General features: G+C 39.3%; 1 protein-coding gene and 1 long non-coding RNA gene across 9 annotated transcripts in view; both read right to left on the reverse strand.

The window, feature by feature from the left end:
- The window catches only part of LOC138884281 (uncharacterized), a 9457-nt gene extending 4845 nt beyond the window's left edge, over positions 1 to 4612 (reverse strand). Inside the window, exons 1-3 of the long non-coding RNA XR_011404448.1 lie at positions 4509 to 4612; positions 3519 to 3577; positions 2751 to 2841 (exon numbers count right to left, since the gene is read on the reverse strand). This is a non-coding gene — a long non-coding RNA (uncharacterized lncRNA). The remainder of the gene's footprint in view (positions 1 to 2750; positions 2842 to 3518; positions 3578 to 4508) is intronic.
- Positions 4613 to 16009: 11397 nt separating this feature from the next.
- On the reverse strand, positions 16010 to 42633 carry LOC104242844 (chlorophyll(ide) b reductase NOL, chloroplastic). 8 transcript variants are annotated; one of them, XM_009797952.2, is made up of 13 exons: positions 42272 to 42633; positions 36836 to 36904; positions 27881 to 27942; positions 22497 to 22583; positions 21821 to 21888; positions 21698 to 21746; positions 21539 to 21624; positions 19985 to 20042; positions 18865 to 18915; positions 16890 to 16940; positions 16748 to 16789; positions 16519 to 16629; positions 16010 to 16372 (listed from the first exon to the last, which is right to left on the reverse strand). In XM_009797952.2, exons 1-13 carry the CDS (start codon positions 42534 to 42536, stop codon positions 16325 to 16327), a joined length of 1047 nt encoding a protein of 348 aa, XP_009796254.1. In that variant the 5' UTR covers positions 42537 to 42633; the 3' UTR covers positions 16010 to 16324. The 8 variants fall into 8 exon arrangements, 3 of the variants coding, with proteins under 3 accessions (XP_009796254.1, XP_070019306.1, XP_070019307.1); XR_011404157.1 differs by lacking the exons at positions 16010 to 16372; positions 16519 to 16629 and adding an exon at positions 30193 to 31417 and having other exon boundaries at positions 16755 to 16789; positions 18865 to 18911; positions 19981 to 20042; positions 42272 to 42405; XR_011404158.1 differs by lacking the exons at positions 16010 to 16372; positions 16519 to 16629; positions 16748 to 16789; positions 16890 to 16940; positions 18865 to 18915 and adding exons at positions 20757 to 20923; positions 30193 to 31417 and having other exon boundaries at positions 19982 to 20042; positions 42272 to 42405.
- Positions 42634 to 72089: the final 29456 nt, after the last annotated feature.

The raw sequence follows: 72089 nt of genomic DNA on the forward strand, positions 1-72089 counted from the left end.
ATCTCAAATATCACTTTTGACTTCCCGTTCATTAGTCACGATAGGTGCCACTTTCGTATTGAGTGCATACAATGTTGTAGTGGAACTGTTGTTACCCAACCATATCTTCTTTATGTCATTATGCTAAAGTTGAAGCCTTCTTCCTTATTTCCTCAGCTAGTATTTCTTTGTAGTACTTAAGGAGACCTTCTGGATCTTGTAAAGTTACGATCTTTTTATACTATATACCTGAAGGAATTTTCGATATTCTTACTCGCCTACAAACATCCTTAGTTACATACCTTCGTGCCCTTGTACTCGTTGTGTTAATTCTAAACTCAGATTTTGATTATCTCCTTAGTGGCGCTCTCCATTATTTCCGTAACACTTATACAATACCTTTAAATACTCCAACTCCTATCTGAACATTTCTCAAGGTTACGACATCATATCTGCAAGACTGAATTTGCTAGATTAGGATTCACTACGTTTATCTTGCATGATCTGCTGATTTGCTTATAACCTCTTGTATAGCCATAACTTGGCTCTTCCTAAATCAACTACAAACTACTCGTTGGTCCATTCTCATAGCTATATTCTGTGTAATCTCTCTTTAGTTAATTACTTTGTCTTAAGTTACCTCTCACACTGACTCCTTATGTATCAAGAGTTCATTTGTACTTTTTTATCAACCATCGGGTGTGCAACCCTTACTGCTTCTCTCCGGTATCATGCTTGCATAATGTTCTGGAGTCATATCATATCTATAGGATCTGAATAGATGCAATCTCATTCCTTTCACCCTTTTTTCCGCATTCCTCATTTACTATTCCATAGTTACCTCTTCATTTTATCATTTTTTTCACATCTTCACTAACATCTTACTCGCCTTGCGGTAACCTCTCTATACCGGGGATAATTGAATTTATTACGCATAAGGGTGATACTTAGTGTAACTGACACACTTACTCCCTTAGGCTTAACTCTGCTCCACGTGCTTGCTTTGGGAAGCATCTTCCTGAATGAACCTTAAAGGTTATTATTTTGTTGTCCATTCTATTATTGTCGGAATGCTATCTCTGAAATTCTCATGATATCAACTATTATAAAATCCTTCAGTCCCTAATTCATGTTCAGTTTATCTTGTTCACCAGCCCATACTGATTTTTATTACTCTGGGGTCTAACCTTTCCTCCTTGTAATCACGCTGAAGTCACCAACTCACTTCTCGAAATAAGGATATGACTTTATGGTTTATACTCTTTTATTGCCTCAAGGACTATCACCTCTTGTATTTTCCTTCACTTGACTATAGACTCTATCATCGTGTCATATTTTGATTTACTGTTATCACCCATATATCACATCTTACTCATAATGCTTCATTTACTCTCTTCTTATTCTCCGGATAATACTTTTTGTCTATCACTTTATTCTGAAAATTCTAACAAAAAGTTCTTTCCCTTTTTGCTCCCCTAGCTTCATCTTACTGGCTCTTTGGGATGCCTAACATTCTCCTATTTTGTTTTTACTTAGGGCTAGAGTCATACTAAGGTAAATATTTGTCCCTTTTAGGATCTCACTGCCTATCTTCTGAAATTTCTGAATATTCCAGTATTTATATTTGATTGTACTACTCTAGAGTTCACCATTTGGGTATCTCATAAGGATATCTATTACCACATTTGCACCATCTTTCAGAAACATTAGTTAATGATAACAATCCATCCATAATTTTTGGGTTACTCAAACCCGAACTGAATCTTGATATCACATTCTTCTCTTAAACTATATTTGTTAGCTCCCATATGGCATAACTCAGATGGGTGTGGTCAATTGTATATATCTCCATAATATTGAAGGTAACACCAATACTTACATTTCTCTGCCTGAATTGTAAATACTGATAATCTTCATTAACTAGGTACCTCGTACCCTTCAGCATCTTGCTTGTTTTACTTGGTGAAACTTGTGTCTACTTTTCGATTTTCTTATTCCTTTTTACCATACAAGTGGATAGATATTCTTGTCTTAGGGATCCTTATCAAGAGTTTTACACATCTAAATACACATATGATCTGCTGAAGACCTCATATTTAGTCATCATAAGCATGATGCAAAATCGGGTTCCTCTGACTCAACTCTTTCGCATCAAAATTCAACCTCTTACCAACTATCTTTCTGGATGTAAGTATCACTGTATTATGAATAAAACAAAATTTAGGAGTTTGAATTCTTATAACAGAGATCTAGCACACGATCTAGAACAAGAAGAAAGAGTGACAATCCTAAATGCCCTGTAGCCTCATGCTTATAAGTGTGGTGCACAACACACCTATAAACAAGACTCTACTAGACACGGCTTGTAGACTTCCTAGGACAGAACTGCTCTGATACCACTTTTGTCACGACCCAAACCAATGGGCCGTGACGGGCACCCGATACCTTACTTAACCGAGTACCAACATAACGTATCTGTCATATCGTAATATCATGGGCAAATAGCCTAGAAAGGTCGTCATGAGATAACAAAAATAAAATATAAGGGAATACTAAATATTGGACGACCTGACATGACATGAAAACTTATACATGTGACATACGTGCCTATAAAACCAAAGTGATAACTCATACACTGAACATAGGCCGATAAGGCCATATGATTTTCATATACATAACATATGTCTACAAGCCTCTAAGATTACATAAAATCATAAAGGTCGAGATAGGGCCCTACCATGTCAATCAATATATATCTAAAGCATACTGACCAAATAGGCAACTCCGGAGCAAGTGGAGTGCACCAACACCTCCGCTGAGCTGATAGCCTACTAGGAGGAATGTCAACCTATCAATTGGGACCTGCAGGCATGAAACGCAGGTCCCCAGGCAAAAGGGACGTCAGTACCAATAAAGTACCGAGTATGTAAAGCAGGAAAGCATAAACAAGAATAGTAATATAAAGAGAGATAGAGGAGATACAACCTGTAACATCTGCGTGCCTCTGTGGGCTACTGACATGAAATGCGTAATACATATATATATACATAAACTTTTAAAAATATATGCGTCTGTAGGCATCATCATCATCATCATCATATCGTACCCGACCTCAAAGAGGACTAAGTAAAAACGTACCCGGCCATCATAAGGCTCGGTAGAATCGTACTCGGCCATGTGAAGCTCGGTAAATCCAACTGATCAGTGGTTACACAATATATATCGTACCCGGCCTACTATAGTGCGGCTCGGTAGAGTAAAATAGATATTATATATAATGCATGTTAAACTCATGGAATCACGTTCTAAACCTTTTGGAGTGACTTAAGGTCGTTGCACCTTCAATTAACATTGTGGAAATCATACCATCAATATGAGTTTCTATAGGATTCAAGGATCATACATACTTGCTTAGAATAACTTTATAAGGAAAGAACAACATGGGCAACCTTAGTTTCTAGGAGTAGATCTGTTACGAAATAGTGTATTCATTTCACTTTAGATCATGCCAAAAGAAAGAGGGAAGTGCCTTAACATACCTTAACCATGGTGAGTCCTTAATACATCTTAAGCAACTCTTCAAACAACTCAACTCAATCTACCATTGCATAAGGAGATTCAAAATTAGTGTTGAATAAAGGCTAAGTTTGCAACTTAAACTTGTAGCTCATTTATATAAATCCGGGAAGCATCTCCCCAGTAACAAGAGCCTCCTCCAATACCATATACCAACAAGAATTACCAGAGAAATCCATCAATACAGATTATTAATAACAAGACACCATAAAACTACAACAAGTCATAACTATTTTACGACGAGCGACAAGCTCCAATTGGAATTCGTATATCCCTTATCATCCCTTATAGACTTTTTACTTTAAATTAATAGTATCATTAACATGATAATGAAGTCATTCATCAATAATTCCAACCTTATACCATATATCCATAACAAAGAAAATGATCCACAACTCCAATTATTCTTAATTAGCAACTTTATTCACTAGTTCATGTCTAGTTCATCCATTTAACTCAACCGATGTCAATATAACCTTAAGCACTTGTTGGAAAACAATATAATTACCTCCTACAGTAGATGCAAGTCGAAATCTATATTATATTTAGCTTACAACAGCCCAACACACCCCAATCAATTCATACCAAAAACAACGACTATAGTAGTGTCCAACACCCCGAAAATATTACAAAGAATGACTAATCCATTATTTCACAAATATGTGGTGTTTCTTCAAAACATTCATCCTCCAAAAACTCCATTAAATATCAGCAAAAGATACAGCCCAAAAGCTACACGAAATAGCCCACAAAACAGTCCATTACAAATCAAATAACTCGAACTCACGGCTTCCGATCACCTTCCCGTGAGTTCTAAATATTATGAAATGAATTAATCAACCTTACTTGATCTATAAGAGCTTAAAACCAGAAATTAAGAATTTTCTTAACTATTAAATACCTTCCAACACTCAAACTATAAAGAAAAAGAAAGGTTATATAGCAATACTTACGTCGTGGGGATCGTTCTTGTGTTATTGCTTCGTGATTTCGTGCCCGGGATGATGGTATTATTTGAAACCCTTGTAGAGAGCTTAAGGGTGATGTTAGGGGTATTATTTGGCCGTTCTCTCTGGAAATATACAGAAAGAGACGAGATAAAGGAGATAATCTCCATTTTGTTGAAAAGTCAAAAGGTGCTACTTGGCACCCTATAATTGGCTCGTCTTCCAATGCCTATAACTTTTTATCCGGGTGTCGTATGAGCAAAAGGTTAAGAGCGTTGGAAACTACATTCCAAGACCTTCAATTTGATATATAAATGTCCCAAAAAGACCTCATATAGCACACGAAATGTATTACTCAAAAAGCTTCATTACAAGACAAATCCTTAGTCGGTTTTTTCGCAACTTAAATCCGATTTTTCTCAAACTTTATACTTCATATACAAACATCATATATAGTCATATTATGGATTTAAATTCATTTAAATCATGATTAACAAGTCTCATATTTATCTTAACTTGCGTAACACTTCGGCAAACCTTTCTTGTCCTTGTAGAAGGATTTCATCCTTTTTGAGTTTACATTAGATAATCCTATAATGATAGTAACATCTGAAGTACGGGGCGTAACAACATGTACCCTTGTAAACATTTATCCTTGAATATTAACTCTCAAAGGCTTGCAAAAAAAATGGGATGTAACACCATTAAATCACTTTATATACTTTCCAAGAGGATCTCATTTCTGAGCTTACATCAACGGACTTACGACGTACTTTCCCGTACAAAAATATGGGTTGTAACAGACCTTGACCAGGGCAATTGAATGAAAGAAGAAATGAGTTTCTTAGGTCATTCAATGGTCGATTATATTTGACATGAACACATAGTTGGTCGCCTATTAGGATTTGACAGTTGAACCATATCCTAGGGTGATCCAGAGCTATAAGGACAGAAGGAATTACTACATATTTCTTCTACTGGTTCTTGAGAGTAAATTGTATACTTCATACTATCCGGTCGTTAAGGAGTGTTGCTAGACGCCACCCTTGATTAGTATATTGATGTGATCAATTTACTACCGGTTTAGTATTGAACCTATGGGGTCGCATACTTACGAGTGTTCTGATCTTTGCTAAAAGATTAATTAACTTATTATTTGATAATTAAATTAAGGAATTTAATTAGTCAAATAGATTTAGTTATTATCCAAATGAAATATTATTATATTATTTGCTAGCACAGAGGATATAATTAATATTGTGAACAAATTGAAGTTTCTATTTGGAATAAAAATTAAATTATATCTCTTGGTTGAAGTATATATGTGATATATATAACAAATATTTATTTATATAAAATATTAATGGAAGTCTTTGATTGAATCCAATTTCGAATTGGATTAGCAAAGTAAACGTCCATAAAAGGACTCGCCGGCAACGTGATATCCTTTTAAGAATGAGATGTCATTTTCTATAGTAAAATACCAACAAGGATTTTAGAATCCAAATTGGAATTGAATATGCAAAGTCTAATTTTTCGGCAGCCACAATCCCATTTGAATGGGATTCGGTTTTTTTTTTTGGAAAGAAAAGTCCAATTTAGAATTGGACAACATCTTCGTGTTGGCTATCAAATTCAAAGAATGAGATTAGTAGTTTATGTATAAGGTCAAAAGGATTTGTTGGTTACTTTGTCCTATTATGAATAGGATTTGTATTTTACAATATAATATTATAAGAATCCAATTTTGATTTTTGATCCTCAACGGTCTTCACGTGTTACTTAACATAAATTAATAATTTGGTGCTTGAGTATATATATATATATATATATATATATATATATATATATATATATATATATATATCGTACTTCACCCAAAAGAAAAAGGTGAACAAGTGATATAATTTTTAAGAAGCCACAAAAAAATCAAGAAATATTCTTGACAAGAAAACTTAGTTTCTTGTTCTTTCTATTTTAGTTGAAGTTTTTGAGAAAAATTTCAACAAAATATTTCGTTTAATTTGTTCGTGGATTTCATTGATCAAAGAATTGATAGCAAGGATCGGTCTCGGTGTGGATACGCATAGAGTCTTTGCACTATCGAAGAACTTTTGAAACGAGACATTCTTTACTAGGTACGTCTTAGATCCGATCTTTGGTATGTAAATAAATTTTAAACACGAAAAGATCTTCTTAGGATTGTTATTGTCTTCCGCTGCGTGTTACAAACACATATACACAATCCTACAAAAAGCTCGATTTTGTTCAATAATTCAGTGTTCACACGCATGTACATATCAATGGCCAATTACATAAGCAGCCCCTTTAAATTGGCACGAAATTTTAGTTTGGCACTTCAACTATTTTCTGTACCCATTAGACAAATTTACATGCTTTTCACAATGTATCTATTAGCACCTCATGCTAATGTGGCACAATAAATGTATCTATTAAATACCTCATGAATAAGAAATGTAATTTTTTTTTCCAAATAAATTTTTCTTTCTTCTTCATCTTCTCTATCACCAGCCACCACCATTTACCACAAAATCTCTCTATAGATTCATCTCACTCCCAACATTGACTAATTCATCATTCCTTTAAATTTAAGTTGCAGAGGAAACCACAAGAATCAACAATTTCAATCATCAACCAAGAGAGTAAAGTTTGAACCGAAGTATCCATAGTTTCAAGAGTCTGGACTCTTCTTCACCGAAGGTGACCCATATCGTGTAATGCCATACGATACCAACTTTATAACGGGTAGAAAAGTGACCTCAATTCTTGATATCTACTGCAACATAAAAAGGTATAATGACTCAGAAAGTTGAAAGGTTCCAAAAAGTTTTGAACTTAGTAATGAGGTTGATGTGCTGGAGAAATGGTATAAAGTGCCTGAACATAGTGTTTCAGTAGATCTCGATGAAATTAAAGAGAATCGAAACAAACGTTATAAAAAGGGGGAAAGACAAGTGGAAAAGGTGTTTGTTGGGATTGGGGTGGGGTGGGGGGTGTTGTGGGGGAGAGATAAAAGGAGTGCGGAACCATACTATTGTTAATTTTTACTAAAAATACTAAAATAAGTGTAAAAAAAAAGTTACCAAAGTATATATAACGTCACTAATAGTGGCGCTATACAGTAACGTTAACTGTACCGTTACTATAGCGCCATTAATAGTGGCGCTATATGTCTTATACCTGAAGACATAGCGCCATTAATAGTGGTGCTATACCCCTTAATACAAATCCCCCATCTTCTTCTTCTTCGTTCCATCTCCGTTTTCCATCTCCCTCTTTTCACTTCTGGTCCCCCCACACACACACACACACCACCGATCTGCCCCAATTTTTTAAAAAAAAAAAAAATTGGGTCCCCCGTCACATAAAAGTTTAATATTTGAGGTCCCACTGTCGAGTAGAGCTTCGTGTTTTAGTGGATTCATTCTTCCGGAGTCAAAATTTCGATCTATCTACATTTCAAAAATTCTAAATCGGGGTATTTCGATTTATTTTAAGTTGAAACTTTTATAACAATGCATATTACTTGATTTGTATGTGTTCTATTTCGGTTTGTGTTTATTTTTTCCGAAACTAGCATGTTAAATTTTATCCGGATTTAATTTTAGTGTTGTATAAAAATATGTAAATTAGTCTAAAAATGTGTTTGTTAATATCCTCATGTATATTTATGTGTTTTTATGCCGTTTAGTTTAGATTATTTTTTAGCGTAGTAAAATGTATACTTTATTAGCGTAGTAAAACGTAGACCTTTTTAGCGTAGTAAAACGTAGACCCCTTTAGCGTAGTAAAATGTAGAGTCTTGTAGCGTAGTATTGTGTAGTAATTGTTTAATTATATTATATTCTAGCACGAAACCCATATATATCTAATTATGGTGCCACTGGGCCACAGAAAATCTAGCACGAAACCCATAATTATAAATATATATATATATATATATATATATATATATATATATATATATTTTACAATTTAGTTATTAAATAAATATGAATAAAAATTATTAAAAAAACATAAAATTATTAATGATAGTTGGTACCACTGAGTTTTAGAAAATCTAGCACGAAACCCATAATTATAAAAATTATATATATATAATTGTCACAATTAAGTTATTAAAAAATATAATTTAAATTATTAAAAAAACATAAGATTATTAATGATAGTTTTGTACCACTGGGCACGAAACCCATAAGTTTATATATAATTTTATACAATTAAGTTGTTAAAAAATATGAATTTAAATTATAAAAAACACACATAAATTTTAATGATAGTTATTAAAAATTATGAATTTTCAGTTGACGACATGGATGCACCTATACATCCCGGCCCTCGGACGTCGGAGCTACTACCCCTACAGCCCCAGCATAGATCCGAGCATATATGGGGGAGAGTTGCTTACGCAGACTTTTCGGGGGAGGAGAGTGGATTTATTGTGGGAGTTTTTGACTCCTCCCCGCGTTCTACATCCCCGTGTGGTCCATCACCTGGAGGAAATGGGATTATATAGGATCATTAGCATTGGCCGGATACAGCTCGACTATGATTTGATCACGGCGTAGATTGAGCGGTGGCGACCGGAGACGCACACTTTCCATCTGCCCATCGGCGAAGCCACCATCACACTCCAGGACGTCGAAATTTTATATGGCCTGTCCACCGATGGCTTGCCAGTTTTACTGCCTGGGAACATGAGATTTTTTAACCAGGCTGCATATATAGATATGCTGCACAGGCTCACGGGCTTCAGGTCCGAGGACCCAGATGTAGCAATTGGGAGTAGTCGTATGCAGTTGGTTCCCATTAGAGACCACTTGGTGCAGATCCACGATACTATCACCGACGACTCAGCGGAGGTGGATGTGGAGCAATATACGAGGCTGTTGTTGCTCCTTCTATCTGGGGGGGTCTTGTTCCCGAACACTTCGGGGAACCTAGTGAGCCTTTGTTTTCTGCATCATATTGCGGACTTTGATGATACAGTCAGCTACAGCTGGGGTGGTGTTGTCCTATCTTTTTTGTACAGCCAGATGTGCCGGGCATCCATGGGCATACAAAGAGACGTTTGTGGCTTTCTGCCACTTCTACAGGTGACAACTTATTCAAATAATTTGTCGTTTAGTTCCAATTCTACCTAGTTAGAGTTAATCTTTACGTCAACTTTCTGTTTTAGGTTTGGGTGTGGGAGCGATTTCTGCAACTTCGGCCACCTCTACCACAGCTACCGGATAATGTACATATTCCTGATCTCCCTCTAGCTTGTAGGTGGGTATTGCGTCGTAGACTTGCACGAGAGTATCATGGCCATCATAATCTCCCGTTCTGTAGGGATGTGTTGGATTTTCTGGAGGATGCACAGGTGAATATCTAACTAAACTTACCAATTTATTTTTAACTAGGTGTTGCGCAAACTAACGGTTTGTGTTATTATTTGATAGTTCATCTGGACGTCGTACAGCGAAGAGCTGATAGGTACCCTGCCAGCGTATTGCACGCACGGTCGCCATATTTGGAGGGCTTCCGTCCCTCTCACGTGCCTCGATATTGTTGATCATCATGCCTCAGAGCGAGTATTTCGTCAGTTTGGATTTCCGCAGTCTATACCGACTCAGCCTGCATGGGACCCTTTACATTATGAGAGGGATGATAGGATGAGAGTGGACGACACATTTATTGAGTGGCTGACAGCGCAGTTGGGTATTTGGGACAGACGAGGGGACTTGACCCCAGCTCCGCAACACTTTCCTATCGACGTTTATATGGCATGATACCGCACTGTTTCCCGACTTTTTATCGGGAACCCAGTTCATCAGGTAGATGGTCGATACGTCTCATACGCCGGGAGACATGAGGCTCTGGTATGTTTTCTGTTATTATCAATTACTTTAATAGTAATTTCTAGTCAAATACGTAGTTTATATTAAAAACTTTTGTGCAGGCGATTGGATTGCATACCGTATATCGTATGGGGCAGCAGATGCAGAGTTATGTCCACGACCCTGTGATCATGCAGGACTATAGTCGTCGCATAATGGATGTGGCTGCCCAGACACTGCAGCGAGGCCGATCGGATCAGCGTTTGGCACACCAGCGAAGACAAGACACACATAGCGCCATATATATAATTTGTGTATTAAATATCGTGATAGCGACAAGACAACACACATAATAAATATACCGATAATTAAGTATAAATTATTATTTAAATAGGTAAAAAGGGAAAGTACAAATCATAATTAACAAACAAAAAAATATTATTTCATAAATACTTAAATCGTATACATAACAACTAATTATTACAACATGAACTCATGGGTAGTTAGGTACAATAGAAGAACACCCGCCCTGAGCTTGATTATTGTTGCCACCCAAAGGACATTTTCTACGGTCGTGGCCTGTTTGCGAGCATATACCACATTTGCGTGCATATACGATATCACTAACATCCATTTGGTTCCGTATACGCGTTCTCTTCTGCACCTGTCTTTTACGCAAATAGGACTTGTTACACACCATTTTAAATGGTTCTGGGGGCAGTAATGCTCAGAACCCACTGGTTGCAGCTGACCGCTATATGTGTTTACGTATTTGGAAACACTATATTGTTGATCAATATAGTTGGTCTCCGCATAACCAACACGTTGAAAACACTTGATGGCATGTGAACAAGGCATGTGGTATATTGACCATTTCCCACATGAGCATAACCTTGTGGATTCATTTACAGTATGTACATTATTACCCCGATTATTATGGATAGCGGTGCGAACTTCAAAAATACCTCGTTCGTTATCATATTGCAAAAAGGAATGCCAATGTGCTCGCCGTCTGTATTTCTCTAATCTCTTCATAGGCACTGGCATAAATTCAACACCCCTTTCCATCAATTCCGTTGCAGCTGCAGACCGTTGTACAAACCTCTCCGCCATCTGCTTGAACGACATACGCACCATGGCTGTGACGGGCAATCCTCTTGCCGACTTTAATAACCCGTTGAAGGATTCTGACACGTTTGTAGTAAGAATTCCCCAGCGTCTGCCACCATCTGCATGCAACGTCCACTTTTCAGGATCATGTCGCATTAACCAACGATATGCTGCATCGTCTTCTTGCCTGATAGAATCCATATGCCTCCGGAATTTATGTTGTTGGTGGTCTGTTGCTGCCATCCACATCAAATCATGTAGATCTTTTTTGGGATGTGCCTTCTTGAAATTGGCCTTAAAGTGCCTCACACAGTAACGGTGGTATGCATAAGGTTCTTGCCAGGCAGGAAGGTTCTCCACAGAACTTAATATACCCCCGTGCCGATCAGATATTAGACAAATACCTGAACGATGTTTGACAACGTGCTCTTTCAAGTGGTTCAAAAACATTGTCCACGTCTCTGTGCTTTCATTTGCACAAATAGCAAAGGCTAGAGGAAATATCTGTCCATTTGCATCCACAGCCACGGCTATCAATAGCTTGATATCGTACTTTCCATAGACATGAGTTCCGTCTATGGATATTACGGGCCGGCAATACGGAAAACCATCAATTGCTGGCTTAAACGCCCAAAACACGTAATTGAATATATATTCTGGTTTACCCGGACTCCGCTCAAGCTTCCATTCAATAACTGTTCCGGGATTAAAGTGTTGCAGTGCAGCCATGTAGCTAGGCAGATCTGCAAATGACTTATCCCAGTTACCATAGACTATTTCAAACGCTCTTTTGCGCCCAAGATATGCCTTTCTTTTAGTAATTGTGTGGCCATATTCCTGGTAGACTGCTGTAATGCACTCTTTGATTTTATACCTGATGGACGCTTCGATGTGCGGAATAAGTACAAAGAGATATCAAGTCAATATCCAAGTTGAAGTGATTCCCGTTGAAAGTGTCCATTTCGCATGTGTGGGTGGGAATGTATTTACCCACTTTCCACATACCTGTTTTCTTCTTCGACGCACGCAACATCCAATTACATGGCCAAAACCACCTGCGGCAAATAGCCTTGTATACCGTCGGACTTGACTCCGATACTTGCATTTCACGACACTGTTTAACATTGTGCATTTTACAAGCCCTGCGCGTGCTTTATCAGGAAAAAGCATCCCCTTTGCAAGCACCGTTGGTCTAGACTCATCCCACATTGCTGTCCGGATTTCATCAAAATCCCGTGTGAGAGCTTCCACATCCGGCACGGCTGGCAAGTTATCAATATAAGGAATCTCCCTTGAATGAAACGGCACTTCAGACTCGTTCACTTTTCGTCTATGAGGGGCTCTCTTCAAATCTGGTTCTTCCTCCTCGTCCTCTTCATCACCATCCTCACAAGCAAATGGTGTCTCATCTCCCGATTCATCGGCATTGTTATCGTAATCGCTGTTCTCTTCCTCACTCTGTTCATCTGCCAGATCCTGATGTAATACGTCGTTTTCGGGCAATTGAGTGAGTACGGGTAGTTCAACTTGCTCGTTTTCACTGCACATTTCAACAAAAATATAAGCTGCTAAATTAATAAATGTTTTATATATGGTTGTAGTTTTTCACTTACAAGTTGTAATGTGATGACATTCCATGATGGACGTTTTCAGTTAGGTGATGACTACCGGATGGGTCACTTGTAAAATTCATATCTGGCCGGTACCCCCTATTAAATAAATGAGCGTTAAAATTTATTCAATACGCAAAAATATACATATTAACACAAATGAAAATTGTAGTTTACCTCTCTTCTTGTGAATTATGGAAAGCAGGGTATAAATTATTTTCTCGCTGCTCATTCGCCGATGGTGATAAATTTAAATCAAGAAAAATTCTTTCATATGGAACATGTCCAGCAAAAACTGATCCAGAATAACCACCCGATGACTGGGGGTTATCTCTACTACGCACAACCTCATTTTTTAGAACGTCTTCGACCTTCACGTACATCTCCAACATTGTGATTACAAGAAATTCCCGGCATTCGTCGGGAGTCCTCAAGAAATCACTCAAAGTGTCATCATCGTCGATGTTAAACTCTGAGTAAAAATCAACCCCTTGCGGCGTAACGGAATACGGATATCTTCCTGTTACTTTGAGTATCACTGAACGTTTTCTCACACTCATTTTTTTGCATAACAACGATATCAATGTTTCGTACTCAATTGAAAGTGGCAATTTAACATTACACTTAGCAGGTAAACTGTAGCCCACAGAGTTATTCTCCATCACAACCTCACCCCCCAATATAATGATACTCTTATTCTACGTTCTTCAGACATAATGAAAAAATGCTGGAGAATTTAACAACAATAGAAAGCAAGAAGAGTTAAAAAAAATTTGAATGAAGTTGGAGCGATTATAAGATGTTTATATAGAAAATGGCTAGCCGGGTTGTTTGTTTTTTTTTGTATATAGCGCCACAAAAAGTGGCTTTATACACATTTAAATTATTGAACCCAGACATTATTGGTGGGGTCAGGGTATAAGACATATAGCGCCACTATTAATGGCGCTATGTAAGTTTGTCAGTATAACGCCACTATTAGTGGTGTTATATATACTTTGGTAACTTTTTTTTTTTACACTTATTTTAGTAATTTTAGTAAAAATTAACAATAGTATGGTTCCGCAGTCATAGAATTTTTTTTCCTCTAGTTCCATTTTTTTTTTGGTGTGTGAGCTATTTGACCTTTAAAAAAAAGGATAGCCACATGTCACTATTTTATTCAATGTTGTGCCACATCATTTGAATATGAACTATAGAGCGCTTAAATTTTCAGACCAGGTGAACATGAGGTGTTCAATACGCATACAATAAATCATGTCGGAGTATCTAATAGGTACAAGTCATAGTTAGAGTGTCCAAATTAAAGTTGGTACAAACTTTAAGGGGCCGCTTATGTATTTGGCCTAACTAAATTATCTTTTAAGTCAAATATATCATAATCAGATGTCGTGTTCTGAACATGTCAAGTGTGAAAATCATATTACATATTTGGTTCAACCATCATAATTTCGCATTATCTAAGTCATCATATCAAATCACACGTCTGTCTACTAAGTCCGATTCCGATTCTCTCTTCTAGTACGGCTAACACTCCTGCGTGGAGCTCATCAATCTGAGATTCGAGACCCTATCTTTATTAAAGCAAGGTACCTAATCCTGATCAAACGTAATGTCTATCACCAGGGATTCACTATAATACTACCCTGTCAACTATGTTCGTTTGTAAGGATATAATCCTTCTTGGCCGAGCCCTAGTCTGAGAAGTATGGAAAATGTGAAAAATTTCCCAAGGGGGTCTTAATTGTAGATGGGGCAAATGGACAGCTCAGTCGGATATGAGCGGGTTAAAAACGAGTAATGCAAAAACATATAAGAAATTGGTTAACCGGTGAATAATATAGATATTTATATTATCTATGGCTTCTTAAATATGATGACTTTTGGAAGAATTCCTAATCTCCCAAACTTTAGGAACCCCAATTTGAGTCTTTGCAAACATAAAAATTAAAACCCATTGGTTATCTATTGTTTATCCATTTAATAAGCGGATAATATGAATCTTATCCATATTTGGCCGATTTTTAAAAAGTTCAATATTCAGCCCATTTTTTAGTGGATAATGTGGATGGATAATTATTATTTTTTAAATCCATTTTGCCACCACTAATTGTAGCTGTTTGGGCCTGGCATGTATAAATGTGATTGCCACTATTAGGATCATATGATCGCATTTGCTGACAATTTGGGGGATGTTTGCCCAGGGTGGGAGAAGACTTAGGACAGGTATGTTGCAGTCGCAGCATCACGGGCTGTGATTGCAGTCATATTCAAGTAGCTGTTGCCTGGATGAACACAAATTGCAATCTTAGCTCCTCTTACATTAGGGAGGGTCCTCGACACCACGTTTGGCTACAGTTGCAGCAAGTATGCTGCGACTGTAGCACTACTAGTCTACTATGTATACTTCTTGGTTGTGATCACACAACCCTTTATCCACAGCTGGGGCTGCCTCCCGGTGTTGTGTTGCAACCATGTTTCGATTACAGTACAACAGTGGATTTTGAAAATGATGCCATTTTCCAGCCTAAGTCCAATCCAAACTCTTCCGTATCATCCAAAATACGGATTGCTATCCCCATATCAAACACACACACATTCAGTCTGCCAATAACTTAAAAACAAGATGTGGCATTCCATTCTCCCCCGCTTAAAAAGTTTCATCCTAGAATATTGAAATAAGTCATACCTTTGGTGTGGAGGAGACGTGGATACGTCGCATGTAACTCTCGGCTTCCAAAGTAACTTCTTCAGCGGAATGATTCCTCAAAAGAACTTTGATTGAAGCGACTTCTTTAGACCTCAACTTGCAAATTTGCTGGTCCACAATGGTTATGAAACTTCTTTGTCGGATTGCTTATTATCCGAGTTGGAATGGGATAACAAGTACCAGGTTAAGCAAGTACTTCCGTAACATAGAGATATGAGAGAGTGGATGTACAGATTTTGACTCCAACGGCAAAGCACGACTATACTAAACTTACATAATAAAGAAACTACTAATATATTAAAATTAATTTAGAACATATAAAAAGAATTTGTGGTGAAAAGAAAATTTCCTTTTGATTGTTTATCTAAATAGGTCAATAAGAAGTAAGATACAGACACTCTTTTAAGCATAAGCTCATTCTATCCCAACCTCTTACATGGCTTTGTCCTCGTCAAAAATGGTAAGGCTTCCAATGATATACACAAGTTGTGAGCAACAAGATGGGAGATAAATTTGGACCCCAATCATCCATTTGGACCCGTCGATTCATCAATCTTCAAGAACATATCGATTCCTTCTAGCACCAAATGCAATCCTCTGCATGGCAATACACAATCATGATATCATTAGAAAGAAATCGGGTGCCAGGGAGGCAGATACCTGGGTGTTGAGCTGTGTAGGAGAAGGTGTTTTCAGGCGGAAAGAGGTGAAGGATATTATAGTAGCAAACTGTTCCACTTAACTGAAAATATTTGGGAATATGCTTTCAATCCTGTGAGGAAACGTATGTAAGTAGGCTTTGTTGATCCATTGGTCGGTATTGATCTAATGTTTGGGACTAAATACTCTGCAACCTGTAAAAATAGACATGTACGCAAAACCTAAGAGGAAGCAGGTGAGGGCGCGACAAATTTCATATTCATTTTCTAACAACAAATAGAAAATCGTCTACTTAAGATATTAAAATCTCACCACATCTGCTGGCTCTGCCAAAACGTTAATGAAGAACTTGGCCTGCATTAAACATAAAACTGTTGTAACTTTTTATTTTCAAAAAGAGTGCAAGACAGACCCTAAATGCAAGAACATAAGTAAGTTTTAATCAGCATGTTACCTGCTTCGTGTTGGCACCAGACATTAAAAGATCAGTTGTGACCATCCCAGGCTGCAATGTGAGTTGAATGTGGGTTCAGATATAACAGGATTGAATGGAGACAAATGATAGAGAAGTAAGAGCAATCACACGTTGAGAGTCCAAATATAAAGAGCCAATTCTAGGATACATAGCAGAATGTAATCTCATAACCAGGAAAAAGGGTCCCAAAACAAAACAAACAAAGTATTTGAGGTAAACATTTATGGATCTCAACTAAAGTTACATAGGTCCTCAATCCAACTACGCCATATAGGAAATATACGTTTTTGCAATGAAACTGTTATCTGCCACAAATATGCTATATAAAAAATTAGATCAGTAGGTCTGGTGTGACAAGAAAGTGCCACCGAAACTTAAAGGTATATCTATAGAGCAGTGGTTAGACCGGCCATGTTGTATGGACTGAGTGTTGGGCAGCCAAGAATTCTCATATCCAGAAGATGAAAGTGGCAGAAATGAGGATATTGAGATGCATGTGCGGGCACACTAGACTGGATAAGATTAGGAATGAAGATATTCGGGAGAAGGTGGGCGTGGCTCCCATGGACCACAAAATGTGGGAAGCGAATCTTAGATAGTTCGGGCACGTGCGGAAGAAAAACCTAGATGCCCCGGTTAGGAGGTGAGTGGTTGGCATCGACAGGTATGAGGAGAGGTAGAGGGCGGCCTAAGAAGTATTTGGGTGAGGCGATCAGGCAGGACATGGCGCGACTTCAAATTTCCGAGGACATGGCTCTTGATAGGAAGGTGTGGAGGTCGACCATTAGGATTGTAGGTTAGGAGGGAGTCGAGCGTCTTTCTACTTTGTACCGGGGGCAGGGCTAGGCTGATAGTGTTTCGCCTTGGGGTGTTAGTGGTTATGTAGTTTCCACACTATTATTTTTCTTTTTCATAGTTCTATGGCATTATTACTGGTTATTGTTATTGTTTTTTCATCTAATTTCTGGCTCTTACGATGATGATATTACTTTTCTGGCTTTTGTTGTTGTCATTGATCTATTGTGTATTTTCGTCTTCTTGAGCCGATGATCTTTCGGAAACAACCTCTCTAGCCCACCGGGGTAGAGGTATGGTCAGCGTACACTCTATCCTCCCCAGACCCCACTTGTGAATTTTTACTGGGTTGTTGTTGTTGTTGTTGTTGTTGGGTCTGGCACTTCATCCAATATGCAAAATCAGCAGCTAACAGCTTATATTCTTATATATCTGGAATCTATCATGTTGTCAGCACAAAAGCTTTGATTTGCAGCACCATTGGGCAGACTATCAAGTATCTACAATTTATCATCTGCATGTAAAATGCAAACTTTGCAAGCAAATCATCAAGGTGGCAAGAATTATGGTGGAATTATAAGTGTAATTGCCATGTTCTCAGAATTGTCCCAGGAAAACAAGATTCAGGGTTCTGTACTATCACAAGATCAATTTCACATAAATTAGGAAGGGGAGCCTTGGCGTAACTGGTAAAGTTGCTGCCATGTGACCATGAGGTCACGGGTTCGAGCCGTGGAAATAGCCCCTTGCAGAAATGCAGGGTAAAGCTGTGTACGATAGGCCCTTATGGTCCGGCCCTTCCTCGGACCCCGTGCATAGCGGGAGTTTAGTGCACTGGGCTGCCCTTTTTTTATTATTTGTTTGTCATAATTAGTATGTTTTAAAAATGATGAGTTACATGTAGGATGGAATATTTGTTAGGATTTTCTATCTCAAACTTGACAACATAAGAGATGCTTTATACTCATCATTTTTAGGAACTTAACATGCTTATCAGAATCACATCAGACAAAAAAACGTGGAATATTCAATATACAGCAAAAGAAATGAAAATAACACCCACAAAATAATCATAATAATTCAAATAAAAAAGACAAGCAATCTTCTCAATAATCCATGACACACTATAAGATCACAAGATAAATGAAGCAGGGCATACCGATAGATTATGCACTATAACATTTTTAACATCTTGCATTTCCAATTCTGCCTGCAGCGAAATCAAAAAAATCTATGCTGTGATAATTCATCACGAAATATATCAGAGAGAACAAAGGTGACACCAGATTGCACAATGACATAACTTTTGCAGCTATCCTACTTTTGCTACATAGAGACGCATCTAAGAAGAATGAAGGCCAGCCAGCATTCAAGTCTTCCAACTGCAGGTTTAACGTTTTGTGAAATGTTGATTTAATACTTCATCTATCAAAGTTGTATTTTATGATTTCAAGAATTATGTAATTCCAGTTTTCTGTGGCAGCTGTATGGGAAAATAATACAGGAAAATAGAAGTATAATCCGTGATTTTTCATGTCTTTAACTAGTCTTGACCTTTATCCTCTCAGCCATTCATTATTTAGGGTGCCAAGCACGTGATGAAAACTTTCAGATTGCATGGATAACTGATCCTGGAACTCAAAATTAGCAAAATTAATGTGTCTTAATATCAAACCCAACATTCAATGATCCTGCATAGAATTGAACAACCAACAAGGGGAGGGGGGAGTACGCTGAAGGTGTGCCTCATCTAAATGATCTTGCATAGAGTTTGACAACAACCCGCGGAGAAGGGTGAGGGAGTATGTTAAAATTGTTAGACAGGACAAATTTCTTTATTTTAGTATGTTAAAATTGTTAGACAGGACAAATTTCTTTATTTTAGTTCTGTAACACATCCCCTTATGTACGCGCCTAATTCTTTTTCTTTCCCAAGCACATGGATATATTTGTTGATTGGTAGTGAGGGAGTATGTTAAAATTGTAAGACAGGACAAATTTCTTTATTTTAGTATGTTAAAATTGTTAGACAGGATAAATTTCTTTATTTTAGTTCTGTAACACATCCCCTTATGCACGCGCCTAATTCTTTTTCCTTCCCAAGCACATGGATATATTTGTTGATAGGTAGCGGTGAGACTCGAATCGTCTGCCTATTCTAATACAAAATTTAATAGTGTAAGCTGCCTCATAAAAGCATAAACAATTAGAGAGGGAACGTTTTCATATACATTATATACATATATAAATATATTTTAGGTTGCAAACTGAGTACATGCCTGCAATGATTTGGTTAAGTGCACAACACTGCGCTTTGTCGCTCCATATGCAGCAAATCTGAAGAAGGAAAAGGAAACAAGACCCATCACTGAGAAGAACTGCGAAAAGGGACGCAAGTGAGAAACTAGTTGCATTATTCTCACTAGAGTCCTCCTATATGAAGTTGATAGCAATGCACTTCCAAGATATTAAAAATCTACAAGGGATTTCATAAAGAAAGATTAAATCTGAAACAAACAGAAGGGGCACATTCGAAAAACAAAAATGGAGATGGGAGAAGACAACCTAAAGAGAAAACTTGAAGAGAGAATCAGGGACATATTGATAATTGTTTAATATCCAAGCATGACACGTTACCAATTTTGTTCCAAAGTATGTTACTTGATCTATTAATGACGCAACATCATGTATTGAAGTCATAACGCTAATAGCCACCAGTAATTATTTGAAGTCATAACGCTTTTACAATTGGTCAGAGGATGTATCATGTAGCAGTACAACGATTATCATGGAATAGGATCAGCTATGATATTTTGAGCTTCAGGACACAGAAAGTTAAGTTTACTCTAGCAACAACCAAATGCGTCTAACTAAAGAAAATTTATTACGCTGTTTAGATGATTATTGTTTTATCCTTCTTGTCTGAAACAAACTTGAAGTTTGCCTCCCATGAACTTTTTATTAAAATTTAACTTTTGAGCACTACGGTGAGGTTTCAGAAAACTTGAATCAAAAGCTTTGATTTTTTCCCAATTCCCTTTGCACTCTTACCCATTTTCTGCTACCAAAGAAAAAAGATGAGGGTGCTGAAAATTGGAACTGAAAAACAAATCATAATCCAATTTCTTCTTCAGTCCCTTTCTAGAAAATCCTTTTATAGCCTCCCTCCCTCCCTCAGATCATGAAGATAAACGGACAAGCAAAAATCTGCAAAGAAACTGCAACAGATGTGCAGAAGCAGGTCAAATTCCAATTAAATCATCGCATAACACATGCATGTACTGAAGCCTATGTTGCTCGGACTCTCCGAAAATGTAGATGGGTGCGTGTCGGATCCTCCAAAAGTAATGCAGTTTTGGAGGATCTGACACGGGTGTGACAGCTGTTTTGAAGAGTCTGCGCAACAGACTGAAGCAACACCTTTAATGGTTCTTAGAAATACTATTCTCGCACGAAAATTTTCCATAACTTTCTTACCAACTGACTTTTAACTTGCATAATGGTTGTACTTAATGAGTTTAAGGTCCAGTTATTAAAGGACCAACTTGATGTTTCCACCAAGAGGTTCGTAAAGTTAAGAAAGAACTCTTGTGTTTCCAATTTCAAAAGTAGGGCAAATTCTCGGTTGATGAACCAATGTCAATGGGAAGCAATTTGTGCACCATGTGAGACATCCAGGTGACATTCCGGGGATATGGAGCACAATGAGATACTTTTCTTGATAAGTTATTCACTTCTCAAATCTCCCTTATGAAATTGTTCTAGCACACGGCCCCATCTCTTCTGATACATTATGCATAAGTTGAGTGCCACTAGGAAAGGAATAAAGATACCTGGGGGTTGGTCTTCCATCTGAACCAGCCCCATCAATATTAAAAATATGACCTCCTCGAGGCTGATTCTGCATCAAGTTTATAGCCTAAAATAACAAGTGTTAGCAAACAGAGGCTAATCAACAAAGAGGAATTCAACAACCGAGCAACACAATTTACCTCACGACAACATATCATCAAACCAAGAGTATTTGTAGTGACAACTTGACTGCATGCAAATCGAGTTCATGAACACCTTCAATAAACAAAGATAGGACACAAGTGAAGTGTAAAAGAGCTCACATTAGATCTTCATCAGAAGCTTCTGCCAGGGGTTTGAAGCTATATGCATTTGATCCTGCATTATTGATCTGCATCATGCTCGAGAATTTGTAAGCAACCAACAAAAATTAGAATATCAACATTTCAACATATAAGTTTCTCAATGACTAAAATCTTAACTTTTCTTCTCAAAGACTAAAACTAAAATACAAAATTACCACCTTGGGGTGGATTGACAAAAAAATACTTATATAAATTACTTCCTTTGTCCCAATTTATGTGATGCACTTTCCGTTTTAGTCTGTCCCAAAAACAAAGATACCTTTTTATATTTAGAAATAATTTTACTTCAAACTTCTATTTTGCCCTTAATGGATGATTTATAGTCACACAAATATTTATGACTTGTTTTAAACCACAAGTTTAAAAAATCTTTCTTTCACTCTTAAACTCCGTACTCAGTCAAACTACATCACGTAAAATGAGGCAACGGGAGTACAACTTTAAAATACTCATTGCAAAGTTTTCGTCTTTCCTTTTACCAACTCATTTTTACCAGATATTTGCTGTGCTAGATTATCCTGATGAAATCACATTGACTGTGAACATGCGAATATTTGGAGTCCAAAACCAAAATGACTAGAAGTGCTTTTGTAGTCATATCAACTCAAGCAAATTGAGGATCCAGATAAAATACCCATATGTCGATGTATTTAAGCTTTTGCTTCGCAAAGGCAGCTAAGTTCTTCACGTCTTCTCCCTCTTTAACATCACACCTGGTGCCCTGCATATGGATCTGAATTATTAACTAGCATGTGAAGACGAAATAATACTTAAGGTAAGCATGTAAAGAAAGCCTAAAACACCTGAAAGGATAAGTAAATATACTTTGGGACCTTTTGTTTACTTTACAATTTTACTTCCAACAGAACTTTCAGGACATCAAAGTTAATGAAAATGTTGGTTTATGTTTAGTCAACAATGACATGCTGAAAATGTTGGTTTATGTTTAGTCAACAATGGCATGCCAATTGGAAGAGTTGGTGGAAAGTGTTGGTGTGGATGCTAGGAGGAAGCTTCCTCCTTTGATGTCACCCATGACATCAAGAGGAGGTAGTTTGATGTCACCAATGACATCAAGAGGAGGTCTTTACCTCTATAAATAGATGCACTCTTTCACTTGTAGAAATCATCCCAAAATAATACAATACATTGTAGTGAATAGAGAGTTAAGAGAGAAATTCTCTTAAGTGTAATTGGGAAATCTCCCCTTCCTTTGTTAATATTAAAAGGGCAATTGTTCTCTGGTGGACGTAGGATTATTTTGATCCGAACCACGTTAAATCTTGTGTTCTTTCTTTTACGTTTCCGCTAACAATTGGTATCAGAGCAACAGGATTCTTTAACGATCCAAGGAGGAAGAACAAGCAAATATGAGTTCCATGAAGTTTGAAATTGATAGATTCAATGGACGCAACAACTTCAATATCTGGAAGATCCAGATGATGGCGTTACTGCGGAGGGAAGGTTCAATCCATGCTATTGACGGAAAGTATCCTACGGATATATCAGCTCCCGACAAGGAGAAGATTGAAGGGGATGCATTGAGTGCAATCCAACTATCCCTTGCACCTAACGTGCTTTGTGAAGTGAGTACGGGTACCGAAGAGACGGCCAAACAGTTGTGGGAAAAGCTAGAAGGGCTATACCAAGACCGATCAGTGACAACAAGAATGTTGTTACAACGGCGTCTTCACACATTTAAGATGGGGTCAGGTACTTCGTTACAAGATCATTTAGATGCGTTTAATAAACTTGTCATGGACTTACAGATTGCAGGAATTAAAAGGGAGGAGGAGACGCTTGCATGTGCTTTGCTATTTTCATTGACTTCAGGATATCGTGATATTGAGAATTCAATGATGTATAGCAAGGAGCCTATCAAGCTTGAGCAAGTGCGGCAGGCACTTAACTCTAGTGATGTGCGGAGGCACATTGAAGGAGATAGAGATGACCAGGCAAGTGGCCTCTTTGTAAGAGGCCGGACTAGCCAACAGGGAAAGACCAAATCAAAGCACAGATCAAAGTCTCGTGTGAACAAGAAGAATACAGAGTGTTGGGGTTGTGGCAAGAAGGGGCACTTTGAACGAGATTGCCCAATGTCAAAGTCCAAGGAAAAGGCGAGTGCATCTACAGTTGAACAGGTACATAATTTTGATAATGATTATGTACTAACAACATCGTGTAATAATAATAGTAGTTATGAAAACAAATGGGTGTTAGACTCTGCTTGTACTCTGCATATGACGTTCCGAAAAGACTGGTTTAGCAGCTACGAGAAAAGTGGAGGAACCGTAGTAATGGGCAATAATGCAACTTGTGCAATAGTTGGCATTGGCTCAGTTCGGGTTCGCTGCCATGATGGAATCGTGAGGACTATTACACAAGTCCGTCATGTTCCTGATCTGAAGAAGAATTTGATCTCCTTGGGTACTCTGGATGAACAAGGCTACAGGTACATGAGCGAAGCAGGAACTATGAAGGTGACTAAAGGTTCTTTAGTCATGCTGAAAGGCAAGCTGGAGAACGGCCTTTACACATTGGCCGGAAGCACCATTGTTGGCTCTGCAAATGCATCTACAGTGCAGTTATCTAATGATGACAAGGCAAGACTATGGCACATGAGACTGGGTCATATGAGCGCACGTGGACTGGAGATGTTGAGCAATCGTAAACTTTTGGAAGGTGAGAAGATCAGCACGCTTGACTTCTGTGAGCACTGCGTTCTAGGGAAGCAGAAGAAGGTCAGCTTCAGCACTGGCAAACACAAGACAAGAGGAGTGCTAGACTACATCCATTCAGATTTATGGGGTCCTTCTAAACTTCCATCGAAGGGCGGAAAGAGGTATCTTCTCATTTTTATTGATGATTTCTCACGAAAGGTTTGGGTGTATTTTTTGAAGGCAAAAAGTGATGCTTTTGAAGCATTTAAAGAGTGGAAGATTTTGGTTGAAAATCAAATGGAGCGGAAAATCAAGTATCTTCGCACAGACAATGGCTTGGAGTTTTGCAATGAAGAGTTTAATGAATTCTGCAAGGTTCATGGGATCTCAAGACATAGGACTGTCAGGCATACCCCACAGCAGAATGGAGTTGCCGAGAGAATGAACAGAACTCTTCTTGAAAAGGCTCGTTGTATGCTCCTACAAGCCAAAATGTCCAAAGTATTTTGGGCTGAAGCAGTTCACACTGCTGCTCATATTGTCAATCGATCTCCAGCATCGGCAATTGACTTTAAGACTCCGAATGAGGTATGGTCAGGTGAACCCTCTAACTATTCATACTTACGAGTATTTGGGTGTCCAGCTTATTATCACGTTAATGAAGGAAAGCTTGAACCAAGGGCTAAGAAGGCCATATTCGTAGGGTATGTGGATGGAGTAAAAGGGTACAAACTTTGGTGTTTGTCTTTACTCAAATTTATAGTTAGTAGAGATGTCACCTTCGATGAATCCTCTATACTTGATCCCCGTAAAGTTTCCGTGGAGTTTTCAGGAAACAAGAACAACGAGCAGGTGGAGCTTCCGGTGGAGCTTGCCAAGGAAAAGGATCAAGAGACTCAGGTTAAAGATGAGTCAGAAGATGTAGGCCTTGAAGAACTTGCTGTCAATGAACCATACACAATTGCGAAGGGGAGGGAGAAGAGGCAGACACGAGAACCGGAACGCCTTATAAATCAAGCAAACTTGATTGCATATGCGTTCGTAGCTGCACAAGAAGAGATTAAAGATCTGGAGCCCTCCTCGTATATTGAAGCAACTTCTTGCAAGGATGCCGCACAATGGCGGTTAGCCATGACTGAAGAGATGGAGTCTCTTCACAAGAATCAGACATGGGTCTTAGTGAAAAGACAAAAGGGGAAGAGGACAGTTGGATGCAAGTGGGTCTACCGAAAGAAAGAGGGAATTCCTGAAGTGGAAGATGCTAGGTTCAAGGCGAGATTGGTTGCAAAAGGTTTCAGCCAAAAGGAGGGAATTGACTACAATGAGATTTTCTCTCCGGTCGTGAAGCATAGCTCAATTCGCGTGCTACTAGCATTGGTTGCACAATTTGACTTGGAGCTTCAACAGCTTGATGTCAAAACTGCTTTCTTACACGGTGATCTAGAAGAGACAATCTATATGGATCAACCTGAAGGTTTCCTAGCTGAGGGAAAAGAAGATCACGTATGCCAACTAAAGAAGTCTTTGTATGGTTTGAAGCAATCCCCTAGACAGTGGTACAAGAGGTTTGATGCATTCATGACTACACATGAATTCTCAAGGAGTGCATTTGATAGTTGTGTGTATCACAAGAAGATGTCTGGTAACTCAATGATTTATTTACTGTTGTATGTTGATGATATGCTTATTGCTGCTAACAACATTACAGAGATAAATGCTTTGAAGAAACTGTTGAGTAAGGAATTTGACATGAAGGATTTAGGAGCTGCAAAGAAAATCCTTGGTATGGAGATTTCAAGAGAAGACGATGTTGTACATCTTTCTCAGAAGAGGTATATTGAAAGGGTTCTCGAGAGATTCAATATGCAAACGTGCAAGCCTGTAAGTACACCATTAGCTCCTCATTTTAAACTTTCAGAGTCACAAATGCCTCAGTCCGAGGATGAGGTGGAGCATATGTCAAAGATTCCTTATGCCAGTGCAGTTGGTAGTATTATGTATGCTATGGTATGCACACGTCCAGATATTGCTCAATCTGTAAGTGTGGTAAGTAGATACATGTCCAACCCAGGAAAGAGGCATTGGGAAGCTGTCAAGTGGATATTGAGATATCTCAAAGGAGCTTCTGGTGTTGGTCTTACCTTTCGAAAAAGTGGTACAGGTATTTCAATTCTCGGTTATGTGGATTCTGACTATGCAGGAGATCTTGACAGAAGAAGGTCCACAACTGGATACATCTTTACCCTCGTTGGCAGTGCCGTCAGTTGGAAGTCGACTTTGCAGTCGATTGTCGCTTTGTCTACGACAGAAGCAGAATACATGGCAGCAGCGGAGGCGGTAAAGGAAGCTATCTGGTTGAAAAGTTTAGTAGCGGAATTGAGTTTGGTTCAGCTGGAATCAACTCTTAGATGTGATAGTCAGAGTGCTATTCATCTAATGAAAAATCAGAGATTTCATGAGCGCACTAAACACATTGATGTCAGATTTCATTTTATTCGAGATGTTATTGATGAGGGAACTATCAAGGTCGTGAAGGTTATCACAGACGATAATGCTGCAGACATGTTGACCAAGATAGTCCCGCTCGCTAAGTTTGCACACTGCAAGGACTTGGCGGGGGTGTGCATCAACTGATGCAACTCCGAAGAGAACAGTTGCTAGGTGGAGGTGGTATGTTCAACAATGGTTTGATTCTTCTTGTTTCTTACAACGGGGTTGCCCAGTAAGCTTAGAAGTTTTGGCCAGAGTTGTTCACACGCTCGAAACGCAAACCAAGGTGGAGATTGAAAATGTTGGTTTATGTTTAGTCAACAATGGCATGCCAATTGGAAGAGTTGGTGGAAAGAGTTGGTGTGGATGCTAGGAGGAAGCTTCCTCCTTTGATGTCACCCATGACATCAAGAGGAGGTAGTTTGATGTCACCAATGACATCAAGAGGAGGTCTTTACCTCTATAAATAGATGCACTCCTTCACTTGTAGAAATCATCCCAAAATAATACAATACATTGTAGTGAGTAGAGAGTTAAGAGAGAAATTCTCTTAAGTGTAATTGGGAAATCTCCCCTTCCTTTGTTAATATTAAAAGGGCAATTGTTCTCTGGTGGACGTAGGATTATTTTGATCCGAACCACGTTAAATCTTGTGTTCTTTCTTTTACGTTTCCACTAACAGTTAAAGTCAATTGATAGACATGAAGCACAAAAAATATTATTCCCACAATGGTATCTTAGTCATTAGACATATAAAACATTCATCATACAACCAGCAGATTGAAGTCCATAAACTATGGATGAGCAATTAGAAAGTATCAAAGAACAAATAAAAATGTATCAAGAAATGAAGTTAGAATGGAGATACCCACACATGCTGCTTCCCCGTTTCAACTCTTAATTTGTCAAGAGCAGATACAACTCTTTCATCTGTCAAAGAAACGAACTAGTCAACTCTGAAGACATAATTACATTTAGTTTTGAACTACATCTCTCAAAGAACTTTTGTTCTCGTAGTCATTCAGGAGTAGGGGGATCTGAAGAGCTAACATAAAAATAGTATGAGCTTTAAAGCAGTAAAAAGAGAATAAGAACACTTCCTCACGAGTTACAAGATTACGAATTGAGGAGAAAAAAACTCATGTATCCAGGTTACGCGCCAGATCATCAGTCTTATGCTTGTCCAATTATGGTGAGCTCAGGATTTGGACAAGATTCAGCAAGGTAGGATAGCAGCAATTATTGGTATAGGACTTCAAAAGAGATCAAACTAGATCATGAATATGCCATCCCTCCACATCTTTAATTCAAACTACATCAGCAAATTCTCTTCCTTGCTTTGTTATGTTAAGTTCAATAAGCTCTATTCCGTTCAACCCATACTATCTGTGAGAAGGCACGGGAGAAAATATGATATATTGATATTGTGTGTCTAATGCAATACAAGATGTGCTAATTTATAGCTACTCTATACAAAGGGCATACTACACCTATTCCAATGTGGGACAACTACATATCTATATCTAACACTCCCCCTCAAGCCGGAGCATACAAATCATATGTACCGAGCTTGTTACATATATAACCAATGCGAGGACCGGTGAGGGACTTGGTGAAAATATCTGCAAGTTGATCATTCGACCTCACAAACTTAGTAGTAATATCTCCTGAAAGAATCTTCTCTCTTACGAAGTGACAATCAATCTCAATGTGTTTAGTTCTCTCATGAAACACCGGATTTGATGCAATACGAAGGGTAGCTTGATTATCGCACACAAGTTCCATCTGATTGATTTCACCAAATTTCAACTCCTTGAGCAATTGTTTGGTCCAGACTAGTTCACATGTTGCCATAGCCATTGCTCGATATTCTGCTTCTGCACTAGACCGAGCAACTACATTCTGTTTCTTGCTTTTCCAGGACACCAAATTTCCTCCTACTAAAACACAATATCCAGACGTAGAACGTCTATCAGAAGGTGATCCTACCCAATCAGGAGTACCCAACGATCTGCTCATGACCTCGATCCTCAAACAGTAATCCTTTGCCTGGAGTCGATTTTATATACCGGATAATGCGGATGATTGCATCCCAATGACTATCACAAGGAGAATTCATAAACTGACTTACAACACTCACAGGATAAGAAATGTCGGGTCTAGTCACTGTGAGATAATTTAATTTACCAACCAGCCACCTATAGCTTGCAGGATCGCTAAGCGGCTACCCCTGTCCTGGCAGAAGGTTAGAATTCGGATCCATCGGAGTGTCAACAGGTCTGCAACCTATCATCCATGTCTCCTCAAGAATGTCTAAAGCATATTTCCTTTGAGAAATAACAATACCTGAGCTAGATTGAGCAACCTCAATACCTAGAAAGTACTTCAATCTGCCTAGATCCTTAGTTTGAAAATGCTGGAAGAGATGCTTCTTCAGATTAGTAATACCATCCTGATCATTGCCAGTAATAACAATATCATCAACATAGACTACCAGATAAATACATAGACTTGAAGCAGAGTGCCGATAAAACACAGAGTGATCAGCTTCACTACGAGTCATGCCAAACTCCTGGATAACCGTGTTGAACTTACCAAACCAGGCTCGAGGAGACTGCTTAAGACCATAAAGTGACCGATGCAAGCGACATACAAAACCATGAGACTCCCCCTGAGCAACAAAACCAGGTGGTTGCTCCATATAAACCTCATCCTCAAGATCACCGTGAAGAAAGGCATTCTTAATGTCCAGCTGATAGAGGGGTCAATGACGAACTGCAGCCATGGATAGAAAAAGGCGGACTGATGCCACTTTAGCCACAGGAGAGAAGGTATCACTGTAATCGAGCCCAAATATCTGAGTATATCCTTTGGCAACAACACGGGCCTTAAGTCGATCAATCTGGTCATCGGGACCAACTTTGACTGCATAAACCCAACGACAACCAACAGTAGATTTACCTGAAGGAAGAGGAACAAGCTCCCAAGTACCACTTGTATGTAAAGCAGACATCTCGTCACTCATAGCCTGTTGCCATCCTAGATGAGACAACGCTTCACCTGTAGACTTAAGGATGGAAACCGAGGACAAAGAAGATATAAAAGCATAATAGGGAGATGATAGATGATGATAACTCAAACCAACATAATGAGGATTAGGGTTAAGTGTGGTCCGTATACCTTTTCGAAGTGCAATCGGTGTACTAGGAGCAGGGTCAGGTGCAGGACGAGAACCAGTTGGGCCTGATGTAGGGCGTAGACGACGATGATAAGTCAAGAGTGGTGTTCCTGTGAGTGGGGAACTAAGAGGAACAACACTAGACTCCTCAATGGTTAGTATGGGTGAAACCTCTGTGTTCGAAGGTGGAGGGGGAGCTATAGGAAACTCCTCAAAGGTCGGTATAGGCAAGACCTCAGATATATCATGGTGGTCAGCAGAAGCAAAGAATGGTTTAGACTCAAAAAATGTGACGTCAACTGACATAAGGTACCTACGAAGATCAGGTGAATAACAACGATATCCCTTCTGAACATGAGAATAGCCAAAGAAGACACACTTGAGAGCACGAGGAGCTAACTTATCTTTCCCAGGGGCTAAGTTATGAACAAAACATATGCTCCCAAAAACACGAGGTGGAAGAGGGTATAAGGCTGACTGGGGAAACAATACTGAATGCGGAATCTGATCCTTGATGGGAGATGAAGGCATCCTATTAATCAAATAACAAGCTGTGAGAACTGTATCGCCCCAAAAACGTAACGGAACACGAGATTCAATTAGAAGTGTGCGAGCAGTCTCAATAAGGTGCCTATTCTTTCTCTTTGCAACCCCATTTTGCTGAGGGGTATAAGGACAAGATGTCTGATTTATAATTCCATGAAAAGTCATAAACTGCTGAAACTGAGAAGATACATATTCTAAGGCATTATCACTGCGAAAAATGCGAATAGAGACACCAAATTGATTTTTTATTTCAGCACAAAAACTCTGGAATATAGAGAATAACTCAGAACGATCTTTCATTAAGAAAAGCCAAGTACATCTTGAGTAATCATCAATGAAACTAACAAAATAACGAAATCTCAAGGTTGAACTAACTCTATTAGGACCCCATATATCAGAATGAACCAAGGAGAAAACAGACTCTGCATGACTCTCAACTCTACGCGAAAAGGAAGCTCGGGTATGTTTCCCAAGCTGACACGACTCACAATCTAATGTAGACAAACTGGATAAACTAGGCACCATCTTCTGAAGTTTGGATAAACTTGGATGTCCTAAACGACAGTGGATTAGGTCCAGAGGATCGGTAACTAGACATGTTGTGGAAGGACTGAGTGAATTAAGGTAGTAAAGGCCTTCTGATTCACGTCCTGTACCAATTGTCTGTTCCGCACTGCAGTCCTGCATAATAAAAGAATCATCAGTAAAATATATACCACAATGGAGGGCAAGAGTCAAACGACTAACAGATGCAAGACTAAAAGGACAACCAGGGACGTAAAGAACGGAATCTAGGGTGATAGAAGACAATGGGTTAGCTTGTCCAACTCCTTGTGCCTTAGTTTGACATCCATTGGCTAAAGTAATAGTGGGAAGAGACTGTGAATATACAATATTCGACAAAAGTGATTTATTACCAGAGATGTGATCAGAAGCGCCCGAGTCCATGACCCATGGTCCAAGAGTACTAGACTGGGAAACACAAGCAAAAGAATTACCAGCAACAGGAGTATCAGGTTGGGCAACTGAGGCTACTTGTGGAGATGTCTGCTTACTTGCTCGATACTGAAGGAGCTCATTATATTCTTCTTTAGATACAGAAAAACCTTGGCTACCTGTAGTCTTGGTCTGAGCAACGTAAGCATTTTTGGGTGCACGACCATGTAAGGAATAGCACATTTCACGAGTGTGTCCAAGTTTGTGACAATAAGAACACTTGGGTCTAGATCTCCCAAAACGACCCCATCCTCCTCTGTTCTCCATAGTTTGAGACGCCCGAACATCCACTGTCTGCGATGCGAGAACAGAGGAATCAAGTATTTGTGATGAGATCACTGGGTGACTTGGTGCTGCAGCAAGGCAGAGTAATCGAGAGAATAATTCATCAACTATGGGAACAGTCGGACTAGCCAAAATCTGGTCTCGCACTGAATCAAGATCATTAGGAAGTCCAGCGAGTGTAAGAACTAGAAACATCTTTTGTCGCTGCTCTTGTTGTTTTGCCACACTAGCAGAAACTGGCATTAATGTCTCAAATTCATCCATGAATGCTTGTACGTGACCTAAGTAAGTAGACATATCTAATTCTTACTTCTTTAAGTTTGTCATCCGTGATATCACATCATAGAAGCAAGATATGTCATTAGTGTATAAGGAACGAGCCTTTGCCCAAACCAAATAACATGTCTGGAATGGACAAAACAAAGGCATCAACTTGGAATCATAGAACGCCACAAGATGCTACATAATTGAGCATCAATCTTTGCCCAAAGCGTTATCGCCTTTTCATCTCCTTCGCTAGACTATTTAATGAGATGATCTTGAACGCCTTGACCTTTACACCACAACTCGACAGATGAAGCCCAAGCTAAGTAGTTTGAACCTCCCATTAAAGGTTCCGAAGTAATCATAACACTAGAGCTCCCAGAACTCATGTTTTTAGACCCAAAAGCATCAATTCCCAAAGGCATCGTTGCAAATTATTACCAAATTAGAGAAATAATCAAATGTAATCCACTGAAACAGAGTAAGGAACAGTGAAACAGAATAAGGAAATACTGTAGCTGCCGGAATATTACTGTAGCAGTCGAAATAGTACTGTAGCTGCCGGAAAAATTCAAAGTGGTCGGAATGAAATAAAAACAGTAGAGGTAGGATCGGAATTACCAGACGACCCAACTGTCCTGAAGAAACGTTTTCAAAAAATGGCCGAAAGTCCACTTTTGAAATCACTATTCACACCGAAAAAATATAAAAGTTGTCGGAATTTGGTGTAACCTGGATGGGTAGGCTCGGAATTGCAAGGGGAACAATTTTTCCTGAAGAGTCGTCGCCAAAAAATGGTCGGAAGGTGGTCCACGCGACGTCGGAACTTCGCCGGAAAATTTTCCTCCGGTGGCGAGTGGCGGCGCGTGGAGGATATTCTGACGGAGATTTTTTATGGGTTGGTCGCCGGAGCCCGATCTACTTCGTGGTGGTGTTGGTTTTTGCATAACACTGACGAAAAGTGATTTTTTTTACTTGCGGCAGACCTACCGGAAAAAGGATTCCGGTCAACTGATTTTCCTTCCCGGAGTCGCTGGAATTTATGCACAGCGATAAATCTCTCACGATTGCTCTGATACCATGTGAGAAGGCACGGGAGAAAATATGATATATTGATATTGTGTGTCTAATGCAATACAAGATGTGCTAATTTATAGCTACTCTATACAAAGGGCATACTACACCTATTCCAATGAGGGACAACTACATATCTATATCTAACACTATCACCTATTTATAGCCTGTTTGGCCAAGCTTCTAAAATCAGCTTATTTTGAAAAGTATTTTTCAAAAAGGTACTTTTGGTGAGAAGTAGCTTGTATTTGGCTAATTAATTTGAAAGCACTTTTGAGCAGGGTTGTGAAAAGCGGTCGCTTCCTCGCTTAAAGCGAGAAGCGAAGCGAGGCGACCATCTGACCGCTTCTGCTATATGAAGCGTAGCAGGTAGGCAAAAGCGTATGCTTCCCACTAAAAAGTGAGAAGCGACGATGCGAAGCAAGGCGACTAAAGCGAGCGCTTCTCTGTTTTAAACACCTACCAACTATTTAATTAAAAAGGATGGTCTTTTATTAAAACATACGAGTACCAGCAGCAACAGAGAGAAAGAGGCGACTAGGGTTCCAAGTTTTCTACACTTTTCATCTTCAATTCATCAAGTTTGGTCCAGGTGTGTGATTTCTTCCTCCTCCTCCTCCTCCTCCTTTTTCTTTTTCTTTTTCTTTCACTGTTTCAGCGTCCAAATAGCAGCGAAATGCTGGCAAATTTTTTTTTCCCTTCAGTTCTTCTTTCTCAGTGTTCTCCTCTTCGTTGAAATGCTTCCCAGTTCTTCTTTCACAATTTTTTCACTTGAAATGCTGCCCAGTTTTTAAAAGAATGGTATACTGCCCTTCGTTGAAAAGAAGCAGCTACTTTGTCCCTAGTTGATGAAGAATTTGACAATCTTGTAGAAGAATATGATGCTCATTTTGTGCTTTAATTGATGCTACTCTTTAGTTTTTACATTCAAGTATTGAACATTTGCTTACAGTTACATGTGTTGTCTATGCAGTATTTATTTTAATATTTTTTTTTAAATTCCGCTTCACTCCAAAAAAGCGCGCTCTTCGCTTCTCGCTTTAAATGAAAAGGGGATTGTCGCTTTTCCTCGCTTCACTCTCTTCACAACACTGCTATGAGCAGCAATTAGTATTTAGCCAAACTTTTAAAAAGTGCTTCTAAGTATATTTTTCTCAAAAGTATTTTTCAAAAAGTGCTTTTCAGAAGAAACTACTTTTTTCCGCTTCTCAAAAATTATTTCTACTTCTACTCAAAAGCACTTTTGTCCTTCTAAAAGCTTGGTCAAACACCTTAACTTTGAAAAGAAAAAAAAGCGTATGATATGCTTTTTCTGTTTTTTTTTTCTCATTTTTAATCACCACATTCTTCTTCCTTACTTTTCTTGGAAGAAATCGATGGAAACAATGAAAAAGAAGCTGGCAGCGGGGCTGGGGCTTCTCAATCACCTCATCTCCTTCACCTAGAAACGTAAAATCTACTATCATAATGTCCTGTCAAGAAGAGGAATAGGTTGAGGCAACCTGAAAGCCATAAATTTATAGGCTGCTATAGTATTGAGTTCAGACAATATACAAAAGATTTGGGCTGTTATAAGGCTCTAGTGGGTCATCGAGAGTACAGATTTGTCTTCCTTGAGAGGAATCTGACCATAATCAGAAAGAAAGAACCAAAAATGGGACAAAGAACCCACCAGCTTCTACCACAACCAAAGCTCCTAAATTCCTTACAAAATCAATCACATTGCCTTTGTATTTTAACACCATCTCCAAGAACGGATAAATGCAATATTCGAGCAATCAAATTTCTAGTACCTGAAGAGAGCACTAAGAAATAAAAAGAGAGAAGTTCCCACCACCACTGGACAACTCATCACTTGCACATAGAGATTGAGGTCACCAACGATAGGTCTAGTCATGGCCGGGCAGAAAACTGATAGCCACCCATCGATCTTTTCAACCAGTATATTTGACTGCCCTTCCCATTAGCCCTTTGTTTCAAACTATTGGGAGATGAGGAATTTTTGTGGAGAAGGGGTTGTTAAACAAAGAAGCAGGGGAAAGGGTTCTGAAACGGGGAAGATGGAACCTTTTAAATACTATATTTCTTTTTTTTCCTTATAAATTACACGTGTCATTGTTTGTTCATTCATTTGACAAATCACCGCCGATTGTTAGTCAGACACATGGTCAGTTGGACTTGGTGTTTAGGAAGCACATTTATGCCAAGAAGAGGTAACTAAATAGTCACTAGCAAAGTTAAGATGTCTACATGATAAATCGTGTCAAGTTTAAGGAGCTAACTACATAATTAGCTTTTTTTACAACGGTGATGTACAGCTCAACTTAAGTGCACCTCGACTATTCCACAGGATACCTGCTACCTCCATCAACACAAATACTGTGCAAATCTGTCTACCAAGACTTAAGCAGATGGAAAGAAACCACCCATTTTTTTTGTCCCTGTGAATCTGAACACTAGTCCCCAAGGTTTGTATCTACTTCACTAGGCCACATCCTTGAGTGCAATATAATTTCCTTGATTATGTGGCCCATGAAAGGCCGTTATATGTGTAAGCAAAGATCTACCAAACTATGAAGATTATGGAGTAAATGACTTGATCAATGAGTATTTAATTGAGTAACACATTGACAAGGAACATAAAAAACTGCACTTACACCAGTCTCATCACTTCTTACTTAATTGTAATGTCCAAATTCTAACATGGAGCTAGGAATGATATTGGCTATAAAATTTTCTAGGTCTTCAATCTTCATTGGCTCAAAGGTCTGGATTTCTTTTCTATTCAATAAGAAGAATCAATATTGGTCATCAGACCTTCTCAGACCCTAGTTGCTCTAACTTTGGAAAGTGAAGTTGCATTAACAGATTTGTACTCCTTTCATTTTTATTTTTTGACTTTTGATAGGTAAACAGAAGTTCATTCATTATTCATACTTAATCCTCCACAACTTGCTAAAGAATAACATTTATATTCAGTTTCAAGATTCAGAGATGGCTTTTAGTTTTTTGAGAAATATCAAATATTTCTGGGGTCTAAGTTAAGATAGGGTCTGACATCTTTTTAAAGGAGAACTTGGCAAAGACTATACTTTAGTTTGGTTTAACACGCGAAAGATCCCCAGACATCTAAGACAATGTTCAGTGGACAGTTGGCCAAATCTCAGGCCCCCAGTTGCAGAGTTGGCTGAATCTTAGCCTTGCATTTGGCGACAAGTCTCCACCTTAGATCTATCCCAAACTCCTATATCGTCATGATTCTCGAACTAAGGTACACCACTAATGGCACATCTATTACCATGATCCCACTATATATTCTGCATATATCATTATTACACAATTGACTGCCTTTTTCACAACCAATAAGAAAAAGAAAAAAAAGAAAGAGGAAATGAACAATGAGAAACCCAATAATCTATTGGTTAATGACATCATTAACGTACATGGTCTCAAAAGATTGTTGCTATGATATGAAATCACCTGATCTGGAGCAAATGATGACATTATCACCCGCCTTGAGAAATTCTTTAGCTAATGCATAACCTATTCCTGAAATAATAAAATAATGTTGATTCTAGACATCTACAATGAAGTGAAATCACAAAGAGAAACTGCTGCATATTTCAGTGTGACTTATTCCGTATCCATGTAACAACTCTGAGAACAAAGTGGGCAGATTGAAAGATAATCCACGAACACATGGCATTAGCTACAAATTTTATGGCTCTCTTTGCTAGAACGTAAAAAATTCCATTGAACTTGTCAAGCAGCAGGAAATTGAACATATTACATCCCTATCTAATTCAAATTCATGTATTCGGTGATTATGCAAAAACATGGGTGAAGCTTCAGCATACAAACTTCTAGTTACTACACAATTGATAAAAAATAAGGATCAAAATGGAGAAAAGATGTGAAGAGTTCTAAGGCATCTAAAGAAAAATAAAAAACCATCTACAAAGAGGTTCAAGTGACCACCTACAAGTAGGCGTCGGCAGCTTTTTCAACCATGAAAAAAGAAATTATACATTTTAATAACCAAAGCTGCATTTTAGGAATTGTCGGGGAAAGGTGGACACTAAAGCACCCAAAGGAGCTACAAATCCAGAATCACATAATTTAGCTGAAGAAATAGGGCTGTAAAGTTTACTTAATTCATACCATCAGCAGTTATGCTTTGCTGTTCGACCATGATAAATAAGGTCTGTGCTACAATGCAAACTATCTTTCCCCTGCCATCTAGGTGGATGCCCCATATTCATTTTGTTTCACTCAGAGCAATTTCATGATTCTCAGGTCTATCTTCAAAAACCCAGGTGGTCATGAATCAATAGGAAGGTGCAAAAGGGAGACAGGTATATCTAAAAGTTTTGTGCTGAGTGCTAAATACTTTCTTCAGAAGCTGTTTCCTCTGAAATATGGATCCAGGAAGTCCTGTCATTTGCTCCAAGAATTTCACACCAGGTCAGGCTACTAGTTACGGATCAGATCTGGATTACACATGGGACCAATTTCAGACTCAGTGAATCTGGATCTTATACTAGCCTTCACGTGAATGAGTGAAACTTTTTAATAGGATATGATTATCAACTTTCTCAAGGCACGTGAATCTAAATTATTGAATTTGAGATTGTGAACCTACCTCATTATTTATAAATCAATAATCATTCCACTAAATCCCCCAATGTGGAAAAAATAGATAGAAAGTAACTTGGTAGGATGCTTCCAAAATTAGATAATGCAGAATATCTTAGTTTAGACAAAACCTGATTACTGAAATACTGCATCGCAGAAAGAAAACAACTTGAAAAGCATTTATTAAGCAGGCGTTTGAAAAATATTTCATTGAAGTTGAGAAAAAGAATATTTGAAGTTGAAGTTAAAAAGGAATATTTGAATAAATATCTTTACCAAAAAAGAAATTGTAAAAGATAGAGAAAAGATTCGACACATACTTGACTAATCCCATAACTGTCAATCATGGCATTAATTGATCTCAATGTATTCAAGAAAAGATGTTGATCCTTTCTTCCTCCTCCGACTGATCTCCTTTTCTAATTTGGCTTTCTTTATAAGTTCAATTTTGTCATTTGCATATATTACAAGTGTTCTCCAGTATGTGTCTCCATTCAATTCAAGAGAGGGACATTTTAGAAATTTCAAAATCTCACTATTTTGCATTACTAGGAACTTTCGTAGTCAAGCAACAGGAAAGATGAAATCACATTCCATTTCACTACTTTCTCTAAGTGCCAAGATCTTCCTTATACCTGTGGTACTACGGAGTTCACAATCTAAAGTAAACCAAAAATAATTGAGACGACTTTAAGGACGCGTCATATGAGTCAGAGGATGAGGGTTATTCAGCTTAAACCTCATAAGTTTGGGAGATTGAAAGCACATTTAACTTAACACATGCATTTCTTTCCTAAGGAGTTACTGCAAGGTTTCTACTAAAAAGGGAGATATTCTCTTGGTTGTATATTTGAAAGGAACATATTCTCCTGGTTGTATGTTTAGTATTGGATGTATATTTGGCTGGAATAACTCTCTTGGTTGTATATTTGATACATGAGAATCTTGTACACCAATGTTGCTTGTAATGTTGCTTCCTAGTTCAGCTATACATCTTCGTATAAATATATCTTTTTAGTCAAAAAAGATACAGATGATTGCAACTTTTATATGGTATCAGAGCCTAAGCCGTCTTCTTATCTTTTCTTTGGTTGTTGTCGTCATCATGACTGAAATGAACACTTTGTGACTTCTGCTTCAGAGTCAGCACCATTGTTCTCCCATGCGCCTAGTATCACACATCAAATATACAACCAAGAGCAACCAAGAGAAAATATTCCTACCAAATATACAACAAAAAGAATATATTCCTCGTTAAGGACCTTCTATATTAGTCCTTAAGGCTACATGGCAAAAACATTGGACTCATGCTTCATTAGTCCAAGTATATTAATGACCTCCTCTTACAAATGGGTATGGCTACCTGTAGTGATATTTCTACTCCATCTACTCCTACTGACAAGTTTACATTGGGTGATAGTGAGACCTTTTATGATGAAACTCTGTTTCATTGTATTATTTGTAAGTTGCAGTATCTCACTTTCACCTAACACGATATTACTTACTCTGTCAATAAAGTAAGCCACTTTATGCATGCTCCCACCATTCATCATTAGGCTGTTGTGACACATATTTTTCGATATTTGAAGACGTGACCACACATGGTTTGTGAATTCCAATTCATGGTATACACGTGCTTTATGGTTCTGTAACGCTGATTGGGCAAGAGATGTCGACAATAGGACTTCCACAATAAGTTTTGCAACTCTTTTAGGGTCTATTGCCTTTTGGTCAGCCAAAAAGCAACTTTCAGAGTCTCGGTCCACTGAAGCCGGGTATCGTGCCTTGGTTGCTGCAAGTTCTGTCATAATGTTGATTCACAACCTGCTTTCTAAGATTGGCTTAGATGTCCTAGGTGTGACAATCTTAGTGCAATGTATGTAACTGCTAATCTAGTGCTTCATACCCGAACATAACACATGGAAATAAACTTCCATTTTGGTTGGTGATTTAGTTTGCCAAAAAAACTTTCAAGTTCGGTATATCTACTCCTTCATTGATCAAGTTGTAGATGTACTGACTATGCCTTTGCTTGAGGATTACTTTCGTCCTTACGAGACAAGTTGATCATTTTTTCTACAATGGTTCAACTTGAGGGAGGATAACGAGGAATATATTATCTTGGTTGCATATTGGTAGCAATATGTTCTCTTGGTTGTATATTTGGTAAGAAATATTCTCTTAGTTGTACATTTGGTGTAAAAGAATTTGGTAGATATCTACCTTATTTATAATTGTGTTTCTTGGTTTAGCTATACATCCTTGTTATACATATATCTTTGATCAATAAAAGATAAGTTGCAATGTATACACCTACCAGTCAACCAGCATAGAGTTCATGCAGGCTGATATCTATTAACGTCTTCCAACATTAAAACAACAACAACAACAACGACCCAGTATAATCCCGCTAGTGGGGTCTAGGGAGGGTAATATGTACGCAGACCTTACCCCTATCCCGAAGGGTAGAGAGGCTGTTTCCAGGAGACCCTCGGCTCAAAAAAGCAATAGGAGATGATATATTAGTACCATAAAAATGCATAATAAAAATAACAACAATATATAAGAGATATGAAATACAGAAATACGAAATACGAAAATACGAAATAGATGGCTGGTATAGTACAACTAGAAGGTAAAGCCCTGCATCAATAGACGACCAATGACATTCCTAGTCTAACTCCTAACTGGATAGTCTCACTCTATTGTGCTGTAGAAATATTCACACTCTCCCCTAACCTACAACCTTAATGCTCGACCTCCATAATTCCCTATCAAGGGCCATGTCCTCAGTAATCCTAAGTCGCGCCATGTCCTGTCTGATCACCTCTCCCCAATACTTCTTAGGTCTTCCTCTACCTCTCCGCGTGCCCACTACAGCCAGTCGCTCACACCTCCTCACCGGTGCATCAGTGCTCCTCCTCTGAATGTGCCCGAACCATCTGAGTCTTACTTCCCGCATCTTGTCCTCCATGGGGGCCACACCCACCTTCTCTCGAATATCTTCATTCCTAATCTTATCCATCCTTGTATGCCCGCACATCCACCTCAACATCCTCATCTCTGCTACTTTCATCTTCTGGATGTGTGAGTTCTTTACCGGCCAACATTCAGTTCCATATAACATGGCAGGCCTAACCACTGCTCTATAAAACTTACCTTTTAGTAACGGTGGCACTTTCTTGTCACACAAGACTCCCGACGCTAACCTCCACTTCATCCACCCCACCCCTATACGGTGTGTGACATCCTCGTCAATCTCCCCGATCCCCTGAATAACCGATCCAAGGCACTTGAAACTACCTCTCTTGGGAATGACTTGAGAGTCAAGCCTCACTTCAACTCCCGCTTCCGTCGGCTCAACTCCAAATTTGCACTCGAGGTATTCCGTCTTCGTCCTACTCAACTTGAAACCTTTAGACTCAAGAGCATGTCTCCAAATCTCTAGCCTCTCGTTGACGCCGCCTCTTGTCTCGTCAATTAGAATAATGTCATCAGCAAATAGCATGCACCATGGAACCTCCCCTTGAATATGATGAGTCAGTGCATCCATCACCAGGGCAAATAGGAATGGGCTGAGCGCAGACCCTTGGTGCAACCCCGTAATAACTGGAAAGTGTTCAGAGTCGCCTCCTACTGTCCTAACCCGAGTCTTAGCTCCATCATACATGTCTTTAATCACCCTAATATAGTTACTCGGGACCCCTTTATCCTCTAAGCAGCTCCATAAGACCTTCCTAGGACATATGACTAGTCAGAACATATACCACTTCACCATTGTCCCTTTGGATGTAGTTCAAGCCCTGCCTTCAATAATCAATTTCCAACTCCATAACTCAAAACATAAAATATGTCCAATGAGTTCATTATTTCTCAGTGTACACCAAATCTAATCTTCTTTAACTTTTGAGGATGGCATTGATCCTCTGGCCATACGGTTATAAGTTTCTCAGTGGCTTCTTACAAAGATTAAAAGTTACAGATAAAATGACCAAGTTTAACATCAAATTGTTCCAGATAAAAGTTACAGATTACTTCTTCTATATGATCTTTGAAAGCTCAACTGAATCCTAAGCAGAAATAAGCAAGCTCAACACAGAACCCTAAACAGAGAGTAGCAAAACACCTAAGTTCACGAGAATCAACAATCCGCAAATTTCAGAACAATCGTTTGCCTCAGAAAGAAAACAGAAAAACAAAAGTTAAGAGTAACATGGCAAATTATAACAAAACCCATTTCAATGGCTGTATTTTGGAAATTTTGGGCGGCAAACCACTAACCTTTGGAACCACCTGTTATTAAGACATTGTAAGGAGGGATCATGGGCTCCGTTTGAGTTTTCTCTGAAGAAGAAGCAGCCTTCACAGCAGCAGCACAGAAAGGAAGTGAATTGTACTTAGACTTTAAGCAAAACCTAGGGCTGGGAGATACAATTGCTGAACTAACCCACAAATCGTGAGGGTTAAATTTTCTGGTTGACAGGGAACAGAGTGCTGATTTAGGAAAGAATTGAATTGAAGTAGTGGGTACACTCATTTCAGCCATTTTTTATTTTTCCTTTTCTTTTCTTGTTTGGTTGAGATAAGGAAGAAAAAGAGCGGGGCACAGGGACGATAGGATACGGACCGTAGGTGCTGCTGATAACAACAACAACAATATCATTATTATACTCATGTAGTGCTAATATGAACTCTTTGGAATTTAGCCCGTTTGGCCATGATGATTTAAAGCAGTTGATAAATATTATGTACAGAAAATTATTTTTAACTGTTGAAACTAATATAATACGCATTTGAATAAAAATACTAAAATTAATAACAAGCAGTTGAAATATTTAGTTCACAAGTGCTTATAAGCACTTTTTTGCTGCAAACTAAAATGCCATGAAAGTTTTTCACACTCTATAAGTGTAACGACTCGGCCGGTCGTCTTAAGAATTAACGCTCTGATCCCTTATTAACTGCTTTCCTCGTATTTGTTTTTGCTATTGTGAGTTGCTGGGAGGATCCGTTTTTGGTTTCGGAGTATTTTGGGACACTTAGTCCCTAAATGAGAGTTTAAGCTTTAGAATTTGGATCGTAGTCGGAGCAGTGTGAAGATGGCCTCAGAATGGAATTATGTTGGTTCTCTTAGCTCCGTTGGGTGATTTCGAGCTTAGGGGCGTGTTCGGATTGTGTTTTGGAGGTCCGTAGCTTATTTAAGCTTGAAATGCCGAAAGTTGAATTTTTGATATTTCTGGTTTGATGGGGAGATTTTGATATAGGGGCCGGAATGGAATTCCGGAAAGTTGAGTAGGTCTGTGGTGTCATTTGGGACATGTGTGCAAAATTTTAGGTCATTTGGGCTGACCAATGCCCCAGCAGCCTTCATGCATTTAATGCATAGTGTGTTCCGGCCATATCTTGACTCGTTCATCATTGTCTTTATTAATGATATTCTGGTATACTCCCGGAGTCGGGAACATCATGAGCAGCACCTGAGGACAGTGCTTCAGACTTTGAGAGAAAAGAAGTTGTATGCAAAGTTCTCGAAATGTGAGTTTTGGTTGGATTCCGTGGCATTCTTGGGTCACGTGGTGTCAAGTGAGGGGATATAGGTGGATCCGAAGAAAGTGGAAGCAGTGCATAGTTGGCCCAGACCATCCACAGTTACAGAGATCCGAAGTTTTCTTGGCTTGGCAGGTTATTACCATCGATTTGTTGAGGGGTTTTCATCCATTGCAACACTTATGACCAGGATGACCCAGAAGGGTGCTCCGTTCCAGTAGATGGAAGAGTGTGAGGCGAGCTTCTAGAAGCTCAAGACAGCTTTGACTACAGCCCCAGTTTTGATATTGTCTAAAGGTTTGGGGTCTTATACTGTCTATTGTGATACCTCGAGGATTGGCCTTGGAGCGGTATTGATGAAGGATGGTAGGGTGATTGCCTACACGTCTAGACAGTTGAAGGTACATGAGAAGAATTATCTTGTCCATGATCTCGAGTTAGCTGCTATTGTTCACGCCTTGAAAATAGTGCATCATTATTTGTACGGTATTCCTTGTGAGATTTATACTGATCACCAGAGTTTGCAGCATATGTTCAATGAGAAGGATCTTAATTTGCGCCAGAGGAGATGGTTAGAGCTGCTGAAGGACTATGATATCACTATCTTGTATCACCCGGGCAAGGCCAATGTGGTGACCGATGCTTTGAGTCGTCGGGCGAAGAGTTTGGGGAGTTTGGCTTATCTACCAGCAGCGGAGAGGCCCATGGCAATGGATGTTCAGGCCTTAGCCAGCCCGTTTGTGAGATTGGATCTTTCGGAGTCCAGTCGGGTTCTAGCTTGCGTGGTCTATCGGTCTTCCTTATTTTATCGTATCAGGGAGCGTCAGTATGATGACCCTCATTTGCTCGTCCTCAAGGATAAGGTTCTACGCGGTGATGCCAAAGATGTGACTATTGGTGATGACGAGGTATTGAGGATGCACGGTCGGGTATGTGTACCTAATATTGATGGGCTTCGAGAGTTGATTCTAGATAAAGCCCATAGTTCATGGTATTCCATCCATCCGGGTGTCGCGAAGATATACCAGGATTTGAGGCAGCACTATGGTGGAGGCGGACGAAGAAGGATATAGTTGGGTTTGTAGCTCGGTGCCTCAATTTTCAGCAGGTAAAATATGAGCACCAAAGACTGGGTGGGTTGCTTCAGCAGATAGAGATTCCGGAGTGGAAGTGGGAGCGGATCACCATGGACTTCGTAGTTGGACTCCCACGGACTTTGAAGAAGTTCGATACTATTTGGGTGATTGTGGATCGGCTGACCAAGTCCGTGCACTTCATTCCTCTGTGTACTACCTATTCTTCGGAGCGGTTGGCGGAGATTTGTATCTGGGAGATTGTTCGTCTGTATGGTATTCCAGTTTCCATCATTTCAGACAGAGGTACTCAGTTCACATCGTGGTTCTGGAGGGCTGTACAATATGAGTTGGGTACTCAAGTGGAGTTGAGCATAGTATTTCACCCCAGACGAACGGACAGTCTGAGCGCACTATTCAGATTCTTGAGTATATGCTCCGTGCGTGTGTGATGGAGTTTGGAGGTTCTTGGGAACAATTCGTGCCACTGGTAGAGTTTGCCTACAACAATAGTTATCAGTCCAGCATTCAGATGGTACCATATGAGGCCTTGTATGGTAGGCGGTGTAGATCCCCGGTGGGTTGGTTTGAGCTGGGTGAAGCTAGATTACTGGGCACAGACTTGGTTCAGGATGCCTTGGAGAAGGTTAAGGTAATTCAGGATAGACTCTGTACAGCCCAGTCCAGATAGAAGAGTTAAGCGGACCGGAAGGTTTGTGATGTTTCCTATATAGTTGGAGAGAGGGTCTTGCTTCGGGTTTCACATATAAAGGGCGTTATGAGATTTGGGAAGAAAGGGAAGTTGAGTCCGAGGTTTATTGGTCCTCTTGAGATATTGAGACGTGTTGGGGAGGTTGCTTATGAGCTTGCCTTACCTCCCAACTTGGCAGGAGTTCATCCGGTATTTCATGTTTCGATGCTCCAGAAGTATCACGGCGATCTGTCACACGTATTGGATTTTAGTTCAGTCCAATTGGACAAGGATCTATCTTAGGTTGAGGAGCCAGTGGCAATATTGGACAGGTAGGTTCGGAAGCTGAGGTCAAAGAACATTACATCAGTGAAGGTTCAGCGGTGGGGTCAGCCGGTCGAGGAGGCGACCTGGGAGACCGAGCAGGATATGCGCAGTCGTTACCCTCATATTTTCACTATTTCAGGTATGTCTCTATGTTCGTTCGAGGACGAATGAATGTTTTAAGAGGGGGAGGATGTAACGACTTGGCCGGTCGTTTTAAGAATTAATGCCCTGATCCCCTATTAACTGCTTTCCCCGTGGTTGTTTATGATATTATGAGTTGCCGGGAGGATCCGTTTTGGGTTTCAGAGTGTTTTGGGACACTTAGTCCCTAAATGAGTGTTTAAGCTTTAGAATTTGGACCGTAGTCGGAGCAGTTTGAAGACGGCCTCAGAATGGAATTCTGTTGGTTTCGTTAGCTCCATTGGGTGATTTTGAGCTTAGGGGCGTGTTCGGATTGTGTTTTGGAGGTCTATAGCTTATTTAGGCTTGAAATGTCGAAAGTTGAATTTTTGAAATTTCTGGTTCGATGGGGAGATTTTGATATAGGGGCCGGAATGAAATTCCGAAAAGTTGATTAGGTCTGTGGTGTCATTAGGGATGTGTGTGCAAATTTTCAGGTCATTCAGGCGAGGTTTAATAGACGTTTTGATCAAAAGCGGAATTTGAAAGTTTTGGAACTCTTAGGCTTGAATCCAAGGATGTTTTAATGATTCGATGTTGTTTTAAGTGTTTCGAAGATTGGTACTTTGAATAGTGGTATTTGACTTGTGCGTACTTTTGGTTGAGGTCCCGAGGGTCTCGGGATGATTCCGGATGGTTGACGGGAAGTTAGTTAGAGTGTGCAGCTGAAGCTGCTGAATTACTGTCATAATCGCACCTGCGGATTGGGACCGCAGGTATGGAACAGCATAAGCGTGTGGTCAGCCGCAGATGCGGCCAGATGAGGGAAAGTCAGAAGTCACAGGTGCGGGTGCTTTATCGCACCTGCGGGACCGCATGAGCGGGTATATGGGCACATGTGCAGTCCCAGTGCATTAAGTGAAAATCGCATATGCAGTTGGTTAGGCCGCAGAAGCGGGAAAAAGGCCGCAGGTGCGGAATCCCTGGGCCAAAACCTATATAAAGTTTCCTTCGCGATTTTCAGCTCTATTTCACCATTTTCAAGTCGGATTGGGAGCTTTTTGGGAGATTTTGAAGTAGGGGAACTTCGTGGAGGTAAGATCTTTGGAACCAAAACTCGTTGCTATGGTGATGTTCTACTGATTTGACAAATTAGTGGTTAAAAATTAGGGGTTTAGGATTTGAAATTGGAGACTTTGATGTAAGGATTTGAGGGGTCGTTTGTGGTCGGATTTTGATATATTTGGTATGTATGAATTCGTGAGAGTGTAAGGATTCTAGTTTTGTGAATTTTATCCGATTCCGAGACGTGGGCAGGAGGAGTTTTTGGGTGATTTTCTTAATTTTGCGTGTTAGCTTCGAATTAATTAGTTGAATTAGTTAGCTGAAGTTATATTTATATTATACAATTACTTTGAAGAGATTTTGGCCATTTGGAGTCGGGTACTCGTGGCAAGTACGTGATTTCGAGTTGATTGAGCTGGTTTGAGGTAAGTGGCTTGCCTAACCTTGTGTGGGGGAGCTCCCCTTAGGATTTGGTATTGTTATTATATGAGTGTCGTGTACGTGAGGTGACGAGGGCGTACACGTGCTAATTGTTGAAAATCCCGTTTCCATTAAGCTAATACCATGTTTTCTTTTAGTTTAGCAAATAATCATACTTGAATTCTCTTGTTTAGATTAGGAAAAGCATGCCTACGTGACCTAATTTTCTTTCCTGCTTTAATTGCCTACTTGTACTCTGTGCAGCATGTTAGAGTAGAAATTTCTGTCTAATTCGTGAATAGAACTGTATACTTTTTTCTGAGATGGTTGTGTGTTTACTTTGGGACTATGGGACGATACCCCGGGAGATCTTCCCCCTACTTGTTTACTTTGGGACTACGGATCGGTATTCCGATATATCCCCCTGCACATTTATGATTGGGATTACGGGACATCACCCGGTAGATTTTTCGTACTGGATATTTACTTTGGGACTACGGATTGGTATTCCGGGAGTTTCCCTTGTACATTTATGATTTGGACTACAGGACGATATCCCATGAGATCCTCTGGACATTTACGTTTGGGACTATGGGACGATATCCCGGGAGATCCCCTGTTGCTATTTCTGTGTACTGAGTTAGATTCTTTATGTGATTTTATTTGTTATAGACTGTTAGCACTTTAATTATGTCGCCGTATTTTATACTGCTTTACCTTGTTTTTCATCTATAATCAGTAGGGCCCTGACCTTCCTCGTCACTACTCGACCAAGGTTAGGCTTGACACTTACTGAGTACCGTTGTGGTGTACTCATGCCTTTTCCTGCATATGTTTTTCGTGTGCAGATCCAGGTTCTTCGGCTCAGTCATACCATCAGTGAGGCGAGGCGATCTTAAGAGACTTCGAGGTATATCTGTCGAGTCCGCAAACCGGGGAGTCCCTCTCTATTCTCCCCTCTAGTTTTAGCTCTCCTGTATTTACTTTTGTTTAGACATTCTGGAGTTAGAACACTTGTAGTTATTCGACAACTTGTGATTTCATGATATTCCGCATTTTGGGAGTTGTTTCAGTTGAGAGTTTGTATTATATATGCCGAGCGGCATCTTAAACGTTTTATTTATGTTTTATCCGCAGTTTTTTTGGCTAGTTTTATCTTTCGTTTTCTTTTTCCGTAAATTGTTAGGCTTACCTAGTCGTAGAGACTAGGTGTCGTTACGACAGTTCACAGAGGGTGAACTCGGGTCGTGACAACAGGCTCAACCAATCTTGAAAGTTACGTGGACAACCAGCATACCTTGAATCTAGACTGCAATTCTTTCGCACTTCTCTTATCATATTTCTAGTTAGAGGGAGAGCTAACCACTGCCAAAATACAATAGTTTTTCTTATATACGATGGCACCCCTGCCCTCTTTGTTCAAGTAGGCGTAGTAAAAGAAGTAAAAATATCTTTCAAGGATATTTCACCCATAAAGGTAGTTTGCACATAATTATTATATAAACTAGTTAATTTATCCGTGTTTCGCGCGGTCATAAAACTACTTCTAAATACACGCAAAAATGTTGTCCAAGAAGTTGAAAAACCTACGATTCCAATCTCCTTCGTGTTATTAGAAGCTTTATTTGCTTTTAATTTTAAAGCACAAATAATGGGCAATCAAAAAAGTTGATTAGTAAAACACAAATATTATAAGGGATGCATTTGCAATAACTTCAAGATAGATAGAATAATCAAGTACTTGTCAACGTCAAATGGAATACATAATAATATATTTGTCTTAAGACAAACCAGAATATCACACATATAACATTTTTATGCAGTCAGGGTTAAAGGACATAGTTTTCTCGAGCATGTCTCTCTGCTTTCAAAAAAAATGTAATAATATTTCTATTCAGAAAGGTCTACTAAGGCCCTTAAATGAAAACTCATACAGTATTTTTCATTGAATCATTGCACTTGAGAATAAACTAAGTTATGATAGGTTACTTCAAAGACTACAAAGAGGAACTGCACATATATACAAGAAACTTTCAAGATTAGTTGTGTGATGATCCAAAAGGTCATCACTTGTTTTAAAACAAAACTTTCATGTTCTGAGGACTTGAAAACTTCATTTAGAGTCACCTTGATTTGTGTGCACAGTCCAGGCGCGTAGTCGGAAAGCTTAAATATGAAATTATATGAAAAATGATAAGTTTTGACTGTAAAATGAATAAATTTGACTTCGGTCAACATTTTGGGTAAACGGACCCGAATCCGTGATTTGACGGTCCCGGAGGGTCCGTAGGAAAATATGGGACTTGAGCATATGTCAGGAATCGAATTCCGAGGTTCCGAGCCCGAGAAATGAATTTTTAAAGGAAATTATTTTCTGAAATTTTTTAAGGAAATTTGAAATGAAGTTTGATTAGAAAGAGATGGTATCGGGCCCGTATTTTGGTTCTGGCGTCCGTACAGGTCTTGTATATGGTTTAAGTCATTTCTGTAAAGTTTGATTGAAAATGGACGTCGTTTGACGTGATTCGGACCTAAATTGCTAAATTTAATACTTGATGAAGTTTGAGAAAAAGTTCTTGATTTTGAGGCTTGATTCATTGTTATTGAGGTTATTTTGGCGATTTGATCGCACTGATAAGTTTGTATGATGTTGTTGAGTTAGTACGTATGTTTGGTTAGGAGCCCCGAGGGCTCGAGTGTGTTTCGGATGTGTTTCGGCAAGTTTTGAACTTAGGAAAAACTTGCAGATTCATAGAAGTTGCAGGTCTCTGAAGCCAGGTCTCGCGGTCCGCAGTGGAAACTTTGCGACCGCGGTGGGGGCTCCGCGACCGCGGTGGGATTTGTGCGGTCCGCGGTGAGCAAGGCCAAGCCTCCGTGGCCGCGCTCGATTTCTTGCGGTCCGCGGTGGAGCTCCGCGGCCGCAGTCCTTTTTATGCGGTCCCTGGTGGAGCTCCGCGGCCGCAGTCCTTTTTATGCGGTCCGCGGAAAGGGTCTGAGAGGAGTATATTTAAACGAACTTTTCAGTTATTTTTCACTTTTCAAAACTCCAAAAACATAAGAGGTGATTTTCAAATAACCTTTCTTCTCCAAATCAATTGTAAGTCATATTTAACTATTTTTCTTCAATCATTAACATCTTTTAATATGATTTCAACTTCAAATCAATTATTTTCATGGGGAAATTGGGTGTTTTGGGTAGAACCTAGGTTTTCACAAAAATGGGGATTTAGACCTCGATTTGATGTCCGATTTCAAAATAAATTACATATTTGAGCTCGTGGGGGAATGGGTAATCGGGTTTTGGTCCGAATTTCGGGTTTGGACCAAGCGGGCCCGGGGTCGATTTTTGACTTTTTGGGGAAATCTTTATAAAACCTATTTTCATGCAATATAGTTGATTCATTTAGCATTTATTGATATCATTAAGCAAATTGTGGCTAGATACAAGCGAGTTGGTGGTGGAAACAAGAATTAAAGCGGTAATTGAGGCTTGAATTGTGTTCGTTGCATCGAGGTAAGTGTTTGGTCTAACCTTAGCTTGAGGGATACGAGTTGTGTCCTATTTTCTATTTGCTTCTTGTCGAGTACGACGTATAGGCATGGTGACGAGTATCTATACGTTGGTGTCAAGCATGACCGTGAGTCTTATATTGTGATTTTCATGATTTTGTTGTATTATTCATGCCTTAGTGAAGATTTCTAATTGTTGTATTAAGTTTGTGGAAGGAATTGTGACCTATGAACATTGAGGAGCGTTGACTCAAGTTGTATAGCGAAATTGTGAAAGTATAAGTGACAATTGAACTTTTAGAGCATTGGCTCGAGTTGTGAAAGTATAAGTGATAATCGAACCTCTAGAGCATTGGCTCGAGTTGTGAAGTGGATTGTGAAGTGAAATTGAGAAAGAGAAGAGATCATTATGTTGTTACCTTTGCCGGGCTATTGTTGATTTATTTGTTGTTCCCTTGCCGGGATTTAATTATGTAATTGTTGTTCCCTTGTCGGGATTTAATTAGTGACTTGTTGTTCCCTTGTTGGGATTCTTATTGCAAATTTCCTTTATTTCCTTACCCTAATGTTTGTGATTATTATTTGGGTGAGGAAGAGAGTTAACGCACGAAGGGTGATGTCTTGCCGCACGATGTACCATTCCGCGCCGATTTTATTGATTATATGGTGAGAAAAGAGAGTAAAAGCACGAAGGGTGATGTCGTGCACATTTTTATTATATGATTGGTTTGGTAAGAATGAGAGTAAAAGCACGAAGGGTGATGTCATGCATTTGTTGATTTCTGATTCTTTGTTGATATCCGAGCTATGTTGTTTCTTTCATTACTAGTTGTTATTTGATTTACTTCGAGGTTATAGATCCCATTACCCTATTTGCCATGTGATTGTTGTTTGGGTAAGAAATAGCGTAAAACACGAAGGGTGATGCCGTGTATTGTTTTGGTGAGAACGAGAGTAAAAGCACGAAGGGTGATGTCGTGCAAATTGTTGATTTCTGCTTCCTTGTTGATATTCTAGTTATGTTGTTTCTTTCCTTACTTTATGTCTTTCTATTTGGAACTATTATCTCCCCCACAATATGTTCCTCTTCCCACATTGACTGGTTATTCCTGTATTTCTTTTCAGATATATATATGAACTGCACAGGTTTATTTGGTAGTCTGGTCCTAGCCTCGTCACTACTTCGCCGAGGTTAGGCTAGACACTTACCAGAACATGGGGTCGATTGTGCTGATACTACACTCTGCATTGTGTGCAGATCCAGGATCAACTTTCGGACAATAGTTGGAGGGCTTCCTTCAGTCCACTCGGAGACCCAAGATAGACATGCAGGCGTCCGCAGGCCCTGGTGTCCCCCTCTACCCTTTTTTATCTGTTTCATTTTCTTTCGTTTAAAAATAGTGTATTGCATTTCTTCAGACCTTGTATGTAGTAACTCTTAGATAGTCTATGACGCTGTGACACCAGGTTTTGGGGTATTTGAGGTTTTTAAAAGTTGTAACAGACGTAGCCTTAAGATATATAATTGTTGACTTCTGCTTATTTATTTAAAATTCCGCTTTTATTATATTATCGACTTGTGTTTGTTAAAAGAAGCAAAAATAAAAGTGTAGCAAGTAGTTAAGGTTTGTCTTGCCTATCTCCCATTAGTAGGCGCCATCACGACTCCCGAGGGCGGGAAACCTGGGTCGTGACAAGTTGGTATCAGAGCTCTAGGTTGCATAGGTCTCACAGTTCATAGACAAGCTTAGTAGAGTCTGAGGGATCGGTACGGAGACGTCTGTATTTATCTCAGAGGCTACAGAGTTAGGAAAAACTTCACATTTATTCTTTCCTATAGTGCGATTTTGTTTTCCAATACTAATTGAACTGCTATTCTGTTCTTTCGTAGATGACGAGAACACGCGCTTCCTCATCCTCCGCTCAGCAGCCCGAGCCCCCAACAGCCGCTCCCACGAGGGGCGGAGGGCAAGGCCGAGGTCGTGTCAGAGGCCGAGGTAGGGGCATATCTCAGCCCCGAGCAGCAACCGCATTGACGTAGCCTCAGGTTGATTTTGATGAGGAGGTTCTGGCTCCAGCAGTTCCGGTGGGCCCAGCTCAGGTCCTAGAGGGGTTTATTGCTACCCCAGTTCTTCAGGATGCTTTGGTCCGTTAGTGGGCCTCATGGAGAGTGTCACCCGGGCAGGCTTGCTTCCTGTAGCACCAGCCGTCTCTCAGGCTGGAGGAGGGGCCCAGACTCTTGCTACTCGCACTCCGGAGCAGGTAGCTCCTCAAATTCAGACTCCAGCGATTCAACCAGTTGGAGTAGTACAACCGGGTGTGGTAGCTTAGAGCGGTGATGGAGCGGCTATGTCCGCCGATGCTTTGTGGAGACTGGATAGGTTTACCAAGCTCTTCACTTCTACTTTCAGCGGTGCATCTACTAAGGATCCCCAAGATTATCTAGATAGCTGCCACGAGGTTCTCAGGAACATGGGCATTGTTGAGACCAATGAGGTCGATTTTGCTACATTTCGCTTGTCTGGATCCGCCAAGACTTGGTGGAGGGATTATTGCTTAACGAGACCAGCCGGATCGCCAGCCTTGACTTGGGAGCAGTTCACACAGCTATTCCTGGAGAAGTTTCTCCCCGTTACTCAGCGAGAGGCTTATTGGAGGCAGTTCGAGCGCCTCCAGCAACGTTCCATGACTGTTACCTAGTATGAGACCTGATTCGTCGACTTAGCTCGCCATGCTCTCATTATACTCCCTACCGAGAGAGAGATAGGGTGTAGAGCTTTATTGACAGTTTTATCCAGCTGATTTGTCTTCAGATGGCTAGAGAGGCTGGGAGTGAGATTACTTTTCAGGAGTCAACCAATGTGGCTCGTAGAGTTGAGATGGTTCTGTCGCAGGGAGGCGGACATGGGTTAGACAAGAGGCCCCGTCATTCAGGCCAATTCAGTTTTACCTCATCCGGAGGTCGAGATTCGTATGGTAGAGGCCACCCTCCTAGGCCCTTTCAGTCATCGCTCCAGGTTTCTCAAGGTACTCCAAGTGGTTGTGGTCCCCAGATGCAGTATCCCAATCAGTAGTCCTACAATGCATCACCTGCTCCTATCAGGGCACCGCCGCTTTAGAGTTTCCAGGGTGATCATTCAGGTCGTCAGGGCCAGCAGTCTCAGCAGCCGATGGTTTGTTACACGTATGGTAATCCGGGTCACATTGCTAGGTTTTGACCTCGAGCACTGAGTAGCTCTCAGCATCAGGGTCCTCGTGCTATGGTACAGGCACCAGGTGTTCCATAGCCCGCCCAGCCAGCTAGGGGTGGGGGTAGAGGTGCTGGAGGTGGTAGTAGAGGTACTAGAGGTGGAGCTCAGGCTGCCAGAGGTGGAGGCCAGCCAGCTATAGGCCGTCCCAGAGATGTAGTTCAGGGTGGTGGGGCCCAACCCCGATGTTACGCCCCTCCAGCTAGGCCCGAGGCTGAGGCTTCAGATGCAGTCATTACAGGTACTATTCTGGTTTGTGATAGAGATGCTTCAGTGTTATTTGATCCAGAGTTTACCTACTCGTATGTGTCATCTTATTTTGCACCGTATCTGGCCATGCCTAGTGATTCATTGAGTATTCCTATTTATGTGTCTATACCGGTGGGTGATTCTATTGTGGTAAATCGAGTCCATCGTTCTTGTATTGTGGTGATTGGGGGTCTTGAGACTCGTGTGGATTTGTTGCTTCTAAACATGGTCGATTTCGATGTTATATTGGGGCTGGACTGGTTATCACCTTACTACGCTATCTTGGACTGTCATGCCAAGACTGTGACCTTAGCCTTACCAGATTTGCCCCGTTTAGAGTGGAGAGGAACTCCTGGTCATTCTACCCGCAGTGTTATCTCGTATGTGAAGGCTCGGCGTATGGTCGAGAAGGGGTGTTTGGCCTATTTGCCATATGTTCGTGATTCTAGTGCTGAGGTCCCTTCTATTGATTTTGTGCCCGTTGTTCGAGAGTTTCCTGATATTTTCCCTTCTGACCTGCTGGGTATGCCACCCGACAGGGATATTGACTTTTGCATTGATTTGGCTCTGGGCACTCAACCCATTTCTATCCCGCCGTATCGTATGGCCCCGCCTGAGTTAAAAGAGTTGAAGGAGCAGTTGCAAAACTTGCTTGAGAAGGGTTTCATTAGGCCGAGTGTTTCGCCTTGGGGTGCACCGGTGTTGTTTGTTAAGAAGAAGGACGGATCGATGAGAATATGTATTGATTACCGACAGTTGAACAAGGTTACAATCAAGAATAAGTATCCATTGCCGAGAATCAATAATTTGTTTGATCAGCTTCAAGGTGCCAAGGTGTTTTCAAAGATTGATTTGAGATCTGGCTACCATCAGTTGAGGATTAGGGCATCCGATGTCCCTAAGACAGTTTTCCGCACTCGGTATGGGCATTATGAGTTCCTGGTCATGTCATTTGGGTTGACCAATGCCCCAGCAGCTTTTATAGATCTGATGAACCGAGTGTTCAGGTCTTATTTGGACTCGTTCGTGATAGTCTACATTGATGATATTTTGATATATTTCCGCAGCCGGGAGGAGCACGAGCAGTATCTTAGAATGGTTCTTCAGACTTTGAGGGATAGTCAGTTATATGCTAAGTTCTCGAAGTGTGAGTTCTAGTTGGGTTTAGTTGCATTTCTGGGTCACGTTGTATCAGCAAAGGGTATCCAGGTTGATCCGAAGAAGATTGAGGCAGTCAAGAACTGGCCTAGACCAGCATCAGCTACAGAGATTCAGAGTTTCTTGGGATTGGCAGGCTACTACCGTCGGTTCGTGGAGGGGTTCTCATCTATCGCAGCCCCGATGACCAGGTTGACCCAGAAGGGTGCCCAGTTCAGATGGTCGGACGAGTGTGAGGCGAGCTTTCAGAAGCTCAAGACAGCTCTGACTACGGCACCTGTGTTGGTTTTGCCCACAGGTTCAGGGCCTTATACCGGCATCTCGTATTGGGCTTGGTGCAGTGTTGATGCAGGATGGCAAGGTCATTGCTATGCTTTGAGGTAGTTGAAGATTCATGAGAAGAACTATCTGATTCATGACTTGGAGTTGGCAACCATTGTTCACGCATTGAAGATTTGGAGAGATTATCTGTATGGTGTGGCATGTGAGGTGTTCATGGATCACAAGAGTCTTCAGTATTTATTCAAGCAAAAGGAGTTGAATTTGAGACAGAGGATGTGGTTGAAGTTGTTGAAAGATTATGATATCACTATCTTGTATCATCCGGTAAAGGCCAATGTGGTGGCCGATGCGTTGAGTAGGAAGTTGGATAGTATGGGCAGTCTTGCTTATATTCCGGTCGGTGAGAGACCGCTTGCTTTGGACGTGCGGGCTTTGGCCAATCAGTTTGTGAGGTTGGATATCTTTGAGCCTAGTCGTGTATTGGCCTGCACGGTCGCTCGTTCTTTTTTATTGGAGCGTATCCATGATCGGCAGTATATGATCCCTATTTATGTGTCCTTAGAGACACAGTGCAGCACGGAGGTGCCAAGCAGGTTACCTTAGACGATGATGGAGTTTTGAGATTGCAGGGTCGAGTTTGTGTGCCTAATGTGGATGGGCTCCTAGAGTTGATTTTAGAGGAGGCCCATAGCTCCCAATACTCTATTCATCCGGGCCCCGTGAAGATGTATCAGGATTTGCGGAAACATTATTTGTGGCGGAGAATGAAGAAGGATATCGTTGCATATGTAGCTCGGTGTTTGAATTGTCAGCAAGTTAAGTACGAGCATCAGAGGCCTGGTGGTTTATTTTAGAGGATTAAACTTCCCGAGTGGAAGTGGGAGCGGGTCACTATGGATTTCATTGTTGGACTCCCACAGACTCGAAGGAAGTTCGACACAATATGGGTCATTGTCGATAGGCTGACCAAGTCAGCACATTTTATTCTTGTGGCAGTCTCCTATTCTTTCGAGAGGTTAGCTGAGATTTATATCCGGGAGATTGTTCGTCTTCATGGTGTGCCTGTATCTATAAATTCGGACCGAGGTATGCAGTTTACCTCGAGTTTCTAGAGAGTAGTTCAGCGAGAGATGGGCACCCAGGTTGAGTTGAGTACAACATTTCATCCTTAGATAGACGGGCAGTCCGAGCGGACTATTCAGATTTTGGAGAATATGCTCCGAGCTTGTGTCATTGACTTTGGAGGCTCGTGGGATCAGTTTTTGTCTTTAGCAAAGTTTGCCTACAATAACAGTTACCAGTCGAGTATCCAGATGGCTCCTTATGAGGCTTTATATGGTAGGCGGTGTCGATCTCCGGTTGGATGGTTTGAGCCAAGAGAGGCTCGATTGTTGGGTACGGATTTGGTTCAAGAGGCTTTGGACAAGGTCAGAATTATTCAGGATAGGCTTCGTGCAACTCAGTCTAGAAAACAGAGTTATGCAGACCGCAAGGTTCGAGATGTGGCTTTTATGGTGGGAGAGCAGGTATTGCTCCGAGCCTATGAAGGGCGTGATGAGATTTGGGAAGAGGGGCAAGCTTAGCCCTAGGTTCATTGGCCCGTTTGAGATTCTTGATCTAGTGGGAGAGGTGGATTATAGACTTGCATTATCGCCGAGCTTATCAACCGTGCACCTAGTGTTTCATATGTCCATGCTCCGGAAATATCATGGGTATCCATCCTACATGTTAGATTTCAGCACTGTCTAGTTGGACAAGGACTTGTCTTATGAGGAGGAGTCGGTAGCTATTCTAGACCGGCAGGTTCGTCAGTTGACGTCGAAGAGTTTTCCTTCTGTACGTGTTCAGTGGAGAGGTCAGCCCGCTAAGGAATCGACCTGGGAGTCCGAGTCCGATATGCGGAGCCGTTATCCCCATCTTTTTTCCAACTCAGGTACTTCCTTTTTCTGTCCATTCGAGGACGAACGATTGTTTTAGAAATGGAGAATGTGATGAACCAAAAGGTCATCACTTATTTTAAAACGAAACCTCTGTGTTCTGAGGCCTTAGAAACCTCATTTAGAGTCACCTCGATTTGCGTGCGCAGTCCGGACGCGTAGCCGGAAAGCTTAAATATGAAATTTTGTGAAAAATAATAAGTTTTGACTGTAAAATAAATAAGTTTGACTTCGATCAACATTTTGGGTAAACGGACCCGGATCCGTAATTTGACAGTTCTAGAGGGTCCGTAGGAAAATATGGGACTTGGGCGTATGTCAGGAACGAGGTTCCGAGCCCGAGAAATGAATTTTTAAAGGAAATTGTTTTCTGAATTTTTTTAAGGAAATTTGAAATGAAGTTTGATTAGAAAGAGATGGTATCGGGCCCGTATTTTGGTTCCGGCGTCCGATACAGGTCTTGTATATGGTTTAAGTTATTTCTGTAAAGTTTGGTTGAAAACGGACGTCGTTTGACGTGATTCGGACCTAAATTGCTAAATTTAATACTTGATGAAGTTTGAGAAAAAGTTCTTGATTTTGAGGTTTGATTCATTGTTATTGAGGTTATTTTGGCGATTTGATTGCATTGATAAGTTCGTATGATGTTGTTGAGTTAGTACGTATATTTGGTTAGGAGCCCCGAGGGCTCGAGTGTGTTTCGGATGTGCTTTGGCAAGTTTTGAACTTAGGAAAAAGTTGCAGATTCATAGAAGTTGCAGGTCTCTGAAGCCAGGTCTCGCAGTCCGCGGTGGAAACTTCGCGGCCGTGGTGGGGACTCCGCGACCACGGTGGGATTTGTGTGGTTTGCGGTGAGCAAGGCCAAGCCTTCGTGGCCGTGCTCGATTTCTTGCGGTCCGCGGTGGAGCTCTGCAGCTGCAGTCCTTTTTATGCGGTCCGTGGTGGAGCTCCGCGGCAGCAGTCCTTTTTATGCGGTCCGCGGAGAGGGTCTGAGAGGAGTATATTTGAACGGACTTTTCAGTTATTTTTCACTTTTCAAAACCCTAAAAACATAAGAGGTGATTTTCAAATAACCTTTTTTCTCCAAATCAATTGTATGTCATATTTAACTAGTTTTCTTCAATCATTAACATCTTTTAACATGATTTCAACTTCAAATCAATTATTTTCATAGGGGAAATTGGGTGTTTTGGGTAGAACCTAGGTTTTCACAAAAATGGGGATTTGGACCTCGATTTGAGGTCTGATTTCAAAATAAATTACATATTTGAGCTCGTGGGGGAATGGGTATTCGGGTTTTGGTCAGAATTTCGGGTTTGGACCAAGCGGGCCCGGGGTCAATTTTTGACTTTTTGGGAAAATCTTTATAAAACCTATTTTCATGCATTAGAATTGATTCATTTAGCATTTATTGATATCATTAAGCAAATTGTGGCTAGATACAAGCGAGTTGGTGGTGGAAACAAGAGGTAAAGCGGCAATTGAGGCTTGAATTGTGTTCGTTCCATCGAGGTAAGTGTTTTGTCTAACCTTAGCTTGAGGGATTACGAGTTGTGTCCTATTTTCTATTTGCTTCTTGTCGAGTACGACGTATAGGTATGGTAACGAGTATCTATACGTTGGTGTCAAGCATGACCGTGAGTCTTATATTGTGATTTTCATGATTTCATTGTATTATTCATGCCTTGGTGAAGATTTCTATTTGTTGTATAAAGTTTGTAGAAGGAATTGTGACCTATGAACATTGAGGAGCGTTGGCTCAAGTTGTATAGCGAAATTGTGAAAGTATAAGTGACAATTGAACTTTTAGAGCATTGGCTCGAGTTGTGAAAGTATAAGTGATAATCGAACCTCTAGAGCATTGGCTCGAGTTGTGAAGTGGATTGTGAAGTGAAATTGAGAAAGAGAAGAGATCATTATGTTGTCACCCTTGCCGGGCTATTGTTGATTTATTTGTTGTTCCCTTGCTGGGATTTAATTGTGTAATTGTTGTTCCCTTGCCGGAATTTAATTGGTGACTTGTTGTTCCCTTGTTGGGATTCTTATTGCAAATTTCCTTTATTTCCTTACCCTATTGTTTGTGATTATTATTTGGGTGAGGAAGAGAGTTAACGCACGAAGGGTGATGCCGTGCATTGTTTGTTATCGTGAGGAAAGAGTGTAAAGCACGAAGGGTGATACCGTGCCGCACGATGTACCATTCCGTGCCGATTTTATTGATTATATGGTGAGGAAAGAGAGTACAAGCACGAAGGGTGATGCCGTGCACATTTTTATTATATGATTGCTTTGGTGATGACGAGAGTAAAAGCACGAAGGGTAATGCCATGCATTTGTTGATTTCCGATTCTTTGTTGATATCCGAGTTATGTTGTTTCTTTCATTAATTATTGTTATTTTATTTACTTCGAGGTTATAGATCCCCTTACCCTATTTGCCTTGTGATTGTTGTTTGGGTGAGGAAGAGCGTAAAGCACGAAAGGTGATGCCGTGCAAATTATTGATTTCTGCTTCCTTGTTGATATTTTAGTTATGTTGTTTCTTTCCTTACTTGATGCCTTTCTATTCGGAACTATTATCTCCCCCACAACATGTTGCCCCCTCCCACATTGACTGGTTATTCCTGTATTTCTTTTCCGCTATATATATATATATATATATATATATATATATATATATATATGAACTGCACAGGTTTATTTCGTAGTCTGGTCCTAGCCTCGTACTACTTCGCCGAGGTTAGACTAGACACTTACCAGCACATGGGGTCGGTTGTGCTGATACTACACTCTGCACTGTGTGCAGATCCAGGAGCAGCTTTCGGACAGTAGTTGAAGGGCTTCCTTCAGTCCACTCGCAGACCCAAGGTAGACCTGCAGGCGTCCGCAGGCCCTGGCGTCCCCCTCTATCCCTTTTTCTCTGTTTCATTTTCTTTCGTTCAGAAACAGTGTATTGTATTTCTTCAAACCTTGTATGTAGTAACTCTTAGATATTCTGTGACACTGTGACACCAAGTTTTGGGTATTTGAGTTTTTAAAAGTTGTAATAGTCGTAGCTTTAAGATATATAATTGTTGACTTCCGCTTATTTATTTAAATTATGCTTTTATCATATTATCGACTTGTGTTTGTTAAAAGAAGCAAAAATGAAAGTGTAGCAAGTAGTTAAGGTTTGGCTTGCCTAACTCCCATTAGTAGGCGCCATCATGATTCCCGAGGGCGAAAAGCCCGGGTCGTGACAAGTTGGTAATTAATACAAAAAGACATATGTTGTTTATAGTAGAATAAGAACTCCCAGTCCCACATAGTACCTAATTATAAGCGTAAAACCTGCCGAACAGGTGAATATTGGATCCCATTTGACCCCAGGCTATAGATCTCTGTATAATTCAAAGCAATACCAAAATTCGATCCTAAGTATCAATCACTAACAGGAAAATAAGGTAAACATTTTAAAAATCAATAGGGAATAAAAACTATTCTTTAACATGAAGAAATTCAAAAGCTCAGTAGTAGCATATTTATCAAAAACCTTTTAATCTGTGTTCATCTTAAGCTTAAAAATAAATTAACTTTTGATCAATGAAATTGTGTCGGAGAATTTGAATAAAAACTACCAAAGGAGTATAGGTAAGGAATTTTATAAAACTATCAATTTACTCATATGGTGCAAATAATTAAATGGAAATTTTATCTCAAAATATTATGACTGCTTGAGAAATCAAATTGTTTCTTGTACTACGAGAAGTTAATCCAATAGGATAGAAGGAATCATAGAATTGGAATAAAAAATTGAATATAAAATATGTATAGCAATATATTTTAAAGAAAGAACTGGCAGAGGGGTTTCACGAACAATTACTCTTTCTTCTCTTACGGTGATTAATTTTTTGGGTGTCGTAAAAAGATTGTAAAAATAAAGCCAACGATTAAGTTAGATCTTCAACGGAAATTGCATAACCTCTTTAGAAAAGGAACTTCAAATTGGAAGGAATACTCATGAGAGATGCATGCTGTGTATTTTAACATATTTTTTTTCATTAGCATAAGCAATTTTAAGCGTTGAACTCATTGATTGTGTTACTGCTATATTTTCTTCAATCACATCTTTTGTAGGTTGCCTTTTGTGCATTACTAAAGTATACATCCTAAAATGCGTAAAATATATGAAAAAAAAACAAAGAATCACGAATATTGACTTCAAAAAATAAATATAACGTAGCATATCAGGAGAATTTATTTTCCCAGTGAATGATATTTGCACCTAAATCCTAATGACCTTTTATTTTTTCAAACTGAGAAATTCAAACACTGAATTTTAAGCCGTGCAGACATCCTGTTTGGTCGAAAATGACATACTTTTTTATTGTTGAGAAATTGCATATGTGTGGCGGCCACGCTCTAGAACTCATTGATTACTTTAACGTGAAAAAAAGGTAAAAGAGGTCACCGTTGAGATGTAGAAGACAAATAACTAAGATAGAGAAAAATATCTCTCTCTCTCTCTATATATATATATATAAAAGAGGGAATGGACAAGGTGACTTGACACCTCTCTTTGGCCAAGGATCCTATTTATCTTTTTTCTCCTTTTTTTTTTTTTGCCTTTTTCCCCTTCATTCATTTAATTTAATTTGTTCAATTATTAGAAATTGATCATTTTCTATTGTATTTATTACACCTCATTATATTAATTTCAGTTACGAAAAGTCCCTTAACTATCTGCTGCCCCATTTTCAGTTTCTAAAACCTTTTATTTCCAATACCTTTTCATTAGCTAGTAGTAAACGAAGGACATTAATCGTGATCTTACAATCTATATTATGACACGATGAACAAATTGGGTATGATGATTCGAAGACGTGAGTTATAGGAAGACAACAATAGCTATGAAGGGAGCAGAGTCCAGAAGCAGCGGAGGAAAAGAAACCATACATTTGTTATTACCTCTTCTGCCTTTTGATTTTCCACTTTAAACTTATAGCTTTCGGAATTCCTTCTTCCTAGAATCTCTTGCATTCTCACTTTTTTGTCATTCAATCTCTGTTATTGATTTCTTTGTTATTGTGGCTAACTTATTTTTGTCATTTTCCACCACTGATATAGGGATTTTTTACTCCTCTTTTTTATTTTTAATACTATTGCGTTGGTACTCAATGTTGCATACATTTTGTTTTATAATTTGAGCAGTATTTGATATTTGGATAATTATTTGTATTTGTCTGTGCATGTTTATTTGTTAAATTAATAAAAAATACAAAAATATGTCGCATTTTGCATGTAGGATTTAATTCTACAATTTGTTAGTAATTAAGTTTGTTTACAAAAAATGAAAACTACAAAAAATAGGCATCTTTTGCATTTTTAGCATTTAATGTCCAAATATACAATTTTTTGCTTAATTATTACTTAATTGTGCGTTAATTGTTATTGGTAGTTAATTTGCGCTTTTATAACTTAATTTAGTTCTTAATAATAATTTAAGTATTTTTATAATTTAGTTTTAGAAAAATAAAAGAAGAAAAGAGAGCTAAAATACAAAGGAAAATCTGATTGTGCCATTTCTTCAATTTCAAACCGCAGGCCCAAATAATTGCCCAATCTTCCCCATGACCCGGTCCACTTCAAACCGGGTCGACCCGGTCCGCCCCATTAACCCAAATACCTAACACCCCTCTTCATTTTTTTTTCAAAACACAAAAGAAAGAAAAGAAACAAAAACCCTAAAAAACCTAAAAAAAACTACCAGCCCCCCTCCATCTTCTTCATCTCCAAAACCTTCATCCCAAGCCATCCATGGCTTCCTCCCATGGCTTCTTCTGCGTCCACGCCCAAACACCACCACAAAACAGGCCCTCCAAACCTCCCGTCACCTTCCCGTCGTAACCCAAAAACCAGTCGCACCCCAACCTCACGTCCAAACACCACCACAAAACGCCACCACCAAACAGGCCCGTCAACCATCGTCCACTGCCCGAACGAACCCAACTGTTGTTGCGTCGTCCGCTTCAAGCTCGCGCTACTGCTTTTGTCTCTCGCCGCTGCCCTTGTTTCTGAAACCCCATGGATGCCATGTTTGCAGCTCGTCGCTGCTGACTCCATGACTGACCGAACGCACCGAACAGCTTCAAGCGCGAACAACTGAACACACCCCAGCTGCCTCTGTTTCGCGTCGACTGCCGCTACTGTTTCGACGTACTTCTTAAAGTCGAGTTCGTCGTTGAGTTAGTCATTGAGTCCGGACAGATTTGTTCCCATCCGAGGTTCGTCAAAACAGTCCGTACATATTTCGTTCAATCCGGTTAGTAGATTTTGAGTTTTATTTTATCCGTATTTCGTTTTGATATTTCTCGAATCTAAAATCGGTAGATATTTGATTTTTGGTTTTGTTCATGTTCATATGTTTTGTTAAATTAATTTTCAGATTTCAAAATAGAAGTTTAATTAGTTGTTTTCATATTTATTTCATGTTTGTATTATTGTTTAAGTGAATATTTGTTAGTTTAATGTTTGTTAGATTCAAATTGAAATTTAATTAATTATTTCTTCAATTTGTTTCATGTTGTTATGTATTTTCCAGAAATTATTAGTGTTGTTTGAGTCATGTGAATCCGTCATGTTTGTTGCTTAAAAATAGATTTAATTCATGTTCGTCTTGGTTTGAAGTTCATGTTTAAATCCAGTGATTTAATGTGAGTTTATGTTTGTTTGTGATTTGTTGATTTAATTTGAATCATGCATATTGTTGTTTGTATTATTGTCTCTTTGTTCATCCATTGATGGTCTAAGTTAACCAGGATTGGTTTCCGATATGGTTAATTTATTTCCATTAATTTGGAGTTGTGTTGTTCATCGTGTTCGTATAATTTTTGTTGAAGATTGTTGAGAAATTGGTCATCTTGGCTATCTTTTGGTTATGTTATGATTAATTGATTGTTTAGAGCTGATGGGGGTAATTTGGTAAATTGCATTGCATTCGGGGGTAGAATGGTAATTGCAATAAGGTCGGAGGGGTAGTTTGGTAATTGAACATTATTTTAATTCTTTATGTTAAGCATGGGGACAAAATATAAAGGGGTGAGATTTTTGATGTACTTGTTTAACATAATGGGGGACAAGACAAAACATAATGGGAAGGAATATTGTACTTATTTAATGTAAGCATGGGGGACAAATTGTAATGGGTTGTGGTGGATGTATTTATTTAATGTAGGCATGGGGGACAAAGTTTAAAATAAAAAAAAACATTAATAAGTGGGACAAAGCATGCCATTGGGGGAATAATTTGGGGTTGGGAATTGAAGACTTGTCTTGCTATATATATATAGGGTCATTTGACACAAAAAAAGGACTTGAACATTGAGAGAAAAAGGGTTGAACATTATTGAGAGGACTTAGAGATTGTCATTGGGAGAATATTTTGAGAGTAATACATTCTGGAAAATTTCAAGAGTGTTAGAGAGTAAAAGAGAAAGACAACTTGAACTTCTACTTGAATAATTTCCGTTTGCTTTTCTCGAGTGTTATTCAAAAATCATTAAACCACTGCATCTTGTGTCCGTCGCTCTTCTGCTTTGATTGTGATTGCACTTTGGTATTGTTGGGTTTTTAATCTGTTACTGGGTTATTCTACTGGTTGTTGCTGGTTTTGCGGTGTTGCTGAATCTGCTGTTGCTGTGTTATTATTGCTGCTGACTTCTCCTTCTTTTGTTCTTGTACTGCCATTTCCAGGTACACATTTGTACACTCTCGGATTGAAGAAAAAATGAAATATTAATCAGACTTTGTTCCTGTTGAATCCCTCCTATTTAGATTTGTGTTTGAATATAATTTTCCTTTCTTTGTATAAAAAATGTAGTCGATTTATTAATGAGTAATGGTGCTGCATATGTATAACTTCTTCATCTAATAACGTTAGTTTAAATTAATCAAAGTTGTTTTGACATTATTACCTATTTCATGTTCTGGTATTATTGAATAATAGAATATAGAATGAAAGCAGTTTTTCTTTGTACAAACTCGATCGCAATTTTCCATTCACATTAGCCGTAACTTAATAACTAATAAGTTACGTTTTTCAGCATGTAATTAATTGAGAAATTTTCTTTTATTTTTAGAGACAAACTTAACAGAAGAAATGTAGTCACTGTAGGTTTATCCTTTTACATAAAATGAGACGAGCCTCGCCAAATAAAATGCACAGATTGCGGGGCCCTCACAAAATGTATGCTTTAATTACTTAGAACTCGGGATCGGCCGTTTAACAAAATTCCACGGCTTTACCCAGAAATAATAATACACTAATCGCTTTAGGCGCGTATTTTAATAATCTTACCTTCTTAAACTCGGGTGCACATTTATGTGACCCAAATCCAAATCTCAACGGAGTCGAAATGTGTTTCTAATCACGGGTACATTGATTGTGACGTGGTTCGAGATGCGTGTCCATGACGTTGCAAATTCCTTTTTAAAAATAAGAATGAGATGAGCCTCGCCGAATAAAAATACAAAATTGCGGGGCCCTCATTAAATATTTGCTTAAAAATTGCTTAGACTTCGGGATGGATTGTTTAGCAAAATTCCACGGCCCTACCCAAAGTAAATGATACGCTAGTCGCTTTAGGCGCGCCTTTAATTTAATAATTTAATTTTCTAAAACTCGGGTGCACATTTATGTGACCCAAATCCAAATCTCAACAGAGTTGAAATATGCCAACAACCACGGGTGCATTGATGTGACGTGGTTCGAGATGTGTTTCCACGATGTTGCAATTCTTGATAAAAATAACAGTAAATGATAAAAGCGGTTAAAAGTTAAACATAGGTTCAACATGTATTAAATCAGATAATCAAGCCGAATATGACAGTTTGAGCGACCGTGCTAGAACCACGGAACTCGGGAATGCCTAACACCTTCTTCCGGGTTAACAGAATTCCTTATCCAAATTTCTGGTACACAGACTGTAATATGGAGTCATTCTTTTTCTCGATTCGGGATTAAAATTGGTGACTTGGGACACCCTAAATCTCCCAAGTGGCGACTCTGAAATAAATAAACAAATCCCGTTTCGATTGTCCTTTAATTGGAAAAAACTCTCTTGTACCCTCTCGGGTATGGAAAAAGGAGGTGTGACAGCTCTGGCGACTCTGCTGGGGAATAGTAACCCAGAACCACTGGTTCAGGGCTAGAAATTCGAGCTTAGATAAATTGTTATATTTGGCTTTATCTGATTTTTACATGTTTTGAGCCTAATGTGCTAAATGCTGCTTTTACCGCTTTGATATTATCTGAACTGTATATAAATTGTGCCGAAACCTTTCTCTTCTTACCTCCGGGGATGTGCTTACTGGTTGAGACTCCCTATTCTGTTAGTGTCATACCCTAAATAAAAGAGGCTCGGAAAGTTTCTAAGCCGGCTGGCCTTTTGGTTCCCGGAAAGGAGCTCCTTCCTCAGCTCGAGTTGTCCGCTCGGGTACACTGTCTAGAACACCGACCCAGGTTTTGAACATAGAATAACGTGACTTCATGCCGGATCCCTAGTAGGAACGCTTATATTCATCACGTTGCATTTGACTTAGGGGACTCAACACAGGGGTTGGGTCCGTCTAGGACTAGCAACCTGATATGAAAAGACCATTCTGATGCATCCTATTTGTTTTCCGTGCATTTATTTGTCTCGCGCCCGCATGCTGACCGGTGTTTGAATATTATGAATATTGTGAAATTGAAAAAAAGGAAATAGCGGTTAGGGAGTTAATTGTTTATTTTTGAAAAAATCCAATGAGAAAATGAAAAAAATGTCTTACTAGTTTGTTTTATTAAAAGCAAAGGAAAACTAGGAGAAAAAAATCGTTGTTCTGTCTTGGTTGTTCAAAAAAAAATAGAAAAATAAAATAAAATAGTTTGTTATTTAAAAATAGTTTGTTTTGAAAGTGGTTTTATTATTTGTTGCATATATATATATATATATATATATATATATAAATCCAAAAGTTTTTCTTTATTTCCAAAAAAATGTATATATGTCTTTATTTGTTGCAAAAATATTTGTCTTGCCAAAAGTCTAGAAAAGATTTTTAGACCCCCAATTTTCAAAACAAAAAATCCAAAAAATATTTTCCATTATTGACTTCTTTAGAAAGTCCTTTTAATTATTTTTTTTAAAAAAAATATATATACATATAAAATCCCAAAAAAAAAACTGAAAAGAAAATTCAAAATTCAAAATTTTTTTTAGAAGCATTTCTTTTATTAAAGGTAAAATTCCAAAAATATTTTCTTTCTTCTTTAGAATAAGAGAAACAAATGAAAATTCAAACAAAAAATATCTTCCTTTTACTTTTGAAATTCTCAAAAGAAAAGGAATTCTTAGAAGTCTTTCTTTCAAAAAAGAAAACAAATGAAAATCCAAAAAAAATATACTTCCTTTCTTCTTTTAAAGCAGTTCTTTCACAAATTCCAAAATAATAATAATTTAAAATTAGTTTATTTACTTTATTCATGACGGCCCGAACTACGCGGGTTTGATTCTCACCGGATGTGAGATACGTAGGCAACCCTCATCGGGTCCAACCCCACCTTTTGCTAAAATATCCAAAAACAAATAAATAATAATAAAAAGAAAAAAATACATGTCAAAATTTTAATTCTGTCATGAATAAGTCGAGTGATGCTGTTTTGTCAAAATAGCCGAATATTCCCGAAAGGGACGCCGGAAGGTTGACCTTGCATAAACAGCCACTCTTTGGGTCACGTTTAAGATTTGGTCCAGTTGACCCCCACAGCCTTAAAAATCTTCGTCCCCGAGATGTTGAAAGGCCGTGTTTGCAATATTGAGTTTTCTAATTTGGAAAACGATAAAAAGAGTCATAAATAAGTCAGGTGATGCTGTTTTGTCATAAGTAGCCGAATGTTCCCGAAAGGGACGCCAGAAGGCTGATTTTGCATAAACAACCACTTTTTGGGTCATGTTTAGGATTTTTGGTCCAGTTGACCCACACAGCCTTAAAAATCTTCGTCCCCGAGGCGCTGAAGGGCCGTGTTTGCAACACCAGGTTTTTATTGTAATTTGAAAAGAAAAAAAAACAAGATTTGGCGGTCAGGTGAATACCGTTTGAATTTGTCATAATAAGCTGAGCCAGCTTCGGCCGCGTCTTAAACCGTTCTTGCCGAAATAGCCTTAGAGTATCTTTCAGTTGTCGAAAGGTTATTTTCGTAAAAGAATGGACAAGTTTGTAAAGTGTCATAAAATAATCCTCCTCGACCTCAAAATTCATGTGAAAGTTGGAAGGGGCCACGTTTGCAAAAACAACCATTTGGTTAAAATTAGCAAACGGAGGAGGGAAGTTCGCCATTTGTTTTGGAGTTTGTAAATCTTTTAATTAGAATATGTGGGTTGTTTGATTTTCCAGTTTGTAGGTCATCTTCAAACCTTTGGAACCCAGTTTGTTCTAATATGAAAATTGAAAAAATATTTATTATTGTTTATCTTTTATGGTCCGAACTACGCAAGGTCTGATTCATGCGGGGTCATGATACGTAGGCAATCTCCATAAGATTCGACCACAACAAAAAAAAATGAAAAAGAGAAAAAAAAAATCGAAAAAAAAATCGAAAAAAAAGAAAGAAAAAAAGAAGAAAAAAAGATGTTGTCAATAATGAGGACCGACTGAGTCCATTCTAACCTGTTTTGTTTTGAATCACAAAGAAAGAAGGTGGTTGGTTTGTGGTAAGCCGGACAATGACACCCAGAATCCTTTACTTGCACCTCATGATACACACTCTGCGGGGATCAGGCCTGATAACAAAGCACTCGAATCCTATTGGGAACTTGTTGACGGAGGTTGATGATATTGAAGCTGGTAATGGTCTTGGCAGTATTGATGCGAAGCTCAGTGGCTAAGATGCCGGTTTTGATAAAGTGGGAGGACGCTCCGTTTCCTTGGTTAGCAAGAAAGAGGCATTTGGTGGCTTATTTTGTTGTCATTTCTATTGTTCGGATTATTAGGATTGTAATTCGGATTTTGTCCTGTGTCAAACCTTCTTATCTTTCCATTTGTTTTGTCATAGTGGTTTGTTTAAGTTTTGTCCAGGTTGTTTAGGATTTTATTCCGGTTTGTTTTTGTTATTCAAACCATTTCACCGGTAGTCTAATACAAAATCCTGTCTTTTATTATTTCCTTTCATCCTTTTGTTTAGTCCTTTTATCATTTTGTTCAGCGCCGATTCTAGTGACATGACATGCGCTTACAGTTTGGGCCTAATCTTAAAAGTTGATCATAAAACCCTGGGAAGGTGATCAAAGCATTTAAAGGAAATAAGAACGGTTTGAGATTATTTGGAGCCCGAGTCATGTGGAACTAGGGCAAGTAAAACATAAAGAAAACCGTTAAATGCAAGATTCGCCAAATTGGCATGAGGGTCGTTCATGAGAGTGAGAGTGTCGCCCAGCAGTGCTTTAGAAATGACAAATGAAAAAGCAAGTGTTTAACATAATTGTCAAGTCCAGCACCATCGGAAGAGACTATAAATCTATGTTCAATTGTGTTGTTTGCACTTGGCATGTTTTGAAGACTGGAATGACGAAGGCATTTTGTTCTGCTACCTAAACACTTTATCCTTCGTTACCCCTTTTGAGCCTTATTTATTTTCTTTCATACCCCTCGTTCGGAATCAGTAGCAACAAAGAAAAAAGAAAAAAAACAAAAAAAAGGGAAGATAAGAGAACAACAAAATGAAAAAAGAAAAGAAAAATGATAACAAAGACAAAAGAAAGTCAGAAGAAAAAGAGGAATTGGGAACTACGTTTGACCTGATTCTTCAAAGAGGATACGTAGGCGCTTCATGGCTCGGTCATATTTTTGAAAAATGAAAAAAAATCAATCAATTAAAATATCCCCAAGTAAGAAACTGGGGAAAATGTTGCGTTTGTTGTAAATAAATCTAATTCCGAAGGTTGTAATTAATAACCCAAAATCGGTGCATTTTGAGCCTTTAATACCCTTTCTTTCTAGCCCTATCCAAAACCCACATTACGGTCCAAAGAAAGACCTTCTGATCAGTTTTCAAAAGATGCCATGTCAGACAAATGAAGAGTCTTACCGGCGAACCTAACATTCTGTTCCACAGCAGAAAGGACTCTAATCTCCAGCAGAAAGAGTCATACCGGCAACACTCCAAATCCCCAGCTGGAAAGTGATACAAATGAGAGAGTCTTATCGGTGAAAACCTTCACAGGCACCATAAGGCGATGAAAGCTGAGAGAAAAACCAAAAAATGAGAGAGACTTGATAGTGAAAACCTTCGGGCACTACAAGTCGAATAAGATTGAGAAGCGGATGGGGAATCGCCAAATGAATATCTTGAAAGATGATTGACGGTAGAGGATAGGCCACATGTGCATGTCATGACCATTAGAGTCGGTATCTGCGTTTGATAGGTTTTTATTTATAGTTTCTTTTGTTAAAGAGTCATCTTTTTCCTTTGTCTTTTTATTCTGTTCCCTTTTATCTTTTTCCTTTCATAGAAAAATTTCCCAATAGAGTCTGTTTGGTCCGAACAAGTGAGAATTGACTTCAAAATATGCCATCAGCTTTCCAATTATACAAGATGAAATCTGACTAGTACATCCAAATGGTATAGTCAGCAAGGAACAAGCGCGAGGCCAGTGTCAAGAAAGATATCTCCAGCAAAAGGGAATTGACAAAAGGCCAGTGAGCATGATTTGTGGGAAATTCATACAAGACTAAAAGTCGGGGAAATGCCAGTTTCCGAGCTATGCCACAAAAGAAGAGGGACATCCCCAGCGGAAAGGGATTATCCCCACCAAATAATGCCATCCCCAACAAGTTGTTAAACGTAGAGCAAGGAAGGAAAAAGGGAAAAGCCATCCCAGTAGGAGTATCGCGACCAACCACCATGTTTTAAACTAATAAATTTTGTTTGATTTGAAACAGGTAAAGGAAATGACATTGATGCCAGAAATGCATGCCGCAAGGGATATTATCAAACTGGGGCAGAAAATTTTCTTTCCATTTAGAAAATTTTCTGGAAGTCAGGTACCCATTTGGGGAAAAATAAAGATAACACCAATCTCAAGGGAAGTGGTCTTTAAACCAGTGTGCCCCCAACATAATAAGTTTCAATGGAGGAAGTTGTTCCCCAGCAAAGGAATCAGAATCCCCCAGCAGTGTTATCCACGACAGCGTTATCCACAGCTGATAATATTTTACTCCCAATAGGTAAGTAAATAATTCCCCAATAGTGTTATCCCTAGCAGTTTCGAGGAGTCCAACACAAGTTGGGTGAAAATCGGTATCCTCAGCGGTTCCTTTCGGGGAAAGGCAAAATGAGTCTCAAGGGAGTTAGTCTTCAAAGGAAGAAGCAAATAATAATAATAATAAAAAAAAATAAAAAAAAATAAAAAGGGGAAGTAGTTTGCAGGGGAATGAAACATCCTACTCAAAAGGAAGT

Source organism: Nicotiana sylvestris, chromosome 12 (genome assembly GCF_000393655.2).
Source record: "Nicotiana sylvestris chromosome 12, ASM39365v2, whole genome shotgun sequence".
Lineage (NCBI taxonomy): Eukaryota > Viridiplantae > Streptophyta > Magnoliopsida > Solanales > Solanaceae > Nicotiana > Nicotiana sylvestris.

Bases quoted from the DNA above. Each gene is read 5' to 3' on its own strand.
- LOC104242844 (XM_070163205.1), bottom strand. From the start codon at position 36,859: ATGTCATCATTTGCTCCAGATCAG. The intron at 31,418-36,835 runs GTGATTTCATAT...TTTATTATGCAG, and splicing joins CATCATTTGCTCCAGATCAG to GACTGCAGTGCGGAACAGAC. The intron at 30,073-30,192 runs GTATACGGACCA...TTAAGTCTACAG, and splicing joins ACCGATTGCACTTCGAAAAG to GTGAAGCGTTGTCTCATCTA.